The 61,830-nt window shown below is 42.0% G+C and overlaps 4 protein-coding genes and 1 non-coding gene across 11 annotated transcripts in view; 2 read left to right on the top strand and 3 right to left on the bottom strand.

Annotated features, from left to right (window-relative positions):
• The first annotated feature begins 2,232 nt into the window (after positions 1-2,232).
• Positions 2,233-23,864, top strand: TBC1D31 (TBC1 domain family member 31). 3 transcript variants are annotated; one of them, XM_018077153.3, is made up of 21 exons: positions 2,233-2,379; positions 2,960-3,075; positions 4,951-5,129; positions 8,090-8,241; positions 8,661-8,820; positions 9,059-9,259; positions 10,443-10,619; positions 11,409-11,488; positions 11,594-11,740; positions 12,009-12,142; positions 13,109-13,242; positions 13,833-14,012; positions 15,043-15,275; positions 15,859-16,011; positions 17,164-17,299; positions 18,225-18,317; positions 20,054-20,194; positions 21,041-21,235; positions 21,656-21,806; positions 22,740-22,850; positions 23,536-23,864. In XM_018077153.3, exons 2-21 carry the CDS (start codon positions 2,982-2,984, stop codon positions 23,676-23,678), a joined length of 2,994 nt encoding a protein of 997 aa, XP_017932642.3. In that variant the 5' UTR covers positions 2,233-2,379; positions 2,960-2,981; the 3' UTR covers positions 23,679-23,864. The 3 variants fall into 3 exon arrangements, with proteins under 3 accessions (XP_017932642.3, XP_025751227.2, XP_017932647.3); XM_025895442.2 differs by lacking the exon at positions 20,054-20,194; XM_018077158.3 differs by lacking the exons at positions 2,233-2,379; positions 2,960-3,075; positions 8,090-8,241 and having other exon boundaries at positions 4,981-5,129.
• A 1,338-nt stretch (positions 23,865-25,202) lies between these two features.
• Positions 25,203-25,275, bottom strand: TRNAM-CAU. Its single transcript has one exon. It is a non-coding gene; the product is annotated as a tRNA-Met (tRNA).
• Positions 25,276-27,248: 1,973 nt separating this feature from the next.
• Positions 27,249-37,547, top strand: FAM83A (family with sequence similarity 83 member A). Its single transcript, XM_008934564.3, has 4 exons — positions 27,249-27,833; positions 30,724-30,891; positions 32,362-32,486; positions 37,001-37,547. Exons 1-4 carry the CDS (start codon positions 27,255-27,257, stop codon positions 37,545-37,547), a joined length of 1,419 nt encoding a protein of 472 aa, XP_008932812.3. The 5' UTR covers positions 27,249-27,254.
• Positions 37,548-44,629: 7,082 nt separating this feature from the next.
• On the bottom strand, positions 44,630-52,708 carry CUNH8orf76 (chromosome unknown C8orf76 homolog). The gene is given in 5 exon segments (XM_029959445.1): positions 44,630-44,908; positions 46,027-46,159; positions 49,063-49,580; positions 50,369-50,512; positions 52,429-52,708. Coding segments are annotated over 4 exon segments (945 nt in total). The 5' UTR covers positions 50,456-50,512; positions 52,429-52,708; the 3' UTR covers positions 44,630-44,701.
• Positions 52,709-60,824: 8,116 nt separating this feature from the next.
• Positions 60,825-61,830, bottom strand: part of ZHX1 (zinc fingers and homeoboxes 1) — a 27,278-nt gene continuing 26,272 nt past the window's right edge. For 2 of the 5 annotated variants that reach the window (XM_018077133.2, XM_018077114.2), the window contains exon 4: positions 60,825-61,687. In XM_018077133.2, coding sequence (XP_017932622.1) covers positions 61,631-61,687 — 57 coding nt within the window. In that variant the 3' untranslated portion in view covers positions 60,825-61,630. The other 3 variants (XM_018077128.2, XM_008934563.3, XM_018077121.2) reach the window with 3 other exon arrangements.

Raw genomic sequence — 61,830 nt, 5'->3', positions numbered from 1 at the left:
TGCGGGCTGGATGGAGGGGCAGCTCGGAGATGCCCGGGTGGAAAGCGGGGGAACACGTTCCCCTTGAATCATGGAATTGTCAGGGTTGTAAGGGACCTCTGGAGATCATCCAAGGCAGGGTCACCCAGAGCAGGTGACACAGGAACGTGTCCAGGTGGGTTTTGAATGTCTCCAGAGAGGGAGACTCCACGCCCTCCCTGGGCAGCCTGTTCCAGTGCTCAGGGTAAAGAAGTTCTTCCTCATGTTTGGGTGATACTTCCTGTGTTTTGGTTTATGGCCATTGCTCCTCCTCCTGTCGCTGGGCACCACCACCGAAAAGAGTCTGGCACCATCCTCTTGGCACCGCCTTTCAGATGTTTATTGCACTGATGAGATCCCCTCCTGAAGGCAGAGCAGGTCCCCAGGAGGCTGTGAAACCCCCGTGCTCAGGCTGCTCACAGCTTGCCTGGGCACTTACCCCGGTTTCGGGCTTCAGTTTGTTTGTACTGAATGAAGTGTCGAGGGGAATTCTCAGAGTTTAATCACAGTATGGTGTACAATGAAAACACTGCCTGGCCCAAGCTGAAGAGCAGCAGCACGGATACTGCTTTGAGTGCCTCTGCCCTGGGGACTCTGGATGCAACCCTGTGAACTCCTAACTCTGTTCTCCCGAGTCTGTTTAGTAGCAGAGGAACTTTTGAAAGGCAGAGAGTGGCATAGAGAAGGTTATGGGAGATGCTGTAACAGCACTGATAAGTACTCAGGTTTCAGGGTGGTTTTAGAAGCAGAAGTCGTACTTCACTTGTCATAAAACCCCCCACATCACTAGATGTCAATTATAATTTAAAATACCTTATCTTTCTGGTTTCAATTTTATGGCCCTTTTATTGTAGAAAAGAATGGGTTTAACAGTGAGGTGCAATTAGTTTTGTCTCTAGTTTGTACCATGGCTGTATGGCCCTTCTTCTGGTGTTCACTCAGACTTTGTATCATACCTCCACAGCTGCATGTGCATGCTGGGTGGCATATTCTGTGTCTTAGAGAGGTGACAGCATCTTACATAGCCACAGTCACAGCATCCAGCCAGTGCTCTGCAGTCTTTAGTCAGCCTGCCAATGTCCTGCAAAGTTTTAGATGTTTAGTTTGACTCTGAATTTATATCTAAGTGATGATAGAAAATAAATTGTTTGCTTAGTAAGTTTAATAAATCCAGGAGTAGCAGATCTCCCAAATCTTACTGTCCTGGTTCCTGGAAAATCCTTGCTCTTGCAGCTTATTCTGCACATGGGTTTCATTTCTGCATCTGGCTCTGTTTTAAGGGACAGCACAGTGCAAGGATAGAAGTGAAAAAACAGAAACTTTTGTTCAGTAATATCTCAGATGAATAGTGATAAATATGGCTTTCTTCATAAAATCATAGAATGGTTTGAGTTGGAAGGGACCTTAAAGGTCATCTTGTCCGAGCCACCTGCCATGGGCAGGGATATGTCCCACTAGACCAGGTTGCTCAGAACCCCATCCAACCTGGCCTCGAACACTTCCAGGGATTGGGCATCCACAGCTTCTCTGGGCAACCTGTTCCACTGTCTCACCACCCTCACAGTAAAGAATTTTTTCCTAGTATGTAATCTAAACCTATTCTCTTTCACTTTGAAGCTGTTTCCCCTTGTCCTGTCACTACATGTCCTTGTAAAAAGTCCCTCCATGTTTCTTGTAGGTTCCCTTCAGTTACTGGAAAGCCACAATTAGGTCATCCCAGAGCCTTCTCTTTTCCAGGCTGAACAAACTCAATGCTTTTGGAGACTGTGGAAAGAAGTGATATTAGAACTGATGTACCCCCACATCTAATGAAAGTGGTTTCTTGCAGTAATGCACAGCTCTGTTTTCCAGCATATTTCTTTGCATTGGTAATGACGAGCCAAGTTCCTTGCTGAGAGCTGAACTGGGCTTTCAGATGCACTGGTAGATGATACATCAGGATATATGTTAGTGTTATTCATTAATAATGAAAATCAGGCAACCAGGAGCCACATAAGAGGATTGTGAATGGTGGATTTTCCCCATCTGCTTTATATGCCTCCTACTTACCTTCCAACACAGTGAATCACTTCCTTTGTAGTGTATTTTTTATATTAAAAATATGTGGTTTTATTGAAGGTTTTTCACTTAGAAGCATTTTAATCCTAGGTCTTGGAGAAATACATAATAATAAAATTATTCTAAGCACAGTTGTTTTGCTTGCTTTCTTCACAGACTTATAGTGAACATAATCCATAGTGTCCAAGGGTACCATTCAAAGACAATACGTTTTCTGAATGTGGCTTTTGATGGTTCTGGAGATTCTCTCCTCGCTGGGGACCGCCAGGGGAATATATATCTGTTTGACTTGAATGGAAACAGGTAAGAATATTTCTGTCAAGTCATTTTAATTGTCTGAGACATCCATAACCTTCAGGGGTGTGGAACATGCCTGGACAGGATCCCATAGGTCAGGTCTTAACCCTCATTTTCCCGTGAATGTGGAAATAGATAGTAGTTTGCTCAGAGTTGAAACTACAAGCCAGTGTCTCATGTAGCCTCCCTAAATATTATTTCATTAGTTTAGCTGCTCAAAAAGAGCAGAGGCTTGTAACTAAGCAGAACAGCAATTTCATAGAACTTAAGTACTACCCCAAGGAGTTATTCTTTGGTCAGTACGGATCAATGAATGAGCCATGAATTGCAATAAACTAGTGGGTTTTTATTTGCAGAAATACATCAACCAGTCTTTTCAGCTTTTCACTACTGAGTTTTAAAATATTAGGACTGATTTTTAGATTTATTGTAATTAGATATGATTTACTTACTCCTTTAGAGTTGATTTATTTTTTTTCTCGGTTAAATATATATTGAAACTGATTAAGTTATTACTTCACTTCAAGTGTTGCTTCACTATGAACCAAAGTTTCCTAACACAGTGAGAATGTGTATTTTTAAATAGGTTCAACCTTGTCCAGCGAACGATGCAGGCTTGCACTGCTTTGGCATTTAATCTTCACAGAAAGACAGAGTTCCTGGTGGCTTTGGCAGATTATTCTGTTAAGTGCTTTGATACAGGTAAGGAGAAATTTGAGGGATTGGTATAAAAACCTATATAATTTTAGTTTTGATCTTGAATTCTTGGACAGTTTTTTTTATGGAAATCATACTGTGTATTTCATGCCATCTGTCCAAAAAAGAAAAGTTTAGGCCCATGGGGATTATAGTTCTGTGGGTAAATGAACCTAAATCAACCCTTTGCTTTGCCAAAGTTCCTTGTTCCCACTAAGTCACCCAGGCATCTGTTTAACTGAAGTCCAGCACAGATCACAGTTATATATGTTACCTTTTTTTTAAGCAGTTCTGTATATGTTGCTTAGAATGAGGTGCTCTATTATAATAAAGTCAAAGTCAGTTGACAGTATGTTAGTTTAGCAACTGAACCAGTTCTTAATTATATTTACAGTAAAGTATTTGAACAAAGTGACAATATAGAATAAAAGAACTGTCAATACTTTTGAGTATTCAAGTAGTTCTCTATCCTTGTTCAAAAGCAATGTTAAAAATTAACTTCACAGGCCAACTGTGTGTCTCTGTCTTGATTAGAAGTTAAATGGTGAAAGGCATTGACAATTCATTCTTCTTAAATTGATCTTTATCAAAAAGTGCAGTTGTGGTGTCTCTCAATCTGGATTTTAATCTTTTTAAAAAGCTGTAGGAATCACTCATCTGCAATTTGAGGATTTGAGACTGCTTTATCTGTGAAGATTTTAATGTAACACAGTGTTCCTCAAAAGAGAGGAAGAATCAGAATTAAGGTCTGAAATCCTCTGCAGTTTTTCTCTTCCTTTCAACTACACCAAGACCAAACTTAGATGTTTGGATGCACTTAGAGCAATATTAATTATTCCAGAAAGTACTGAATGTTTATATGGTGCTGTTTCCAGATATCAAGTCGTACTCAGTAATGTTTTAAAATATAAATGGTATTCACATAAGTCAGTATTGAGTGAACTATCCTTAGAGGTGTATTAGATACTACTTGGTGGGCTCCATCCCCTTCTTTAGAAGCCGTGCTGTCTAATCCCATGTCACCCCTCAGGTGATGATAGCTTTAAGCACTCAATTGTCTGTAAGCACAGCAGAAAGTTTGACTGTTAGTCTTTATGAGCTGCTCTATAGCCATTTCCCATGTTTGATGCCACAGCAGCAGGTCAGCTGGAACAACCCCATGGGCTGTCAGGCAAACCACCCAGTGTAAACTGTATTTGCCACAAGTGCAGTTTGGTTGCTGAGGGAAGATTAGTGGTCATGCAGTCACAAGTGGGAGACAATGTAGTCAGAGGAGCTGTTTCCTTAGTATGCAGTGCACAGTATAAAAATGTTTTGGATCCTAAAGGAATTCATGAAGTGTTGTTTTCTGACTGTACCTTTCTGTAGTCATAGCCAGTTGCCATTAAACCTTTCTTCCTTGCACCTGTAAATAGCTGCATAATCATTCACAGACTCCATCCACAAGTAAAAACAAGTGGAGAATTCTGACTAGAACATTCAGTCTCAATTTCTAGAGATTACTGTGGGTGTTCACATCAGATATTCTCTGAGGCATGCTGAACTTACCTGATCACATTGTTCATGGCTTTTGAAGATTGATTTTTAGGCTAAATTAAACAAGTCTGTGCAAGTTGGCTTTCTGTGTATAACTGAGCATAATTTATAAAATCTGTTAGTTGGAGGTGTGGAGAAGGTTATGCCTCTCTAAGGTGTAATAGCTATGTGAAGACTGATACCTTTATTTCTTGTTTATTGGGCTGTGATGGTAAATGGTTATATACTAGTAATGTTTATAAGTCTATTCCACTGCATAATGTTGGCAATACAACTAAGGTAGTAGTTCTTTCACTTTGAATTACTTTCATATCCTTTCCATTTTTTTTTCAACAACTTCTGCAGAAACCAAGGAGTTAGTTAGTTGGATGAGAGGCCATGATTCATCAGTGTCTTCCATCTCTGTGCATGGCTCAGGCAGGTATGCTATCACTACTTCCACTGATACAGCACAACTGTGGGACTTGGACACCTTTCAAAGAATAAGAAAGCTGAATGTTCATCAGTCTGTGGGTATACAGAAGGTGAGTAAAGAGCAGTTGCTAAAAGGTGAACAAGCACACCTCAGTAGGTGTAACACCACATAGTAAAATCACATTTGTAAATATTTCAAATACAGCTGAATCTTTTGTATCTTCTTTGGGCATATCATCTTAACTGTCATCCTAACACATCACCCCGCCCACTGAAATACTGACTCAATAGTTGCAGAGATCTGCTGGGAACTTTTAAGGAACCTCCATCTTTAGAGATACTCAAAACTTGGTTGGATATGACCTTGACTATCCACTTTAACCTGGAAGTTGGAGCCATGGTTTAGATTGACCTTGCTTTGACCTGTGGTGGGCTCAGAGGACCTCCATAGATTGATTCCAATCTGAATGATAGTGAGATTTAAGGGTGTTGTTAAAAGCAGTTTTGGTGTCATAATGGTCCAACAGTCACCACCACCTGCCCCATTCAGCTGCTTATTCCAAAGCTGCTATTCTGTCTGCACACTAAGAACTGAATGTAGGAATAAACAGGGCTGAAAAGGAACTCAGCAAAAAGAAATTGCTGCTTTTCAGCCCAGTGGTTTCTTTGTTTCTGTTTGCTGCACAGACACTTATACTGGGACAGCATGGGATGACAGGGATGACATGTTTATGTCAGGGAGTGGTTTAAATAGGTCTTCCTTAGAGTTGCACTGTTTTAAACAGGTCTGCCTGCGCCACCAAATGTCACACTGTGGCATAAGTACTACGGAAAGCCCTGACACAGAGCCTGGAAAGCCCTGACACAGAGCCTGGGCATGGCTTGCACACGTGCTGCCCTGCAGTGAATACTCTGACAAACACCACTTCAAACCAAACTTCTCGTCAGGCTGGTCACTAAAAAGCCATGCTGATTTTGCAGAGAACAAGGCTATTCATTTGAGTGCCTTCACTCTGTTCTAGGTCAGGCAGAAATTCTGACAGCTTAAAACAGTCACCTAGCAATTACCATAAAAAATGATCCATACATCTTTGTTTGTTTGTTATACTGAAACTGTTGTATAGTGCATGTTGCTAAAATAGTTATAATATCTCCCCTCCAAAGATGGCTGCATTTCTTTAGTGGACAAGATCTTTCTACTGCTCAGTATCTTTCTTTGTGTAAGCCATGTGTAGGGATTTCTTATTGATAAATGGCTCTTGGAATTTGGTAGGATCGGGATGTTACAGTATGGAAACAACTGTTAAAGCCAAACAAGGGTTGAATTAATAAATTATATTTGGGAATCAAGAGCCTGCTTTTTTTTTTTTTTTTTTGGTGCTGCCATTTCTGATAGGACATTATGCAAATAGTCTGGATTTCATTTTCCTGTCTTTAGAATAATGATACTTATTCCCATGCCATGATTTAAGACATACAGATAAGTAAGTGCTTTATTGAAGATTAGATTTATTATTAGACTGCAGCCCTGACACTCAGTGTCTAAAGCTGGATTCTTGCTCACTGTCTGAGCCTGTGGAGTAGAGTCATCAATCTCATGTGCTTTTTGGTGCCTCTTTACTTAAGCCCAGCTGCAGTCTATCATATGCCTTCTGTTAAGCTGGTGTGGGGCAAAGCTAATTTAAAAAGAGAGACTGAGCTGCACAGTGTATGGACAGCAGGTGAAACAAAGGAGCAGGAAAACAACACATCTATAGTGGCCATTTCCAAAGCATCACTGCTTATTCAACAGCTGCTTGTGACCATCCTGGCATATTTTTCTACGAGAAAGCAGAAAATTAGGAGCTGTTCAGTAGTCCAGTTTGCCAAAATTTAAACTTCATCCATCTCCATGATAGACATCTTCTCTCATTTCATTGTCTGGTCTTCTTCAGGGTCCCTGAAGGAGGACAGACAGCTCAGTCTGTCTGAAGATAAGTGACTGTGGTAGGTGAGGCAGCTCTTTCCCTACAGGTAATTTTTGCTCACTGTCAAGTGATTAATTTGGCTTGAACATCCAACTTCCAGTCACTAAGATGAATCCCATCCCACTTATCCAGATTTACAGATTTTCAAGGCCCTAAGAGACCATTCAGTCCAAAACTCTGAACTTTGTCGCACTGACTGTTAATCTCAGCCAGTGAGTACTTCAGGTAGTCCCTCAGTGTTCAGATACCAGAAGACATTTTCAGTTTCATGTTCAAGATTATAGATACTGGGAATTTGCTGAAGCTGCATGAGCTGCTGCCAAAATAGAACCTCTGATCTAAACCAATAATTTATCATTAAGTAAGAATGTATTTGATGACATCCAAAAATGTAAATAATCCAATTTTTTTTCTTTTGGAAACAGGTTACATATAAACAATAAACATGTTCAGAATAGTTGCAAAAATATATATATTTACAGACTGTTTTGTTCTATCTTTATTCATCCTCACAGTAAAATCTGCATTTCATAGTTGGAGAATACATTGCTAAACATTCTACAATATTTTAAATAGTTGTATGCAAAACTAAGGAGTTTAAATCTAGAGATGAATGCTTCAGAGAGTGCATTTGCAGGCTCTTGGTACTGTTTGAATGCTTTTTAGTTTGTAGAAGATGCAGGAAGCAGTTGTTCACTGACCAGTTCTGGCTCATGTCTCCCATCCCCTCCTGCTCCTGCGTTTATGTTCCCACTACTTATATTGTGTTCTCTGTAGCACCCACCAGAAGCCTCCACAACACAGTTTTAACAGTAATAAAAATAACACAGATAAAATTTGTGTCATTTTGGCGACTTAAACTGGTTTAGCAAAGGATATGACAAGTTGTGAACCAATGCAAGGGAGAGCAGGCCCACCCATCTCTAGGCTGTCCCAGGGGACAGGGCCAGCTGCCTGTGGGATCCAAGCCTTGCACAGTTACAGCAACAGCCACACAGTCATGATTTCCTGCCATGTTTTATTTTACCATGAACTTTGGTTCAGTTTAGAGTGTACTTCTTTGACAACATTCCATTTTTTTTTTCTTTTCCATATTCTTCCAGGTTTTTTTTCTTCCATTGAGTAACACCATTCTCAGCTGTTTCAAAGATAATTCTGTTTTTGCATGGGAATTTGATACTCTTCACTGTAAATACCAGTTGCCATCTCCTGTAGAAGGTTCTGTATTACTTTATAAGGTGTTTGCAGTTACCAGGTAAATTGCTATTTTAAACATTCTAAAGCAGACTACAAAAATTGTAGTTTTAAACAGGTTCTCCTTGATTTGTAATAATTTATGGAACTATTGAACTATATAATAAGATAAGCTTTTGAAGTCTGCTGTAACTGGTACTTTCAACAATGATCAATAGCAGTGTTTATTATAGTCCAATAGCAGTTGAAACAAATAAAGTTGATTTTTAATGACCATTAAAATAAGGTTTAAATTATCCTTTACCTTAGCAAATGTTATTGTTTAGTAGGTGTTTTGTTCTTTTGGGAGAATATGACAAAATAATGGCAGATTCAAAAGTGACTTGAGGGCTTAGAACAAAATGTACCATCTCTCTCTTTAGCTAACACTAATGTAAATTATAGTATGCTGATGGAAACTTTACCTCATCTGTGATCCAGAGATGGCCGGACCTTTGTAGCTGGTGGAAAATCAAATCATCTTCACTTATGGTGTTTGGAATCAAAGCGGTTGATAAAAATAATCCAGATGCCTGAGAAAGTGCGAGCTGTCCGTCACCTGGAATTCCTCCCTGACAGTTTTGATGGGGGCTCCAATCAGGTCAGTTTTTTTACAAAGCTTAAGACAGGAATATTGGCTTAGTTGATTCAAGACCTATACCTTGAGGGCTCTGGGGGGGGACACTGGGGATATGGGCCTGCACCAAACAAAAGAAAAGTGACTGTGCTCACTCTTTGCTCAATTGCTCTTTTAGCTTAATGGAATCTCATTGCTGGATGGAGTATTCCACTTTGATTTACACTGACAGTATTAATTGAGGAATCCTTTTAACTTACAGGTCCTTGGAGTGTTAAGTCAAGATAATATTATGAGGTTTATCAATATAGAAACATGCAAACTCCTTTTTGATATTGGGAGTCCTGAAGAAGGAATTAGTACAGCAGCAATTAGTCCCAATGGACGGTATATTGCATCAGTAATGGAAAATGGAAGCCTTAACTTATACAGTGTCCAAGCTTTAACTCAAGAAGGAAATAAGGTAGAGTGTTTTACATTTCTTAAAACAGCAGTAAATCCCCTTGAAGTTAATATTTGTCTACATATCTTTTGTACCAGCAGTAGTTTGCAGATACATGTTGGAGTGCCATATTTAACAATACAAGTTTAGAAAAAGTGGTTTGTAGAGTTTCCTTCATAGTTCCTCCAGTCTGCCAGGTAATTTGATGTTTTTAAGGTGTATATATATCACTGTGGTTTTGGTGTTGGAACAAGGGAGAGATGGTATTTCTTTCTACAGCAATTTGCATGCATCAGTTCTTTGCAGAGTGATGTTTGGGGGGAGATGGAAGCAGCATAATTGTGCTGCTTCTGTTCCATTTCCAATAGGAAATGTTTAGCAAGTAATGCTCTCTTAAAGTGTGGGCATGAATGGTATTTTTATTACTGGTGATTTTGTTCTTCTTACTGTGTTATTGGATACCAGCATCCATGATTTATGGCACAACCATACCCCTAATCTTTCCTACATAAGAAACATTCTAAATACCAGTTCTTATTTCATTAAAGTAATTTATTAATGGGAGTTAGGTTTCTAAATCCAGAATTCCACGTATCTTTAATCACCATGTCTTTGAAGTAAACAGTAACCAGCTCTGGGTAATGATGGAGTTGGAGCTGAGGAAGGATGTGTAAAGATGTCACACGCATTCCATTTGCACTTTTGCTGACGGTTTGACATGAACTGGGAGATCCACTTTGTTACTTGCTTTCCCAATCTCCAGCATTGAATTAATTAATGCCTGCCTGACACTGAAGACTAATTAAAGTTTGTAAAGGTCTTCTGTATTCTTTTTAACTGGTGCTATAGAAATGCAAAGTATTTTAATGACACTGAGAAACACACTAAAGTAATAACCTTAACAGTACATGATACACATCTATACTATTCCAATTATATTTTAGTGTTTGCTAAGCAAGGAAGTAACATGATTGAGTTGGTTTGGAAGTTATATAAACCTTCTTATAGGTAAAGCAGTTTTTATTCACTGACATTCTTTTTCAGAGGTATGCAATCCATATATATCTGTGGTAGAAATGTGTTTCTATTCTTCTTCCTATGGCCATCAAACACAGAAATGTGGCATGTAAAATAAACAACAAATTATAGTGTTATGTAATCTGTGTTACAAGATTTTAACCAAGGTATTTGTACTTAATATTAGCCTCCACCATCCATGTTCAAAGTTGTACAAGATGGGTCCAAGTCCACATCAGAGACAAATAAACTCATAATGAAAGTAACTCCAGGAAGGTCAGAGGGGTCTTGGAAATCTAGAGGAAGCAAAATTCAAACCAGATTGCTAAAACTGCAAGGAAACGCATCCCTTGAAAATAAAGAGGTAGGAAGAAGTTGCAAATATTTTGTTCTCCCATCTGCAGCATTTAAATTTCATTGCCATTTATTTTAAAGAATAAGTTCAGGCAATGATGCACTTGGATGTTTAAGCAGAGTTTAGTACCATTTTCTCTCTCTCTTTAGCCCTCCTATACTCCTATAGTATGTGACACAGCCAGAGATGCCTCCAGTCATCTTGGGGTGCCTCTGAGGTTGTTCAAGCAACTTGTGACACATTTGGATATTTGCTAGATCTGATCTGCTTCCCTGCTAGCAAACTGGCACCTTTAAAATGTCTGCCTAAAATAATTTCATTTTTATTTATTATTTAGAAGATGAATTACTGTTAAATTTATTTCCCTTCTGTCATCACTGTGCTGTTTTCTCTCTCTGTCTTTATCTTGTGTCTCCTATGTACACACATATATACATACACATATCTGTGTGTATATATCCTCCTGCAACGTGTCACCATATGATCTATTCCTTATGTCAGTGTTCTTTATGGTTTGCTATATCCATCATTTAAATGTACATGCTTTAGTCAGTTAGGGTCTGATCTGCTTCTCACTGAAAGCAATGGCAGCTGTTCCTTGAGTTCACGAGACAATAAATGATGTTTTGAATTATCTTTTCTTTGTTGTTGAAATACCTAGGACTATGTAACAAATAGCAATAGACATTTAATTTTTTTAAATATTATGTCAGGAACTTCAATATTTCACTACTATCATTGATCAGAGTGCAAAAGAGAGCAAATCATTACATTTATTGTTGATCCCCTATTTTGTAGAATGAATTGCCGGGTGGATTAAACAAGAAGCGTCTGCGGGCCTTATTGAAAGGATTTGGAGAATATCCAGCAAAGTACAGGTATTTTTTTTGTGTGCAAGGTCATGCTTGCACAAAATAAAATTGCTTGTATTTACTGGCCTATGAAAGAGAAGTTGCTTGACTAAGGCTGCATTTTAATTGCAGGATGTTTGTTTGGCGTTCCTTATTACAACTTCCTGAAAACCACCTGGCATTCAGTAGCTTAATAGATAAGGGAACCCACAGTGCCTTTGTGAATATTCACAATAAGTACCCCATCAAAAGCAGAAAACTGCTGAGAGTTCTACAGAGGTAAAATATATATTTGTATTTATTTAAATATTATAGATTTTTATTTTCATATAGCGATCTGAAATGTATCCACTGAGCTGGAATCAACTGTAAGGAAAATTCTAAAATGAAATAGTACTACCCTTTTGTAATTTTGTGTTGATAACTCATACAATCCTGCATCTGTCTTGAAGTTCACAATCTTTCTATGTTGTGGTTCTAAAATACATATTATATTTTTGTCTGGTTTTATATTGATTTTCTACACCCTGTTTGCCCTTGTGCACAGGACCTTATCAGCTCTAGCTCACTGGTCTGCTATCTTTGCTGAGACACCTTATATTCCTTTGCTGGCATTCCCATTTGTAAAATTATTCCAGAACAACCCGCTGATCTGCTTTGAAGTTGTTGCAACAGTAGTAGGTAAGCAATGATTTTAAAAACTCAAATGTGCTGCAACATGGTTAAGCTTTCCAATGCAAAAGAGCATTTCCTGCTGAAATGAATGAGGTATTTCCTAAGAGGTCATCAGGCTCTCTTCTAATTAATATGTAGCAACTGTGTGCCTAAAACAAAAACCTCAAATATTAGACTTCCTTTTGCAGTGTATCTAGCAAAAACTTAGCAGTTTTAATAGTATTTGTAAAGTCTAATCAGCAAAACCAAGTGTATCTAGCATAATTATATCATAATAATTAGGTCTCTTAGACGTGGGAAAAGTAGTCACACCCACCTACCCCCTCACCCGCTGCCAGTCAAAAGGGAATGATCTCTTTCAAGGTTTTATTGTGTTTAGTTGTCCTAAGCATGTGGCAACTCAAAACTAGACGTTTGTCTGAACACTGGCTGTGGCTGTCTTCTGAAGAAACATTCTAAATTAAAGTGCTTTACGCTTAAATTAATTGTTGCAGCTGCTGCTAAGTGTGCAGAAGATACGTGCTGCCAAGCATACGTACCCACTTTGCAAACACATGCTGTTAGTGGACAAGTATCCAAGTTTACAGAAATTATTCTTAGTACGTTAAAAATTACTTGATCCAGGCTGTAGTTTCATGAGACAGAAATACTGGTTTAAGTATTGCTGTCTGCCCCTGATGCCTCAGTCCCACAGCACACAGTTTTTCATTTTATATTTGAGCCTTACTAGTTCTTCAGTCTGATTCACAGTGTGCTGACACAAAAACTCATGCCAGTGCAGTGGAGGAGCAGTGTACTGTGGGAATGGTTTAGGAATAGATGCTAGGAAAGAGATGTGAGTATCTTAAACAGCCTTTGCTGCCTGAAACTACCTCTTAAATTCATGGCTGTTGTAAACAAACTTGAATGTTGTCATGAGTCTGTCACTCTGGATTACAGCGGATTGTGTTGGGCTTTTTATTCTCTTTTCAGTTAATTTTTGCCAGCACTGGTTTGAATATTTTCCCAATCCTCCAGTTAATGTCCTTAGTATGATGGAAAATGTTTTGGCACATCATGACAAAGAACTACTCCAGCATTTAATAAAATACAATGTGACTTCACAGGTAATATTCTAGCCAACTTTTGTATACAAAAATGTTCTGCAGTGAATACTAGAGCACTAGTTTCTTATTTTGATGTAGTTCTATTTTGGGGAAGTTTTCATTAAATAACAGTGAATGATATGGGAGTGTAAAGAATATATCATTGGTTTCCTGCTGTTCTTTCTTGTCTGTGATCATAAATATCATGCACATGCTACTGTAGTTCTTAGAAGTTCTTTGCTTTCAAGTCCACATTGCTTGAAAATCTACTCATAAAATTATAAATGTACCTTGTTTTTAAGTGAACATAAGTGTGATGAATTAATTTTGTAATTCCTGTTTATCATTAGGGATGATTTTAGCTTCACAAATTTAAACAGAACATTTAGACATCCTGTTAAATAAGAAACATATTTGTAATCACCCCATATTTACTCTGAATATTTGTAGTTGGTGATGAAACTTGTCTTCGAATGGTCTGGTTTATTTCCTGTTTCTTTCAAAAATCAATAGATTCTTGGTATAGGGCAAGAAAAATCATATTATGTCTTTTAAAGGGATGGTAAAATTGTACTAATGGATTATTTTATCTTTTTTCCTAAATAATTTAGGTTTATGCTTGGCCTCTCCTAGAAACACTGTTATCAGAGGTTCTAACAAGAGAAGAATGGCTGAAAGTCTTTGACAATATCTTCTCCAACCATCCTTCATACTTTCTAATGATTGTTGTTGCCTATATTATATGTTCCAGAGCTCCTTTGCTTCAGTGTAATCAAGCAGCAGATTTTGAGGTAAACGTCTTTATATTCAAGTCAGTCATGCAGGAGATGTATAAAACATTGTATCTGTTGTTAGAGAGGTTAGAAGGAGGTGTTTCATTTCCACATTAATATATTAATACATGTTTCTGAACAAAGTTATCTGGTACTTGACAAATATACAGTAAATGAGTAAAACATTGAGCAATTTCCTGCATTTCATGCAAGGAGAACTTTAAAAGCTTTCAGAAGCTTTCTAATGCCACTAAAAGCCATTTTGTAAATTTCAATAGTTCATCAACCACAAAATAATTCTACCTCTTTTTTTGGGGATCTAATGTGGACTTCTGCCTCTGGAGACAATACACAATCGTTCTGTTATGTTGCTTCATAATCCTGTTTTCAGATTTGCAAAATTAGGCAGTATTATTGAATGTTCTCTGAAGCTAAATGAAAATGTTTCCTTATGTTTAGCCTTACATGGGGGAAGGAGTTTTTTTCTTATGTAAACATTTCTGAAGGCAAATAAAGGGTTCCACCTCTAAAGTGTGCTTTTAGAGTCAATTTGACTGACGTTGAAGAGATAACATTATTGCCGTGTTTAGTAATGACCAATTTAGATATTTTCTTGGTAAATAAGGTCTTTGATGGGAAGAATAGTCCTGCAAGAAGAGAAACTTCCAATCTTCATGATTGAACACCAAAAGTCAAGGGAGGTTCATCCAGTGGTGGGAGTGTCTGTTTGGGCAGTGGAACACTCCAAATTGACACTTAACTTTCCAGATCCCTTACACAACAGCCATTTGAAGAGAAGGAAAAGAACCAGAGCATACTTTCACAACTCAAAAGAGGTTTGGTTCAAGTCATTTGAACTGGTAATATTTTATGAATTGGTAGGGATAACTAAATAAACCCTTTGTAGATTAACTGTTGAAATATAGATCTTGCTAACTTACCTAATTATTCCCAAAGAGGTGTAATAAAAATAAATATATATTTATGTAAAAATACATAAAAGTGCATAATCTTTTGTAGAATGTAAATGGAAGCATGTCTCTTACAGTATTTCTTTCATCATCGTAACAACCTGGAGATCACAGCTGTGATTAAGGAAGCCTATCGCCTTATGGAGGCTACACCACTAGACATCCATCCACAGCGTATGCTTGAGGACTTTATACCACTTACAAAAGGACAGTACCCTATATTCAATAAATATCCCAAGTTCATTGTGGATTATCAAGCTCGGGAACGGGAGCGGATCAGACGGGATGAAATGGAATACTTAAAAGAGAGGTATTACTGGGAAAGTTGACGACAGTCTCAGACGGGGAGGGACAGGTGGACACAATTGCCTTTGTCTTTTGTGATGCATATGCTTGAGAAGAGAGACAAGAAAGAAGATTCAGGAAGATGACTTTAAATAGTTGCTAAAGGTTCAGTATTATTTGGTTTGACACGTTTTGAAGTCAAATCATCAGTTTTATCTTAAATAAAAAATGTTTGCTAATTCGCAAAAAATATTGGGCCACAAGTGACCAACTTGGAATCTCATAGTCAGAGCCTAAACCTTTGTTGACTTTGTGGGGTCCAACTTTTGAAGGACTGGGAGTTCTTAGCTTGCTGTTGAAATCAGTGGGTGCCATGATGCCAAGGCACCTTTAGAAACTGGTTTTTGTTAAGAACGTGAAGAAGAAAATACCTGCCCTGCCATGCCCTATTTGTCTCTAACAGTCAGTATTGTAACTCTTCCTCATGTACTTTATCATATTGTCTCATTTCAGCAGTTCTTTGCTAATACAGTCATTAATTTCTAACTAATCAAGTAATTTCTTGATAATTGGCTTGAGTTATTAACATGTGACCTCCTTCCATTTAGACAATTAGCACATGAATCAGAAGCCAAAGCAGAGGAACAGAAAGCAGAAGATGAAGCCTGGTATCAAAAGCAGAAATTACTTCAAGAAGCTGAAGAACAGAGGCGGAAAATGCTGCTGGAAGAAGAAGAGAAGTTGGCAGAACAGAGGCAGAGGTACTGTAATATAAGAAGCGTTAGGGGTCTGGCTATTGCATCCTGCTATTACATTTTTAACCACAAGAAAAGGAGAAATAACCACTAATTTGTATAAATTGTGATGTGGGATAACTGTGGTCTGGCAGGTCATATTTTGGTGTGAAAATTAAGTGATCTGGGTTGTATTACTGCCTTGCTTGAGGGAATACAGCAGATTAGAGGTCAAGTCACTTCATATTTTTTTCTTGGCTCCCAGCCTTTTGTCTGGTCTCTTTGGATTGGGAGTACTTTTAAGCAGTCAATTACTGTGTGTTTGCACACTGAGACTTCAGACTTGCACTAACCCACACTGCAAATATGAGAGTTGCTATAGTATCAGTGACTGTATCCAGTCTTGTATTTCTAGTGGATCTAGAAAAAAGACTGTTTTATGTATCAGTTGATGAGCAAACAGTTGTGACAGTAATGAAGCTGAACTGTTAGTTTGTATGTTTTTGCAGTTGTTAAGGTTTAAGAGAATGTCAACATCTCCATAGTTTCTTAAATCAACTAATAGTAATTGTAGAATCAGTTAGGTTGGAAATTACCATTAAGATTATTGAGTCCCACCATTAACCCAGGGCTGTCAAGTCCACTGCTAAACCCTGTCCTTAACCATCACCTTTGGGAGCACATCTCTTAAACCTCTGTAACCACACAGGTTTTTTTTTAAAAAAGCAGTGAGCTTTTTTTTTGCAAAATTTATTTGCAAAATATTCTTCAGTTTATGGTTTAGTTCCTTGAAAGAGTTTGATATTTACCAAATAAACTTAGGACTATTTTTGTGCAGCAAGAGGTACCAGGACACTGAAGTTATTCTAAGGAGCGGTTTCCAGTTTTGGATTGTTGCAATACTAAACTAGTGCTTATTAAAGTGGAACAGAAACAGGTCCCAGGACTTGAAAGCTTAACTGGGGACATTGCCATTAAACAGTGTTTGTGTGCCTGTGAATTTAATTTTGTCTCATAAATGAAAACCAGAAAAGTTACTGAAAGCAACTGTCCTAAACTTTATAAGTTAGAGATGAGTTCACAGTAACTAATGGCTAACTGCACTGTAAGTTTGTGCTCTTTGGTACTGACCTTTTATGTATACAAGTTCCCTTGTTTCTGTTTGTTTTGGCTTTGAAGACTCGCTGCTATTAAAAGAGATCTGAAAGTAAAGGAACTACAACTTCTAGATGCTTCAAGAAGGCGTTTTCTGAACTACCAGCAAGATCAGCTTCAAATGGAACTGAAACGTCTTGATGATGAAATTGCAAGAAAGGTTGAGCATTGCTAAAGCAGTTCTTTTCTAGAAGGTTTAATAGTGAAAATAAATAAGGAAAAAATGCATAACTAAAATTGTAGTTGATGTACTGTGATTTGTGAGGCCAGGGGTGTATTTAGCAAGAGATGGACTGCTTTAAGTGGTAAATGCATAATTTTACAGGGGGTTTTTGGCACTTAGTATGTTCTACTGGCTTGCTTTAACTGGGAAAATTCCTCAGAAAAGTCAGATTCGTCTGATTATTGGCAGTTTTGAAAAATGTAACGAGTTCCTTAAATGGCTGGTGAATTCTCAGCTGTCTGTGGGCTGTATGTCCAGATTGCAAATTAACTCTGCCATTGACTGGGAGGCTCCGCAGTGGCCTCTGGCCAGGCCTGGCTCTGTTTCCATGTTACCAGCTCGGGGACCGTGGCATGCAATGCTGAGAATGGAAGCTTTTGAACCTCGTGGGCACAAATTGAGCCTTTGCAGGGCTGTTCCCTGTGTCTCAGCACCACACTCTGCAGAGCACAGTGCACAGTGTGTGCTTGTTCCCTCAGTCAGGGTGCTGTAAGACTCGTTAGCTCCAGCTCAGCACAGGTTCTGCCAAGTGGCCACTTGCCCACCTCTCTGCTGTCCTCCCCAGCCTTCTGGGTTCAGAGACTCCTTATTCGACTCAGAGCTGCATCTGGCAGGTTATCAGCACTAGTTCAAGCCTGACATTTCCCTAACAAGCTTGGCTGCATGCAAAACTCTTTCTATGCCTCTTCTCCACCTTGCCCTGAGCTTTTGATGTGCAATATTTTCTGTTCATGGTATGAAGGTAGAAGGTTAACTAGAACTTAGGAGAGGGTGTAGCTTGGGGGTTTGCACATTCTTGACAATTTTTTTTTTAAGGGAGAAGAATTTCTTTACTAAATTTTTATGTGTTTCTCTTCTCAAGGCATCCATGAGAGAGCAGGAAACAGCTGCTGCTGTTCAGGACGTAGAAGTACGACGGATGGAACTTGAATCACAAAGACAGCTTTTTGAGCAGGTAATTGTTAGGGAGCTATACACATGTTTAATGGTTCTTCCTTTAAAGTTCTTGGATTCAATTATGTTCATTCAACCAGACTTTGTCAGGAAAAAGGAGGCCTTTTTTTTCCTTTTCCTCTTTCATACTTTTATTTTAGAATAAACCCTCTGTTGATAAAAGCGTTAGCAGAACTCACTATTATCTCTTTTTTTGGGTGAAAATACTCGTATCCTCTCTGTTTTATTCTTACCCTGTGCAGAGATATCATTTGGTTGCTGCAGGATTTAGCTGTGTGCTCAGCTGCTTGAGGGAAGTAAGGAACCGGTAAATAAGAAATAAGTCTATAACAATGTTCCTCATCCCAGAAACTCCCACCTTTTCATCTGTGATATCCAGATATATCTACATTTTCTGGAGAGAACAGTACAGCAGATTGATGTAGTTGATGAAAAACTGTCTAGTTGCCAACAACATCATTAAGCAAAAAGGAAAGGATGGCTTGTTGGGAATGTGCAGTTCCTTTCTGAAATGACTGACTTATAATTCAGAGATCGCTAGTAAATAATAAAGGGCTTTAATCAGTAATACTGTTTAAAGTTAAATATGAGTTAATTATTATAAATAATTATTATAAATTACTGAAAAGGAAGGATGCCAATGGAAGGCTTTAGAAATGTTTGTTTTGGTTAGAAATAGTAAGTTAAATGTTTAGAAATCACAGCTACATGTGCCCATTGTGCACGTGTGTAGATCCAATGGAATGAAGTGGACACTCACCTATCTAACCCTTATTTTGAAACATGTGTCTGCTTGTATGTGGTTTTTTAAAGACTTTGGCCATATACTTTTTATAAGACATGCTGAGCATAACTGGGGTAAATTTCTGTTAGCATCTATTTATTAAATACACAGCCAGTTGTATTGTGGCTACATAACACAAACCAGGCTAAGCTCATTTGTATTCCAGTACATGTAAAGTCAGCTCTTTAGGGGAACTAATTCTACAATGATCATCCTCTTTAGTCTAGAAAGGTAGCAGATATTTAACTAACTGAGGATATATATCTGCCCACAAGAATCTGTGCAGACAGGCTTTCCCTGCCATGCCCTGAACTGTTTTGCTGCCATCAGTGAGGGGCTTATTCCAGCTTAGAAGGTTGTGTATCTTTACTTTGCCTCAGCTGCTCAATAGATTCCCACAGGCCTAGGAAGAGGTTATTTCTTCTCCGGAAAATTGTGTAGATTTGCCCTGGTGAACATGAAGAAAGATGGTGAGAGTTAAAATGCTATTTCTAGATCTGCTGCTGGTTTGTACTACTTTGGCAAATCATCTCTGCATTCAAGATGCAGATGTGTTTATTATAAGTCCCAGTACCATGAAACACAATTATTATTTGTGAAACATTTTGAGGTTTTGGCTAAAATTTGCCATAAAAGTAGAGAATATTTTCATGATTAATCTAATTCATTTAAGTTGGAATTCTGGTTTTATGCTCCACTGTAATCCAAGGACTGGAATTACATCCATATCAACCTGAGAGACCACTGTCATGACTCTGATGTTAGTTTAATTCCAAGTTAATAAAACAGCAGGAACTATCATTTTCTTGGACAGTTATGATATGTAGTGGGATGAGATGTGTGGATATATTCATATACTAGTTTAATGAAATTTTAATAAATGTTAAAGAGGCAGAATTACAAATGTGAACTAGTAGCTTAGCAACAGTAATTTTTGTTTGTGTGTTTGGCAGCATCTAATCAAAGATCAAGAGGCAGTTACGAAGGAAATGAAAGAAAAGGTGGATGCCCATCAAAGAAAGGTGGATCTGGAAGATCACTGTGTTCAGAGATTGATGGAAATAGATAGAGAAGAAAACCAGAAGGCTCAGACAGTAAGATTACTGGATCTTAACATGTATTTGGGGTAGCCAGTATGTTATCTAGTACAAGTAGTACTAGTTAATAGTATTATGATTGCAGTTAACTAGTTCAAGTTAATACAGAAATATTTTCTAAGGAAATCTAATTTCTAGATACTTCTATTAATACATTAGGATGCTATGTTTCAAGTTTTGAGGTTTTCAAAAATACGACTGAAGTGTCCAAACATCTACATAATACTGAAATTCCCTGGATCTGCCAAGAATATTAATTTTTTTTTCACTTCTCAACACTTAGAAGGCACGTAAGTCTCAAAATTGATTTTCAGAATAAGTCATCCTCCTGTTAAGGAACATGTTTTGTTTGTAACCATAATAAAACAAAAGTAAGCCTCAAACGAGCTTTCAGTTGGTAGTACTTAGCAGGAAATTCAGTGGTAGAAGCTGTCTTGTAGATCACAGTAATGAATGTGTGTAGCTTGACATTAGGAATTGTTCAGATTTGCAACCTCAGAACTTGTAACTGCACAGTTGGAAAAATAGTTGCAGCTATCCCACTGCCCATATGCTTGTCATCTGCATTTATATTTTGTCTAGAAAAAAACATATGGGCCTGAGTTTTTGTAAACAGCATTGGATTTTTGGAAGCAGATGGATGTGGGTGAAAGTATTGGCATTCAGGTATCAGTCTTATGTCAGCTGCACCTGTAAATGAGTGGCATTGCAGGAGCAGCCTCCCAGCAGGGACATCCAACAGTGATACTGGAGAACACCTCAGTTTGTCTTGCCTGGTCTGTAGGTAGGGCTGTGCAACTGGAATAGACAAGTGGATTGCTGGTAAGGAAGGTGTTTCACCAGGTGGCTGAAGGAAACGTAGCCAAAGCCGAGCAGAAGCGCATTGACACCGACTGGAGGCTGCAGGTGCTGCAGAGGCTGAGGCGCGACGACCAGGACCGTGAGAAGTGCTACGAGGAGCTAGTCAGGCTCCTGCATGACAACAGGGTGAGAGAAGCTGAACTGCTGAAGGCCATGAGGGAGACAGAAGAAAAAAAGGTATTTGCATTATTTCTTTTTCCTAAGTGGACCTGGCACACTGGGTAACTGTCTTTTGCCCATAACGTAGAGCCATAAAGCTGAAAGATACTAGAGAAATATTTTGTTAGGAATCTCCTTTCCTGTTTTGACTGGAAGTTTCTGGAAGAACTACAGAAAATTGGTGAGAATGTTTTAGATTTGGGAAAGTATATTCCTATTTCTGTAAGTTCCTCTCTTTTTTTTTTCTCTGACCCAAGACTTTTGCTTTTCTCCAGGTGTTTGATTGAGACATTTTTCAAAATAAAACATTCACACATCTTAGTAACATCTATTTTGAATTAAGGGTGAAGTGTAATCTGTAATAATCCAGATGGTTTAACTTGTTGTTTTTTCCTTGCAACACATCTGTTGAAGACATTTAATATCTCTCTTGCACAGCGGGAAGACATTATACAGAAAGAAGCTCAACTAGAGGAAGAGCAGAAGGCAGCTGCTGCAGCAGATGAGCACAGAAAGCAGTTCTTAGATGACAAAATTAATGATGCATTACAATTGTCTGAAAAGCTGGAAAGGGAAGATGGTTATTTTGGTGAGCATATAGATAATGCAATTCTGTGTGGATGTTGGCATGAAGCATTCAACAACTCAACGCAAACTAAGTGTCCAGTATTAGGGATAAACTTAAGCATAACTCCTTTACATAAGTACTTTTTGGCAGTATTCTTTCATGAAACCAATATATCAGGCCAGACTTGGAAAGAAATCTCAGTTCAATATCTATCAGATGCAGCTATACAAGTGGCATTTTTGGTAGGGACACAGGTTTACCTCAACTTAAGCCAATCCATTAGAAATCCTCTGTCAAATAAGGTTGTCCTGTGATGATATACCAGAAGTGACTTTTCCAAGTGTTTGTTCACAGAAGAAAATCATATGTATGTGCTTTCAGAACTGGCCAGTACATCTTTCCCAAATGCTGCATTTGTGTGTTTTTGCAGATATTTCTCTTATCCCCTCCATGTCTTCAAGGCTCACAAAAATTAGTGATTAGTATTAAGGTTAGGTGATTAGTATTGCTTTGGGCAAACATTTTCAACCTTTGCCCTTATTTACCTAATGTTTTTGGTATGGAGTAATTTCCAAATGCACATTATGAAAATGGGTGTTTCCTTAAAACTGCAAATATGAGTGGCCATATTCCATATGATCTTAGTGGCATATTTGTCAGAAGATTAATTATATAGGAAGAAACAGCACATGTAATTTCTTAGAGAGCTGTAATTTCTTAAAGGGAATTTTAAGAAATTAATGAAATTACAGAGCTCTAATTTATTAAAATGAAGTGCAGTAATGCATAGCCTTGACTGATAGGGTAGGAACATTGACTTCTAATTCTGAGCAAATTGTACTTGCCATTACCTGGAGCTTCCTGAAAAAAAAACTGTTTCACCTCAAGCTAGGAAAATTCACTAGAAACTTACACAGTTTTAATTCACAAAGAATCCTTCTCTCCATTCCACAGAGAGACCGTGTGATTTAAATGCCAGATGTACAGAGAGAGAAGTTCAGCAGGTGCTGAGGTCTGGAAACATCTGTCTGAATGATTTATCTGCATTTGTGCAATCACCACACAGTAAGTTTCAAAGTTAGGACTCTGTTTTCTTTCATGTTTAGTTTCAGAAGCATTACTGGAACACCTCGTTGTGTGATTGAGTCATTAGTAGTTGTGTGGGTGTTTAGTGGATAGTAAACCAGTTTATTGTTGTGTTCTGTTTCACACCTGAAAAAAAAGTCCTTGGTACCAGCACACAAAGGAAGTGTCTGAAGCGTGTCACATTATGAGAATAGTCCTAGTAAACCTCAGCTTAGTTTAATCGCATTCTGACCTGATCATTTTAGCTATGCTTTTCCTATCTTCATATTTATGTATGATTTGGGAATGTTGAGAAGATGTAGAGCTGTCTTTCATCAAAATCTTACTGGGAGTTATAGTCAAGAATTAGTGTAATCATTTTTTCTGGGCTGTCCTAGCAACTCTGGCAGTGAAAGCACAATTTAAAATCCTATGCACCTTATGTACAAAACTCTGCAGGCAATGGGAACATGTGTCCATGGACATGCTGTAGCCATCCATTAGCATCTCACCTTCTGTCAGTAAAACAGGTGCTGCTTTCAAAGAACTTGCTCTTTGCAGGTCTGAGGGCTGTCTCACATACAGTGGTACTGTGTGCCAGAGATACCTGTTTTCCAATAGGTATTTGTAGTGTATGTGGAAAACCATTACCTGCAATACTAAGTCCGAGTTTCTTGCACTTCAGTGTCTTTAGACAGAAGACGAGAACTGGCACGCCAGGAGCGAGAGCTGATGGCAGAAGTCCGGCGGCTCAGACAAAGGCTGATCTCACAGGCTAAAAGTAGACACCCTCCAGCTCATTTCCCAGCTACAACGTGGACACCGTGACATGCTTTGCTCTGGACCTCAGCTGTACTTTGAAATTATTAATCAGTGAAAAGCTAAATATGTATAGTGTGATTCAGGATGGGTCATAGACTGTTTATTATAACAGCCTTTGGAGATATTTTTTTATATAAATGCTAGATAGAAAATATGTGTTTTGTTTGTAACCTTCTTGTTATTTTTTACTTAAATAATAAATAAACTCAGTTTTTACCACTAGGCTATTGCCCGTGCAGTATTTATATACTTTTTTCAGGTGCCTGCCATGACTTGAAGACAAACTACTGTTAAAATGTGGTTTTGTCAGTGATGTGTAAGTGGATTCTACAAGTTGCAGCAGGGAAATTTGCAATTAGAGAAAAAAATCATTTCCAGTGAGAGCCAAACACTGAAACCAAGGCTGAGAGGGTATGGAGCCTCTGCTGCTGGAGATGTATGTGATTGTTAAACATACGAGCAGGTTCATTTCATGAGAAAGAAGGGGAGAGAGGATCTCAATAAATACATTGCTCTTCATACTGCTAGAGGTACTGACAGCTAATGGTTTTGACCCAAGAAGAGAACATCATGTAGTGTTACAGTAAAAAAGAATGAGGCAAAGTAAAATAAAGTGAATAATTCATAATTGCTACACACAGTGCTGAGTAGACTTGGCCCTGTACAAATAAGAGGACTGGGATCCTGATTTGTTCTGCTTCTCCTGGGGTTTTACTGATGCTCTTTGGGGCAGCAGTGTCAGAGCAGGACTGCCCATGGTGCCCTGTGGGGGCTGAAGCACCGGGCAGAGGGCAGACTTGTGATGATACGTGTGATACCAGCAGATCCTTGTCACTTGGGGCTGGGAACAGTCTTCCTGATTCTCTTTAAATTACATGAAGACCTAAATGCACAGAGGTACTTGGTTTTCCTTGCCTTAGCATCCTCTGAGTCTGGAACTAGAAACAGTCACGTTAGCAGTGACCAGGATTCGTGGAAATCTCATCGCAGCCCTGCGGGGAAGAGGCATTGTTCCTTTTCAAAGGATAAACATGCAACAGGCGAGGATCATCTCTGGGAGGCAGAGGGGGTACATAAGAAAAATTATCCTTTTCTGATTATTGTCTTGGAGTTTACATGCGATTATTTCTATATTTAAAGGGAAAAAATAAACCTTCAGAGTTCTTGGCCGGCACCTTGGGTGCCAAACATATGGTTTGTAAAACAGTCAAAGCTGTAAATGTGCATAAACCGGGATGTTTCCCTCCGGCTGCCCCGGTGCCGCCCACAGTCCCCCGTAGGACCCACTGCCCCATCCCCAAATCCCCGTACGGGCTCGCAGACGACTCAGTAGCTGGAAACCCTCTGACAAAAGGTAGAACAAACGCGGAAGTTACTCCCATAAACCCGCCAGCCGAACAGACGGAACTGGAACTACAACTTCGTAAATCACGACGGTCGCGACGCGCCGAGGGGTCCGAGCAGTGCCGGGCGGGTCTGTCGCCGCTAAAAGCGTGGGAAGGCGGCCGGAGCAAAACAGCTGCCCGCCTTTGCCCCGTGTGAGGATCGAACTCACGACCTTCAGATTATGAGACTGACGCGCTACCTACTGCGCTAACGAGGCGGCTGTGCGAAGGTGCTCCGGGCCGGCTCTCGACCCTACTCCGGCCCCGCACCGGTGACCTCGCTCCCTGCCGGGGCCGCGGGAGGACACGGCACAGCCCGGCCCGCCCCTTCCTTCTCCCACATTGCTCCCACCCGGGGGAGATCCTGTAGTGGCCGTACGGGGCACCGGAGTGACCATGTGGGACCGCGGGGTGACAGCGGGGATTCGCTGGGGTGACAGTGTGAGTCCCATGGTGACAACCAGTGTGGGTGACAGTGTGAGTCCCACGGTGACAACCAGTGCGGAGCCCCACCGTGGCCATGTGGGGACCGGGGTGACAGCGTGGGACACCGGGTGACCGTGAGGGACACCGGGGTGACAGTGAGGGACCCTAGCCGAGGCGGGCAGTACCGTCCCTGGCTCCGATCGGCGTTGGCAGGGCACAGTCCTGGCGTGTCAGGGTAATTAGGTGGCATCATTTTCGGCATAATTGCGCAGAACAGGTCAGGAGATAATTAGCGAGCTTCGGCCGCGTCTGGCAGCTGCGGGCGGATGTTGGAGGCGGGGGGAAGGACGGGGTAGTTTGCAAAATCACCCCAGAGCTCAGGACGGCCCCGCCTCTGCTCGGCCCCACGTGGATGTGTCCCGCCCTCCGTGGCTCGGGGATTGAAATCCGAACCATTTAATACCCTTTTTTCGTATATATTTGTTTGTCTCATCCTTACGTGTAATTACTTTTTTTTTTTCACGCGATAAGGCATCTGACATAGACACGGATCCAGAATCTGGGAAGCTGCGCTGAAAAACTGTGCCTGTGCCACCCTGCGCACCCCTGAGGCCGGGGCGGCAGGACCCTCTCCCTACTCAGACGTGCCCGCATCCAAGAGCCCGGACTGGCACATCCGCAGGGTCCTGCGCTCCCCTCTGGAGCTGTGGCACATGGGTGCGTGGACACAGAGCGCAGGGCGAGGGCCAGCCCAGCCCAGAGAAAACTGTGTCACACGTGCCTCTGCATCCAGGCACGCACACAGGTATGTGCGGAGACCTCGGGCAGGTGCCTTCCCACCCCACCTCTCCTCGGTCAGACCAGCCAGCCCGGCTCCCCCGAGGCTCTGGCCTGTTACCCTGCTCCAAACCTGCTAATGACACAGCAGTGAGCTGCCACGGGGACAACGTGACTCCAGAAGCTGCAGCCTGGAAAAAAAAAAAAAAAAAAAAAAAAAGAAACCAACCAAACAGCCCTAAATGTGCACAATCAAGTGATGAGTGTTTGTATTTCTGATGCTTTGAGGCCAGCTCACAACCCTCCCTCCACATAATACTCAGGATGTTTCGGAAGGGGTGTTTTGCTTTTAATAGGATGGCGTAGTCACAAAGCTTTAAAGAAACAGATGAGTGAATCGTATATGGTAATAGCAACATACTACAGACAGGGCACAGTGACGAAGTTCACATCTGTTTTTAAGCCTGCCTGGCAGCATGTAGATGTAGAACCAGAGCCCATGACCCTTTTTGCTGTTCTGAAGCCGTGGACATGGCTGTTGTCTCTGTTCCAGTTCAACATCAGAACTGTTTTTTCTCCATAACAAATACTATGGGAAGATAGAGAAGCCTCAAGCTGTTTTGAAGATTGTGCAATGATGCTTGGGAGCCTACCTGCTTTTGCTTGAGTGCTTTCCTCACTCATATTTCACAGGATGCGACGGGAAGGGAAATACAATCGAATCGGACTGCCGTGGTAAATTGGACTCGAATCCTTCGTATGCCCTAGGGCTGAGGTGGGTGCCTCTCAGATAAGCAATCTAATCAGCTTTGCATTTGTGTCCCATCTGGAAACAGATTGTTGCCGGAGTACACCACCACCTGAGAAGCAAACTTCAGGTTTGTTTTGAAGATAATTGTACCGACAAGTTCAGGGAGTGTGAATTTGCCTGCGGTAATAAGATCTCTTTATTTTTATTCACAGTTAATTCATTCAGCCAAGGCAATTTCATGCCATGATGCAGTCCCCAAACAAGGATGATTGCACTGCCTGTCCCACACATATGCATGGTGCCTACCCGGCAGATCGGCTGCTGCGACAACGAGCCATGGCCAACCACTCCAGACACATGGGCAAGATAAGGAAAAGGCTGGAGGACATCAAGAGCCAGTCCCCAAAGGTAACCAAAGTGGATTTCAGCCACAACGAAAGCATACGGTTGGCCACCGACGCCTTCCTGGATGGTGGGACAGACTCTTACCTTGAAACTTTAAGCAGAGAGGGTGAGGTGGATTTCCTCTCCTCCGTGGAAGCTCAGTACATCAAGGATAATGCCAGGGAGTCCTATTATGCACAGGAGTCCTCAGCTGCCGACGGGGCAGCTGTGCCAAAGCAGAACGATGCCGGATCACTCCCTTCAGGGACCTACTTCCCCACCATTTCTGACTGCAGTGAGCCGGCTCTGCTGCACACATGGATTACAGCGGAGAAGCCCTATATGAAGGAGAAATCCACTGCCACTGTGTATTTCCAAACAGAGAAGAACAGCAACATTAGAGACATCATACGCCGGTACATCAACAAGACCACTCAGGTATGGGGAGAGAATTGCTTTTCCTTCTGCACCTGGTTGTCTTCTTGCTCTTAAAAGATCAAGTAAACATGCTGTTTGATCCAAGGCAGCCTTGTGTGTTGCAGTGTAGCTTTGCTCTAGAAAGTGGCTGTAAAGAGCCTATTGTTCAACACAGGCAGTACCTTTTATTTTTCTTTTTTTAGTACCCACACCAGCACCTTCTTATGTTGGTGACTTAAAAAAAAGCACTCCCTCTTCTAACCTCCCATTAACCCAGTGGATCGAATGTGCTGTAGAAAGAGCAGCTGGGCTCTGTCTCTCCTTGTGCACCCCCAGCAGGATGATTTGCTTTGTTCAGACTACTGCACCATTAATAAGAATTAAACCTAAGTGAGCTCTCAGCCATTAGGAGTTGTTCAAGGGGATTCACGGGAGATATAGGGGAAGGGGAGGCTGGAGAAAGGCAGGTGTGTCTGGTATGCCAGTAGCCATCCCCAGAGGAAGGAAATTATTCAGAAAAGAGATCTTTCATCCCTAGTATGTTGCCAGCATCACTAAAAGTGTCATGTGGGCTCCATGTGGAGGCTCTTCATCGTGACTTGGCACACGGGAAAGGTGCAGATGATACCCCTGACTACACACAGATGACAAGGGCCACAGAGAGGTGCCAGCTACAAGCCAGGCTCCCCACGCTCTGGGATACCAGAAGCTGAGCAACTAGAGGGGAACAGAAAGCCTCTGACAGGTGTGTTCTGGCAGCTTTCTTGTTTTCCTGGAAAAAACATTTGATATTTCAAGTCTGTGTTTGCCATCATCCAGGAGTTTTCCCCATGTATAAATTTGAGACAGCAGCAGCAGTTTCACAGGTGAACGGTCAGGAACCAAACCAGGCTGTAGTGCTGCTGCCCTACAGAAGTCCCACAGACTTCTAAGCCTGCAGGAGACAGGTTTCTTCCACTTTGTTATTCCCCTGCAAGGGCGTTCTGGGCCTGATAACATGGAGTGTAATGGAAGGGGAGAAGTATCTCTGTTGGCAACTGCTCTGTCAAAGTCTACAAGTGCTTACCACATCAGGGGAATTATAGATCAGTCATGTTAGGTTGGCGGCATCAGAAAGGTGCAGAAACAGAAGAAATGTCTCTGGAATGATAAAATAAGCGTCAGGTAAAATATCAACCCAGAAAAATTTTCTGTCCCAAGAGAAGAAGATTTGTAGGGGAAAAAGTGGGAAATGTAAAATAAATCCATGGTTCCCAGGACCTTCTTTATCATCTAATTTACATTACAAGAGGGTGCTGAAGCAACACTTACTAACAGTATAAATTTGTCAGCTGCTCTTTCAGCACAGTTTTCCAATGGCAGTATTTATTACTTATCATCTGGTAAGGGTCCATCCTGGATAGCCTAGTATTTGATATATGCATTGACAACTTGAACAACAGAATAAAGACTGTGTTTGTGGGTCATATCAGACTGCAAAGGATTGGTAAATGGTACTATAATCTTAACACATTTGTAGAACTGGTGGAAATCATAAAATGAAAGTCGGGCAAAAGAAGCGAGAAGTACTGCAAGTAAGAGAGGGAAGTCAGGTGCAGAAATATAAATTGGGAACAGCTGTTGAAAAAGGAGTACTAGAGAGATTTGTCTGGAACTACAGTGAGGCTGGATCAGCACTGTGCTGTTTCAAAAGACCAGGGGTGGTAACAGTAAGTGTGGATGTGAGATATTGGACATAATTGTGCCACTTACCTCACAGTGGCAAGGCCCTTTCTGAAGCACCATGTTTTGGCAGCAGGAGGAGGGTGTGAGGTCCTCACTGCCCCACAAGTAGTTTGGCTTGCCTGAAGAGCATGCTGGCTGCACAGGATGTGCTTAGTCTTGTAGGATTTCCTCATGGTGGCAAAGGGAATAAGCTTGTTTTTAGGTGTGGGCATGGGCTTTGGAGTAAGACTCAGTGCAAGTTGGCAGCAATTAGTAAGACAGATCTACAGAGATACTGTAAAATTTGTTTTGCCTGAAGATGATATCCTGTGAGCACAGTTATCAAGGCTTCCCTCTCTGATCAGTGGAGAAACAGACACTTCCTAAACATAAGTCATGTATTAGCTGGGCTGAATTGCCCTGGGGAGTGACCCTTTCCATGGCCAATAGCAGATATCAGTCAAGACCAGCACCTTCATGAGGCTGTGTCCAACACTGAGTGTAGGGACTGGAGTATGGAACTGGTTTTATGTCCCATTTGCAGTTCCCTTGATCCACACTGGCTGCAGGCTGTGTATTTAAATAGCTGTGTTTATGCCCAGTACTGAGACTTTTATACACTGTTCTGCCAGTTGTGATTTGGGAAGCATGGATCTGTCGGTAAATTGAAACAGTTAGTTTATAAATCAGTATTTAAAAAAAGCAACAGATGGAGCTGTTGGAATCCAATCCATTGCTCCACCATCACCAATGGAGTGAGGATTTGACTGTTCCAGGTGTAAGTCACAACAGAGAAAGCATCATCCAGTGATTCTTGCTGAACACATGTGCCTTACGACAGCCAGGCAGTTGTTTGGCAAGGGCTACGGTCTCTTATTTTAGCTATGTCTTTATTATTCTCTGATTAGCATTTCAATATATTTCCTAGTGCTGAAATCTCACCTACAAACTCGTGTGTCATCTTGGATTATATGTTGTGTGTAATGCTGGTTTTATGTGAGCAATAAAACAACGAAGCAATGTGTCTCATCAATTTACTGATTCAGGCACTTAGGGAGAAAACCAGAGCAAATATCCACATATCTCTGAATATTTGTGTTTGTTGGAATTTGTTTTTAAACAAATAAACTGCATGTCAGTGGCCTCATGAGCAACCTGAAAGTTATGTAAATTGACTCTGCTAATGCCTCTGCTTTTTTTCCCCAAGGTGCTGGCTATCCTGATGGATGTGTTCACAGACACTGAGATCCTTTGTGACCTCCTGGAGGCAGCTAACAAGCGCATGGTGTTTGTCTACCTGTTGCTCGATCATGGCAGTGTAAATCTCTTCTCAGAGATGTGTGACAAGTTGCAAATTACTGAGGATCTCTTCAAGGTACTGTGGCTCTGTGAAGCTCTTAGGCTCAGATTCATCTGCCTTACTTCAGGCACTCTGAGCTAGAAGCATGGTTATGCTAGGGTCAACCCACCTTGTAATTAAAAGGGAGCAAGAGATCACCTGAGGTAGTATTAGTGCACCTAATTCCTCTCTGAAGATGCCTGCATTTTCCCATGGATATTATAGGAAGGTAAGGCATTTCCATCAGGTCCCTAGATGAAACTAATCAGGGCCCTGAAGTCTTAAAACAGAGCTTAACTCTCCTAGTAGTTGTCTAACATAAGCATTGCAACTGCTTCTGTTTAATAGCTCTGCAGCAGCTGTGGTCTGGCAGCCATGGGAAGAAGGTGTATGAAACTCTTTTGCATGGCAATACCTTGGTAGCACTCGGTAGTGCCTGATAAAACGTGTTAAATCTCTGTTTTAAAGATAAATAATGCCTCAAATTTAGCTGACTCTTAGCTTATTTTGTCTTCATCTCTGTCAGAGGGAACTGGCTTTAAAAAAACCTCTCCTAGAGATCATTTCAGTGGTTGCTTGAGATGCTGTAGGGCATCTGTGGCATCTCCATGGGGATGGGTGATACCACAGAGGCAACAGACCTCTGGAACAGCAGCTGTGGGGCATGCAGGAGGCCTGAGGGCATCTCACGTGCACCAGACACCTGTTTTTCAACAGCTGAATTTCATCCCAAATATATAAAAAATTTAAATTAATAACAGTTTTTGCATGTTTGTAAACCCCCACTCATAAGGAAGAACAAGCCTGTACTATTTATTGTGAATATGCAGCTACAGCACACAGGCTTACAAAACAAGCAAGTCAAACCCTTGGTGCCACTCCTTTACTAAGATCTTGATTCTGCAAAGTGTGTGTGTGGCAGAGTCATGCCCAGGTGCCTGGCAAGTCTGAAATGTGTTTCCCCAGGTACAAGGACAGTGCAGAGCATCACATGGGCCAAGCTGACACGTGTACTTACATCTGATCCTGAAGGGCAGCAACTGTCTGAGCTGCTCCAGAAGAGCAGCACATATGTCCATGCAGGCCCAGATGGGTTGGAGGAGCAGAGGTTTTTCCCTGCTGTGTTGTGCCATGGCCAGTGTAAAACAAGAGAGCTCACAGCTAGAGTAGATTGGGGCTGGGTGTCAGTGGAGGCAACAAGCTGCTCTCAGCTGTGGGCACATCCTGCACTCATTTTGGTTGGAGTATCAGTCACACAGCACAGCTCCATCTGGATGAGCTTCCATGCAGGTTTATGTCCCCAATGAAACAAGTGAACCCTGTGGCAAGTGAGAGACCTTGGCTAGGTTTCCTCTAGACACAAAACTTCAAATATCACATTGGAGAGTCCATGAAGAAATCCAGCATTGGGGAAGTGAAGAACTACAGGTGGGGGGGAAGGGCCCTTCACTTCTGATTTTTGATTGTTAAAAAATGTAATTAACTCAATTTTATTTTTATTTACAGAATATTTCAGTCCGCAGTGTTACTGGAGAGGTTTACTGTGCCAAATCAGGCAGGAAATTTTCTGGACAAATAAAAGAAAAATTTCTTATCTCTGACTGGAGATATGTGCTCTCTGGATCTTACAGGTGAGATAAGCCATTGCAGTTCATGTCTAGGTACTCTTTTATGATTTTTAATGTTACTTCACAAAAAAGTGCCATGGAAATTTTTGTACAGGTAAGAAGATTTTGTGTAACAAAGAAACCCTCATGTTTTCAAATGTGTCATTTTTCAAAAATCCATTTAACTTGCTTTAAAGCTGGTATTAGTTCTTTATGGAGCATGGTTTTTAATTCAAATGTTCAGAAACAAATGTAAGCATCTTTGCTGGTTCAGCCCTGGAGCAGAACCAGAAATGTGTACAGCTTAATATTACGCTTTCCTCATTGTTTGGGTTCTCAGGATACATCTCCATCTCCCTCGGGATCCCTTAATGTATCATATGTCACTCAGTTTATCTGAGGATTTATTCTCCATATGACAAGTTTAGTGATTAAAGCTAAAACATAAATTCTTCAGAGACTTACTGTTTTTCCTCGTGTTTCATTAGTAGGTAGGCAGTATATATCTATGTGACTGCTGTACCTTCATTTTTTCCCTTTTTTTTTTTTTTTTTGTGCTGCTGGAATTATTTCAGGTAGAGGATATAGCATCTCACCACCTGGGTTTTTAGTTAAGATCCGAGATCCTCCAGTCAGGGAATTTCAGGAGACCCTGAGCTTGTATCAAATAAATGAAGTTCCTAAGCATCATGGCTACATAGATAAGCTTCACAAATGACTAAGTGTATCCTAGAAATCCAGATACAAAAATACAAGAGGTGATTATTTAATTAAAAGGATGTGATTGTGTTTCTTAATCCCAGTTTACGATTTGGAAGCTTAAATGCCCCTGGTCTGATAAAACTGCGCCACCAGGAGGAGTACATAACTATAGTAACAAAGGTAAATTTAGGGGACTATGTGGGGATAGGCTGCAGAAGCTCAGGTGTCCACATTCCATTTCCAAATGACCCATCAGACAAAAATGAGTGGATACTTAGGGGTTTTTTATTGACCACTCTTTGGTTTTCTTGTTCCTTCACGTGTTTTTTAATCCCTCACCAGAGATGTGTAGAAATGCAACAGCAGATTTACACAGAGAGTAGAAGTGAAGGATGTGTGGAAGAAGGACAGGGCAAGTTCTATTATCATTAGCCAAGAAGCTTTCTTTTGGCTTCTCTTTCAATCTTGAAAAAAAAAATTAAAAACCTTCGAAGTCCTGTGCAGTCACTTCTGTCTTTCTCTACTGCTGTTGCAATATCTACGGACCTCAAGTACATAATCCCCTATCCAGCAGCAAACAGAGAGGCTGGTGAGGAACAAATCTACACGCTATTTAACTTCAGCACACTCAGCACCAGCAGTTTGCAGATTCATATGGGTTATAGCTGGCTATCAGTGTATGGCACTTCTTGTTAGCTCTTACTTTATTGATCTGAAAGATTTCTGTTATGCTGAATCTTATCCACAACCTCTTCAGGTATAAACAAAAATGATATAGAGTAAAACGGAACTCAGACTCCTCTGCAACGCATTTATTGGAAATCAGATTGGAAGAGATCTTAAAACTAATACAAGAGATCTTAAAATACAACAGCAAATTTCACTGTGCACTGCATGACATTTTAATGGCGGGGGGGAACAGGCCAAGGAACAGGCCCTTCAGGACATACTGCTCTAAAAAGGGACCCTGGGTCACTGTTTCCCAAAGTGTTTGGGGACAAAATATATTTGCCTAATAGACAATGAAGAGGACTGAAGCTGACTACTAGTTAGAGGCAAAGGAACCACCACTGAGTCTCTGGCATCTGCCACTCTGGCGTGGTTTTTAAAACCACACTAAAAAACCATTGCTTTGGTCAGTGTGAATAAGTGTGGTCCTGCTGCACAGGGCAGACTAGAGCCGAGAAACTTCTGAAGGCTCTTCCACACACGTCAGCACAAGAATAAGGATGAGTAAGTGTTTTAAGTTACAGTTTTATTCTCAGTTTTTGTTGCCAGTGTCTGTGGTGTGGGGTTAGGATGCAGTATTTCTTTTTGCTGCACATTGCTGCAGTGCTGCAAACACAAGGATGAGAGCATCCCTAATGAGCTGCAGCTGCAGCATTGCAGAGGGGACACTTATAATAAAACAAGTCCAATACTGAAAGGAGAGGTGGGTTATGATTCAGACAATCATATATGAGAGGATCTGGAACAGGACATAGGTTTTGGGACAAAGCCTTGCAAGGTGGCTGAGAAGCATCTATTAATGACTGAATTTGTGATACAGCATTGGCCCCAATCTAGGCATTACTGCTTCTTGCTTTCTCTTCTTCCTGATGGGCCTCATTCAAAGAGGCCTGGTAGAAAAATGATCCTTCTGGGCAGATAGTGACAAAGACTTCTCTGAGCCTTTCTCAGAAGAGCACTTGGAATTGTAAACTAAGGAGCTAAACAGGGCATAATACCTAAACAATTAATTTTCTCTTAGAATTAAGCCAATGAAAATCTGTTAAGTGTCTATGTCAGGTTCAGCTGTGTTCTTCAGCAAAGTGCACAGCATGTACATTGCTGTGACTACAAACATTTGTCTAAAATCACATAGGTCTCACCTTGTAACTTTGCAGCTGACCTATTTGCCATCAGTTCTGGGAGAATCTTTGGATCCAACTTTCCGTTTACAAGGGTTACAGATAAGATCAATGAACCACAAACTAGTATCTGTCTGTCATGTACTCTGGGAAGTTACACGTGGGAGTAAATTATCAATATTGGGCAGAACTGTTTTTTCCTCTGAATTTTTTTGGCTTTTAAAAGCTGTTTACAAATGCAGTTGATGTTTATTTTTGTCTACATTTTCTTTTATGCACTAGATGTATCTCTAGCACATAAACCTGCCACTTTACACCTCAGCCCTTTCATGAGTTTGTAACCTTCAGTGTAGATATCCTAGACAGTGTGTGTTTTTGTATTTACTCCTGACTTACTGTCTCCTCAACAGTAAGATGAAGGACATGCAAAGGTTTAGAGAGCACTGCTTAGTGAATAAAGGCAATGTTGAGCTGGCTCAGCAGATGTTACACACACAGCAGGGAGTTAGCTTCCTGTGCTCTTTACCTTGGCTCCCAAGGTTTTGTCCATATTTGGAATGATTTGAACAAACTGGATGAGAAGTACTTGTATTCTAGTCACTTACTGTGTGTTTTCTTGTCCAATCATAAAACAAACAGTATATATTGTAGGGTTGTCCAGTGGCATTGAACTATCGATTTCTTCACTCCTCTCCTTGCTCCTGAAGCAACAGTATAAAACCACTGCATGCCCCAAACCCAACCCTCTTTAGGAATGCTCTGGACAGGCATATGTGAATCGTCTGTCTTACTCCCTTAGCATCAGCTCAGGCTGTCAGTCCCACTGAGATTCAAAGGAGTTTTGTCAAAACATGACAAGAACAAGATTTTAAATGCACACACCTACAGCCAAATCTGGCTCTCAGCAATCCTTGTGCAAAGCCAGTGTAGCTAATAAAGTCACGCAGGATTAACCATGGCAGAGCTTTGCCAACACAGAATAACCTCAGGTTCAAATCCAGTGCTGCTCCATATCCTCTGCTGCACAGCTCAAGCCCTGGTCAGCTCAGGGAGTAATTACATTTTATTCTCTCAACTGTGCTCATTTTATTGGTGCTGCTGCTGCTCAGACATGGCAGCCTGCACAGCACAATCAAGGTAGCTTGTGGTTCTGTAAAAGCACAAATTTATGTTTGCTGACTGCATTAGGGAAGCACATAAAAGAAAAATCATTTAAAAGCTATGGGTTATCCTAGGGTGTGTTTCTGGACTACCAGAATGAAAACTATTGTGGTGTTTCTCCCTTGCTTTATAGCAAAGTAGTATATTTTTTTTGGAAAGGCCGTAGGAAATAGTTATAATTTAATTTTCTCTGTAGTGAAGAAAATAAGCATTTGTCAGGTGTGGCAGTTTGTTTTGTGGGTGTGAGTGACAGGGAGGCTGGGTTTTTATGTGTTTCTCTTGACCAATGCAGAAAGATTATGGGAAAATGAAAACTAAGGATGGCTATTTTTCACTAGTCTTTTTGATGCCAGTTTTGAAGGGGTAAGAGTTACCAATTGGCAGAGCATTCTGCAGGGTACAAGGTACAATTTATGTGCGTGCAGATAAAACCTGGTAAGACCTGAATTTAAACACTGTGTGTGGAAGAGAGATTCCAAAGACAGGTCTAAACTCCTTTCCATGGAACAGACACTCAAACCTTGGGTATTGTAGCTGACATTTAGCCCTGCAGTGGATCTGGATCGCCACTCCCTTTAGGAGGTTGCGTAACTTTACAAGGTTTCTTGAAGATTTTAGAGGCAGCTGCAATAACAAAGATTGATCCAAGTCAAAGAGCACTGATGTGAACTGACCTGAAATTCAACTGCGACACCATCTTCATCCTGTGTTTAGACAAGAAGCTTCAGCAGTAAAACACATTTGCTTTTCACATCACCCCTGTGGGGATCTCCAGCTCCTCATGGCCGGCATTAACACTAACCCTCACCTTGTCTCTTCTTCCAGCTTCACGTGGTTGTGTGGGCAGGTTCACCGCAACCTCCTCTCCAAGTTCACAGGTCAAGTTGTGGAGCTGTTTGATGAGGAGTTCCGGCACCTCTACGCGCTGTCCAAGCCGGTGAGGGGCCCGAAGTCCCCCCCACGCTCCCTGCCCTTCCTGTTCAGCCGGAGCTGGGCCGCTCCGCGCAGCCTCCCCTACAGTGACGAGGGAAGCGCCAACACTCTTTCCGATGCCTTCAGCAGCCTCTCAGCTGGCAGCACCCACCAGACCAAGCAAACCCCACGAACTCTCATATTCAACAGCAACTTCGCCCCCCAGTCACCTCTCCATCGAGTTAATTCCTTCCACAGCTACGTCTCCTTCACGCCCCCCCCTCCACAGAAGGCCATCCAGGCTAACTACTACCAGCCGCACTACATGGCCGAAAACTCCCCCGTTCCGTATAACAACATGAATGTTTACAGACCGATAAGACTTAGGCAAGAGGAACCGAACAGGACAGGGTTAAGCTCATCCTGGAGATGCCTCCACAAAGCTAACCTGTTTGCATAATAACCACCTTGTTTGGAAAGGCGAGTAAACGTAGTGAGGACCTGTTTAGCAATCGCTTGTGTACTGATGAATATAGAAATTCTGCATAATACAAAATGAGGATGATTTCAAGCCTCTTGTTTTGTTGCTTATGGATGCTTCGTTTCCCTAATTAAAAAGCCAAGCCTGCTAATGTGTGAACCTCAGGTACATCATGATCCCAGGAAAAACACATCTAAATAATGCTGCTCACAGTGCAACGCTGCTGCTGCCTATCACCTGCCCTTGGCAGCATATTTGTGTAGCAGGAGTACAGTAACTGTTCTCCTTATGTCCAGGCAACTGAAAGGGGGTAAGGCACAGTCTACTACTAAGCATTTTATGCACTTGCATAAGGAGACTGAAGGCTGCTATTTCAGTGCCAAACAGAGGCGATGCCAGCAGCAGCAGGCTGCCTTCATGCTGTCATCACATCTTAATTTTGATTTAGGAGGACTCCCTTTGGGCTGGCAGGGAGGGCCTGCCCCAGCACGGTCTCAGAGCTCTCTCTGTGTGAGCAAGGACGTCTGTTCCCAAGGATTCTGGGAAGGGGCCTGCTACCCATGACATGGACCAAGCCTGACAGTTCCGCTTACGGAAGACACCTCATACCCACCACATGCTCACTTCCACTCATTAGCAACATGGGTGTGTTCCAGCACCCTGGGTTACAAACCTCCAATCCTACCAGCTCAGAGCAACTTTCCGTATTATGGAACAGCTGTGTAGATTCAGACTGGAAAATGAAGCTGAGTTAAAGAAGTAAAGTCCTACTAGTAACACCCCAGGATTGAGTTCAAATTCATTTAGCAGCATGTGGATCTTAGAAATCCTCTCCATGGTCATTTGACTGATCATGATGTTAGATATAATGATGCTTTATTTCTGAGTTCTTCAAGGTTTCTTATTTTTAAAGAGAAACTCAGTGTCTGTAGTGCCCATGGACTACAGCTACAAAGGGTTACAGAGGTTCAGCAGCTTGAACCAAACCATAAAAACTTTCTGCCAAATAATCCATGAAAACAAACGAAGCTTCTGTAAGGAAAAGAAAATTTATGAAACAAAGTTTAAACCAAAGTTGCCAAGATGCCTAACATCTGTTATCAGTAGATTATTTTTTTCACACCTTCTTTGTATCATCTTTAATCTGACTCCAACAGAAAACAGAAACCTAAACACACTTGCACATCTGGCCTGTTTTCCCCGACTTCTCACCTGCCCAGAAAGGAATACAATTTAATTATGCAGGCTGTGGATGATGAAAAGTGTATGCAGCAACAAGATCTCGAGTGAGGAAAGTAACTCATCCTTGGAAGAGTACTCAGTTTAAAGAACATTATGAAAGGTACAGGATGGACACATCCTGCTCTAGCTTCAGTATGGGTGTTTTAACCAGTGATAGCAAATGTTGGAGTCCAAAGTAACAATAAACTATTGCATATAATTGTAAATTCTGTACATAGCAACATTTTTTGATTCCTTGGGAAGAAGGGAAATTTGATTTTCATTGTTATGACAATTCTACGTAATTATCTGAATATAACAACCATTCAAATAAAAGAGAAGACTTTCATTAAAATCCCTCTGAGAATCATTTTGTTTCTTCATATTCTCTTGATTTGTGCACCTCACTCTCTTCTCTTCCAAAAGCTGAAGGAGTCCCATACAGTCAGAGCCCAGGTAAAGAGGAAACACATTTTATTTCTTCTGAAATCAACAGGAACAGAATTAAGGTGTCCCACCAGTCTAATTAGGATTTTTCTTCTAAATGTAGTTCAGTTCACTGAGCCTCTTGTGGCCCAGCTGGGGGTGGTACAGAGGGGGCGTGTGGGAAGAAGTTTATAGACTATTACTTCTGAAACCTTCATTTTCTCAGGCCATGACCCATGAAATCCATGAAGGAGCTCTTCTCATCTCTTTGGGCAAGATAGTTTGCCTTCAGAAGCTTTGGAGAACACAGCTAATGAGAAGTAGATAAGGGTCAAGCTAATAATCCAGAAGGGCCACTGTGAGTTGAGTTAATTTTGGTGGGATCAGTGAAACATCTTGTGTTGGTTCAGGCAACATCTGAATTTGAACATCAAATGGATGAAATTTCAGTTCTGATGGAAGACTTTACAATTTCAGCAATGACTTATGCTAAAAACAGGCCCCCACAAGCACGATCACTTAGTGATGAAGGGCAACATGATTACAGGCAGCTGCAGAAACCATCACAAAGGCCATGACAGAATGCTGACCTACCTATCCACCTCCCTCCCTCCCTACTGCACCCATCTGCGGCAAGGGATGTGCTCAGATAAACACTCCTACCACACACTGCACCCTCTGCAAGTTCGGGGATGACACCAAGCTGAGTGGTGCAGGTGATTCACTACAGGGATGGGATGCTGTCCACAGGGAACTGGACAGGCTGGAGGCCCATGTGAACCCCATGAAGTTCAACAAGGCCAAGTGCAAGCTCCTGCACCTGGGCTGGGGCAATCCACAGCACCTGTACAGAGTGGGGATGAGTGGATTGAGAGCAACCCAGAGAACATGGGGATACTGGTGGGTGATACAGTAGACATGAGCTGTCAATGTGCGCTTGCAGCTCAAAAAGCCAATTGTATCACAGATGAGACAGGAAGGTCAGCTTTCTCATAGCAAATGAACCCCCCTGGGGCCAGCACTTGGAGGGTGTCCTCTCCCGAGTTCCAGGCACTCACCCTGACACAAAACTACACAAAGCTTGATGGAGTCCTGAAGTACCATCAATTTTCTTCCAGTTTCCCAGAATTTCTCTCAGCAGTCAGTAAACCCCATTTTACCTTACCTATTTAACCCCCCAACGACTGATGCTGTCCCCAGATCTAGTACCTTCCCTGGGAATGTGGATCTTGCAAGGAAAATGGGGTGAATGCACCAGTACTGGCTGTGTCATATCCCATCACCACGCTCACTAGGTTGGAAACTCACAGAGTCCCACCTGGGTTGCCAAATTGGTACCAAAATGGATTTGCTTGCATTGTTCATCTAGCTTTTGAGTGTGTATACCAGAAAGAGGGCAGGAGAAGTTGGCACCACCTAAAACCCCTCTGCTACTGCTAGCAATGAAGGTGGCTCTCAGCTGGGAGCACAAGCAGGACCCCATGTTACAACTCTTGATTCCTTACAAGCAAGTCTGAAGACTTTTCACATCCTCATTTTTACAATGTCATTGACTTCTGTTGGAAAGTAGAAAATAAATACAGTTTCGTTTTCCTCTGTTTCCTTGTGCAGACTTTGCTTCTTCTCTACTAAACTGCCTTTATCATGAACCACAGGTCCTTTTTTTTCCATCTTATTTTCTGCTTTCCTGTGGTGCTGGGGAAGGAGGGAGTGGTAGAGCATCAGGATGGGCTTTGAGCCCCATGGTCTAGTGGAAGGTTCCCTGCCAACCCCCCTGGTGGGAGAGTTGGAACTAGATCCCCTTTGAAGGTCCCTTCCAACCCAAACCATTTGATGATTCTGTGATGAAGAAAACTGTGTACACATTACAAGTTACAGCACTAACATGTTCTCTCGCTTCCAAGCCAGCAGCAAACACTCAATAGTAAGACACATAATTAAGAGTGTATTTGTAGGCAACAATCATTTCAGGAGCATCAGAACCAGGGTGGGAGGGTCCTTCCCAAAGCACCTGTGACACAAGCAAGTACGGAAATAACAAAATCAAACCTCAGTAACTGTTAAAGGATTCTCACTTGCAATGTGCAACACTAAAATTTGCTATTTAACTCAGCATGGAGTACTGCTGCATGTACAAATACCAACAATAATATCATAAGAGCCAAAACATGAAGAAATCTATTACAGGCAGATGTAAAATTATGCAGAACGTAGAAGCAACAATGAGGCATTCAATGCAAGATGGAAACACAAAGCCCCCCTTGAGACATGATCAGAAACAGAAAACTGAGTTAGAAGAGGCATGCCAAAAAAGTGAGAAGCAGGCCAAAAAAGGACGAACTGAAGTAGCTGAGATGAGAGACAGCCAGGCACAAGTGGGACAAAGGAATATTTTATAGCCCCAGTGCAATAAGCACTGGTTATTTGGAACAGTAACTATGTGACACATTCAGAACATTCATCTTGTTTTCTTTGCAGTACTTAAACCCAACATTTTTGCTTTATTGTTATGAGAAAATACTGCCTGTTCTGAAGAAATGCCACTTGCCTTTCACTCCTGGAGCCAGTGGGGAGTTAACCACTGTGTTCCCAGCCTGAGAGACAACCTCAAGTCAAACAACCTGCACATACACCAAAAAGTTTCCAAATCTTCTGTATCTGTTTCCAAATATGCCATGTATTTTGGACACCTCCATCACAAAATGACATTTGGCAAGTATTTAATTTGCTGTTAAAACAGTTCCAATGCTATTTGTGGAGCCAAATCATGTGGCAAGTTCCCATTAAATATCTATACAGACCTGATTCCACAAAAGCTGTGTTCTGGTGTCCTAACTACTGAACCTACTGAGCTGAGGCAGAAAAAATTACAGCCTTTTCATGTGGCTACTCATGACCTTAAGTTTAAGAAGAAACTGGGAGATGTCCCTGTTTCATTTTTTGCTGACATATTTAGCATTAAGCTTTCTGTATTTGCTGTCTTTGTCGCAATATTCTACTATTGATGCCAACATTGTAATTAATTTACAGCATGTTATGGACAGTCCCTACTGAAAACTTACACCACCAATTAGTCTTAAAAGCATTCCCAGCCCTTCAGGTGGCCTTTACTGCCACCCGACCATAGCGCTGCACAAACACACACAAAAACCTCCACCGAGCAAAGCACACGCATGACTAAACCAAATACTCTGTAGTACATTATGAGTGCACTAATGCTCACCAGGTGTACTTGCCAAGTCATCATCTTTCGTAATGAGCTGACCAGGATGTGGTTTAATCACCTTAACTCACCAAACTATCAAAGATAATTTGACGTGGCTGAAGGTGATATTCCATTTTTCTGGAGAGGTTTCAGTCGACTTAGCAGAAGGCCACACCACACCAAGGGTTCAATCTCTTCATCAGTGACATAGACAAAGGGATTGAGTGCACCCTCAGCAAGTTTGCAGATGACACCAGGCTGAGTGGTGCAGTTGACACACCTGAAGGATGGGATGCTATCCAGAGGGACTTGGAAAAGCTGGAGAAGTGGGCCTGTGGAATCTTGTGAGGTTTAACAAGACCAAGTGCAAGGTGCTGCACCTGGGTCAGGGAAACCCCTGGTACCAATCCAGGCTGGGGGCTGAAACAGATGGAGAGCAGCCCTGCTGAGGACTTGGGGGTGCTGGTGGATGAGAGGCTGGACATGAGCCAGCAATGTGAGCTTGCAGCCCAGAAAGCCAAAGGTGTTCTGGGCTGCATCAAAAGCTGTGTGGGCAGCAGGGCGAGGGAGGTGATTCTACCCCTCTACTCCGCTTGGTGAGGCCCCACCTGGAGCACTGCATGGGGCTCTGGGGCCCCCAGCACAGAGAGGACATGGACCTGTTGGAGCAAGTCCAGAGAAGGCCACCAGGACTATCAGGGAGATGGAGCACCTCTGCTCAGGAAAGGCTGAGAGAGTTGTGCTCTGCAGCCTGAAGAAGAGATGGCCCCAGGGAGACCTTACTGCAGCCTTCCAGTACAAGAGAGGGCTATGAGAGCTGGAGAGGGACTTTTTACAAGAATATGTGGTGACAAGACAAGAAGGGATGGTGTCAAACTGAAAGAGGGCAGATTTAGATTAGTTATACAGAAGAAATTCTTTACTGTGAGGGTGGTGAAGCACAGGAACAGGCTGCCCAGAGAAGCTGTGGATGCCCCATCCCTGGAAGTGTTCAAGGCCAGGTTGGATGGGGCTTTGAGCAACCTGGTCTAGTGGAAGGTGTCCCTGCCCATGGCAGGGGCTTGGAACGAGATGATCTTTAATGTTTCTTCCAACCCAAACCCTTAGTGACAGGTTCCCTAACCAGTATTTTCAAGATTGAAAATTCACCTAGAAGTCGCAGAAACAATTCACGCATGGTGAATTACCATTCAGTTGTGAGCTATTTAAATTTTCATCTCTCTTTACTACCTCAGAAAGAAAACACAGGAAAACATGAATAAAAGTGACAGCAAAATATGTCTAGAAGATTCCTAGTTTTAAGCTACATCCATTATAGAACACTTTTATAAAAAGGTACAAAGAATCTAAGTCTCACGGTTTAAGAGAAGATGGGGGAAGAGCACACCATATATGTCTGGAATGTAAACTATTTCCAGTGGAACAAACTACAGGAGAATCTTATCCCTTTTTCTGTAGAAACCCAAAGCATGCGGTATCAGCGCTTCAGAAAGCAAAGCAAAGTGGTGTCACTATCAACTGAATGCACAACAGAAGGAGCCATATGAGGCAGAAACAACACTGCCAGTTTTCACAGCAAAGATCTTCCTTGCAAGGCTTTTACAAAGGATATGCTCTGACTAAACACTCTTCAGTACACATATAAACAACCTTGACAGTTTTTCTCCTCCGTCATCGAAGCACTCTGAAGACAAGACTACAGCTTGTTCTACACCTGCAAAAAACACTTAGCTTTGAAGAAAAAAAAATCTTCTAAGTGAAATATTACTACTTAGATTTTCTTCCTAAAATATATGGAATTATCGACAAATTCTCAGGATAAATATATTTAAGATTTCTAGCTATCCATCTCTGAACAGAAAATTACTATTACTTAAATTACCTAAGAAAATGGCTAATTTCCTGGCTCTAAATGCAACAACATTGAATTTGATACCAAGAAATTTCAAATTGCACATCATAAAGGAAGCCTTCCGTCCCACTGGCATTGCAGGCCTCAAAAAAATCACAGGTGTTTCAAACAAATTGGTGAGGTTTATGATGGAAAGCTACCTCTGAAAGCTGAATTGAAAGCTTGATTTTATACTAGATTCCTCATAATTTGAAATACAAACAATCAGTTAACACAGAAAATGACGCAAGGTTAAGAGTTTAAATGCAGAGATTTATATCCATTCTTAAAAGACACACAAAAAGAATTCTTAAAAAATGCAATATGAACTTTATTGCATGTATCATGCCATAATCATTTGGAGATAAAAGAATAAATACAACAAAACCTTTAAGTTACTAAAGGTGGGACATATATATCTGAATAGAATTGACTGTCAAAGTGTCATAAATCATCTTGGAGATTACCGAACCATTTGACTTCAAATTCCACGACTGACGCATTTACCAATGATGACAATGCTGAAGGGCCTATGCATTTTACCTCACCCTGAAACTCCTCTTTTAGTTTTTCTGGTATAAGATCCTGCCCCATAACCTGCAAAAAGAGTAAAAAAAAGAAGATTGGAAACAATAAAACAACTTGCAGAAAAAAACCCAGCAAACATGGCATTAATAACAGATCTTAATGAGCAAAGCCCTTGTCACGTGAACCACACACTATCCTGGAGAAGCTCCCAGGTCATGCTCAAGTTGCCTGCTTGTGGAATTCTGCAGTGGACAGGGAGAACTGAGCCCAAGCCTCACAGCTGCACAACCCCTCCAGGCTTCTGGCTACACTTGCACGGGGTGTGTGTGGGGGCGTTCACTCTGAACAGCAGCGGAAATCTCAGTGCCAACTCTGCATTCAGTGCTCATCTCGCATCAGCATCAACACTGAGCTCCTCCTGGAGCGTGTCCGAGCAAAGGGAAGTTTCTGTCCTTCGCCTTTTCCAACCCTGAGATAGCCTGCATGCTACTGCCCTCTCATGGATGCAATCCCACAGACTGACTGCCAGCCCGGCAGTGGCTCGGCTGTCACTAACTAAAGCTGTAATGCTGAGAGCGAAGTTAGAACCTCACTGGCTCCCTTTTATTCCTTAAAATAGAAGTCAGAAGCTCCATAAACAGCACTAAAAATGTTTAATCTCTATGAATAAAATCATGCAATATTACTCTCTTCCTTTATATTTCTTTAAACTTAGAAACCAGTACCTCAATCAGAACAAAGAAATGTAAAATATTATCTCTGGCTTTTTCTGAAAATATGTAATACATTTTCTGGAAGTGTTTAATATTGCAATGGCCATCAAAGTAATCTCCACTTCCATTTCAGACTTGTGATTCACTTTGGGGCATCTAAAATTCCTGAGATAAAATGTGCATCCCAGGAAACGCACAGCAATGACACACCTGCAAATACAGGTCCAGTGAGAAACTTAACAACCCTGAACATTCCTGAAAGGAGAATCTCAGCAGATCAGAGAGACACCCATGACGCAGGCCAGAGCTCTGTAGGCATCCCTATCAGATCCAGGTAACACACTGCCAGCAGCCCGCCCCAGCTAATTTCCTTTCTGTCCTGGCACAGTTCAATAGCACAGGGCAGTGTCATGCTTACAGGACAACCAGTCTACACAGAGCTGAGAACTTGCACACAGTAAAACATCCCCTTACCTTGGTCATCAACAGCAAGGAGTTTTCATCAAAACCAAGTTGTGCCACTTTGTCATCGATTTCTTTCTGACCTTTTCTGTTAGTCTCTAGCACAAAGGATGACTGTTGCAACTGGGTAAGCTGAAATAGAAGCCTGGAAAAAGAAAAGCAGTTAAAAATTGGCACGGCTGGCAAAAGAGTAAGTTGGCAGACCTAAAACCAGCCAAAACATAGTACTTTAAAACAGCCATTCCTGACTTTTGCCGACTGCAAAGAAGTAAATACACCTGTACTAACCCACCACAGGTACGGTGTATCTGTGCTATGACAGACCTGCTGAGAAGTATTTTTGAAAAACAACATGCCAAGTATCTCTGGTTGCCCTGCACAAACGTTTTTCTCCCCATATATTCGTCACACTATTCCAAAATGAGGCTCAGACCTGTGATCATAACGTCCTTACCGCAGCCTAACAAGACAGCAGCACGTTTTTTTCCTATGCAGTGATTATCTTTGTAACCTGAAAAGCTAGAAATTTGAGGGTTTTAGACAAATATCAAACATCCTCCCCACACAGGCCAAACCTGGAATATTTTCTAAAAGCGTTCGCCACAGTTTATGTTCAAGCACTGCCCCAGAAGTCACCACCACCATTCAGTGAAGGGCAGACATTGTGCTCACGACACGGCTTCATGTCACAGAGTCCCATCATCAACTGCTCAACCAGAGAGAGCAGTGGCAGTTTGCAGAGCCCTCCTCACACAGGGACTGTGTAAAATATGTCATCAGAGGAAATACTCAGGTATCTGTACGGTTGTCTCACATCTGCCTGTCAGGTGAATTAACAGGTACTGTGCTTATTTTACACTTCTAGGAACATTCAGAGATATTGCATTTCCTGTGAACTCTCTAAAATTCACAATGGGCATTATTGTAGGGATAAATATTAGTTTTAGAGAATTTATTATGGTCCAGAGAAAGGCCACAAAGGTGATCAAAGGACTGGGAAGCCTGCCATTCAAGGAATGGCTGGGAGAACTGGGTTTGTTCAGGATTAAGAAAAGCAGCCTTAGGGGAGACCTTATCACTGTGTTTCAGTATTTAAAGGGTGGCTACAAAGAAAATGGAGACTTCCTTTTTACAAGGAGCCACGCAGAAAAAATTAAAGGTAATAGGTATATGTTAATTCCAGAGAGATTCCAACTGGATATGAGAGGAAATTTTTTTTACAATGAGAACAATCAGTCATTGAATAATCTCCTCGGGAATGTTGTGGATTCTCCAGTGTTGGACACTTTTAAGATTCAGCCAGACAGGGTGCTGGGCCATCTTGCCTAGATCGCTTTTGCCAAGAAATGTTGGACTAGATGATCCTTGAGGTCCCTTCCAACTTGGTATTCTATGATTCTACAATATTCAACCAAGGGATCATTGGAACTTAGCTGTGTTATTGCTGAAACCATGTTTAATTCAAGCTTTATGCATAAAGAACAACAACAATTTTTTTAACACATTTACTGAATTTAAATGAAGCTGGAGTTATAATAATGGTGTGCATTTTTTATGGAGAAGACTCAAGATCTTAGATGAAAACTTTCATTTGAGCATTATAAGCATCAAAATTTACAAATCTGAACCAGTGAACCATCTGTAAATTCAATAAAGTTTTAACTGGGAAATTCAAAGTGAAAATGGAAAGTATTTTTAATTTATAAAATTTTGTGTTTCAAAATTTGCATCAAAACAATGTAAAAAAGAATGAAATATCATTAAAAATTAAATAAAACAATTTCTCCAATTTTTTTTTGAAACTAGGAGAGTCGACTATTCACGATGCTTTAAAACAGAACCTTATTTTCTACAAAAAGCAATACTAACATCCCTTTCCCAGGTGCAATTTATCCTGCACATATATTTATGCAACATTTACATCCCACTTAAAATCCAGCAGACCTGAAAATGTTAGACAGCCTATGTAATGCGTAAGCCCTGGGCAGGGAAGAAGCTTACCCTGAACAAGTGTATCTGCAAGTACAGTAATACTCTGTGATACTGTGCAGCCAAGCAAGGAAATCCCACCATTTATAACTGGTTCAATCCTGAACCATACACATTGAAACAAGCAACACAAATTATTAATATGAATGTAGCTTTAATATTCAATATCAGTACTAAATCAGTTAACTTCTTCCAAGTAGCAATTAAAGTCTCCATCTCTTAGTCTGAGTACAGTTAAAAGCTACTGCATGTTTTTTTTATATTTCCTAAATCTTGCCCTAACAGGGCAGTTATAAAGTGTTCTCTGTAAACATTTGTGGAAGTTCCTAAGATGCCTTTAAATACATTCAGTGACTAATACATTACTGAGAGGCAAGAGCGGGAACAAAACATCCATGATTATTTTAACAAAACCAGTTCTTAATTATCTCTTTGAAAGATTATGTTTTGGGGATTTTTGCTGTGTGCAAGAGTTTTAGGATGAGGGGAAAGAAAAGGAAAGAGCATTTTAATGCAGCCCTGTCAATCAGTTGTCACAGAGTTCATTTTTCAACCTCATCCATTATGCAGATTGGGCTATTATTATGAAATACATTTTCACTCAAGCATGAGGCTTCAAGCAAATAAGACAGGTGGCACTTGCAGAAGGACTGGCTATGCCCTCCCTTTGGGGCACTTCTGCTGCTGCATCTTTAATATCAGACCAGGGATCAGCCATGATCTAACAGGAGCATTTGTTGAAGAACACATCCCTTTGTACATAATTACTTGAAAAGATTCACATTATAAGCTCATTAAAAACTGCTTTATTTCTCAACTGTGCATGACACCGGTTTATTCTTTCCACTCAGATTTAGACTCTTCACAGCTACCATGCTAGTAGGCTTTGCTTTTTAGATCTGCAGCAAAAGCAGGGTGCTTCTAAGTTAGTGTTGCCAACTCTGAAACAAACATTTAAACTGATAATGTAAACTGAAAATAATAAGGCTGGGAAAAATATGCTTTACATTGTTCTTGACTGGGAGAAGTTAGCATTATTCTAAGAATACGTGTGGTTACCTTGCTCTAATAAACGAGGCACATGCCTTTATCCCAACTTTCTTCGACACGTTCTGCTTCCAGGACTTGGAGTCTGCGCATTTCCCTTCGTCCGTCCTTTCCAGTTCTCCCAAAGTGCAGAGGAATTCTTTCACCACTTGGCTGCTGCTACAAGTCACTGCATTCTCCCCCTTTGTTTCTGCAGCAAGGCTGGACCAAGGGCCTTCTTTCTGGCCATCTGATCGGTGAGGCTGCAAATTAATCTCTCTTCCAGTCGGTGTTTTGAAACGACTGTCACTTACACTAACCTCTTCAGAAGGATTTAGATTTGTTCCTGGAACGACTAATGGAGACAAATTCTGTAAAAGGCCCATATAAGCTTCAGCAAGAAATTTCCAGAACCAGGGGTTGAAAGGATGTAAGCAGATCAGTTGCTGCAGACACAAGATCTTTTTTCCTACATTTTCCACACCCTGGTAAATGGAAAACTGCAGGTTGAGAACTGTTGTTAAGTGATCCGTGTTGGTAGCGCTGTTTCTCTAGAAACAAAAGATAACAGATGAAAAACAGGAGTAGAACAGAATCATCCTTCAGAGTCTAAGAAAATGTCTCCCTAAAGACATACAAACACCATAAGGTAATTTTTAAATTGTACAAATGGTGCTCTTAATTTTAAATGATACAATGGGATACAGATCTTGCATGACGGATCTGACAGCATTCCCTCCTTCAGACTGCTTTGTCCCAGTCTGAAGGCAAGAAGGTCCCAAATGCTGTCATTTGTTTATTTGCCTTCAGTGTTATACAGCTTCCTTTCTTTGCAGTATAAATACCTTTTATATAAAATAAACAACATCAGTAAAATTCCACCAGACTTCAGAGCCTCTAGATTTTTTCCTTTATGGGAAAAACTCAATTTGTGCCTAGATACTCTTCTTGGTGGTAGTTTGGCAGCAAGTATATGGAAATAAAAGGGAGTTTTGAACTGTCACTTTTATAGTGGAAAGATTTAAGCACTCATTTATCCCCTTTCTTATAATTCCTATTACATTGCATTAATTCTGCCTGGCAGAGCATGATATTTAGTCCCTTCCAGGACTACCAGCTTCCCTGCACAGGGAGCTCATTGTGGTACAGGGTGTTCTGATTTCTAAAGAGTGATTATATCTGCAATGACAGTTACCCTCTGTTTACCAAATACTCTGAGCATTGAACATCCTGAAGGATTATACAAATGAAAATTATTTTTCCAGAAAATGGTCTGTATAAAAGAACTACTGGCAATGTTTTAAAGTTCAAAGCCTAAAAGAAAGACTGCATTATTTACCATTTTTTCTGCAATACCCAGAGCCTCCTTGTGCCTTCCTAAGCGAGATAAACACCGAGCCTGGCCCTCTTGGACATCTCGTCTCATTGCAATGTTGCCGGGAGGTAAGAGCTGTAGGCAGTTTGAGTATTCACACAGGGCTTTCTGGGATTGTCGACAAGAAGAAAAGCCAAACAAAACAGTGAGAGATTTTCATTTAAAAGCAAACCTGACAGTATGTTTACAACTACAGTCACAAAGGGAATTCAAGACTTGAAGTCTACATTTTCATTTCTCCAGACTCAGCTACCACCTGTGCCAGCAGCAGACGAGGTCACAGCCAAGTCTAGATGGTGAGGAATAGCCTCAATTCTAACTCATATTTAGGCTGCAGCAAGATTCACCATGCATCTGTCAACCTCTCTCCCACCAGCCTTGATCCAGAACGGATCATTTACTGACCTGAGTAATATGTGACATGAGGCATCTTTCTACCAGCTACCAACACAATGATCTGAGCACTCATCCTAAATCTGGGGGATCTTGTTTCAAATCCAACATTCTCCATGGGAAGGTTTGAACCTGCAAGGACCTCACCTCACACAATCAGTAAGTCAGAGAATACAGCAAGGAAGTTGAATCTCCATCATTCCTGTAGGGTGGTTCTAACGTGCATGAAATAAATATTAATTGGGCTAAGGAAAAAGACAAGAATGAGTAATACTGCTGTAGCTTAATGCTCAGGGCACTCACTGGGACTCCAATTAACATTTAAATACATTAAATTAAGTATTCAGTGATGCTAACTCTAGAATCTTGATTCCTCCCCCGTTGTGTAAATGCTCAGATGAGAAGATTAAAGAGCAGTGCTCATTCTCCTATCTCTCAAAATGAATATTTAATTATTTCCTGCAAACTTTAATGGCTCCAACAGAAAAAGCTTCCAGGAGACATACCCTAAATACTTCCTAGCAAAATGGCTGAAACATTTTTCTTCGCTGGTGTTAAGCTCACATTCTTTCTCAAGCAAAAGAGGGAGCTCTTTGCCCAGTGTGTGCAGCAGCCACTGGTGAAAATAGATCAGAGGGCTGAGGACAACCCTGTTTGCCTTGTTACCTGACAAAGGGATATAACCTGGCAAGGATCAGGCATTATGAATCCCAAACAAATTCTACAGTCCTAAAGATGGGCACATCTTAGATCACTGCTGTCCATGGCATTTCCTACCAAGTGGCCTAGCTTGAAGTAAAAAAAGTATTCACAAAAGTGAAGAAATTACTGCCCCCATTTATATATTTCCAGCCCCCTTTCTAAGGCCAGTGCTTTCAAATCTTTAATTTTATGTGCAGTCTAGTTCTGGTTCTTGTTCTGCCACAGTGATCTAGGTTAGCAGTAAGACCGAAGGCATTTTTAACATGGATCACTGCAACAAAAAAGAGTCTGTTCCATTTAGCAGATTTGAAGAGCTGTCATTCTTTCCTGAGAGGGAAACACAGCACACAAGAAGAAATCTGCTCTTCCTGACGGTCACTAGCCACGTCCAACTGCAGCCTGAGGCATCTCTCCCCTCAGCACACTCCTATCAATCCCTTCGGGGCATCTCAGCTGAGAGTGGAAAACATCTCTCAGGTATACAATAGACTGCAGTATTGCTGGAATGACATTATGGTCAGCGTGGTCAGTGCCAACTGAGGTACTAAAAGATCCATAAATCCAATGGGCAAGGCAAAAGGAGTAGAGTCAGAAGTCAGCTGAGGGCTTTGAAGTCAGGGAGCCTGAAATGCAAACCGTAGGCTGAAACAGGAAGCTATTACAGCTGAAACACGGGCAGGAGCTGCTAATTTCAACAAGGAAACAAGGTAACGAGAGACCGGATCCTGCAAATAGGACTGCAAACGGCGGGGAAGCATGGATGATGAGGAATGCGGCTCACGAAGTACCCAGTGAGGAGAGGTCTCGGACTGCAGCAGGCAGGAACAGCAACGGCACCATCAGTGCACGGCAAAGGCACAAGCAGCCATCCGGAGCGGGCGGAGGCAGCAGAGAGCCGGGACGATCAGTGGTGGGGCCGACACTACTACTACCTGACAGCGATCCGACAGCCTGTGTGGGACATGGTATCATCCCCAGGAGCTGAGAAACCCACACGCCAAGCTCTGTCTGACCACGACTCCCACGGCCGCAAACACCCTCTCCGCTCACGCTGAGCTGCTCAGACGCGCACGCCGGGCTGGGATCAGTTCCGGGGCAGCGTAGATTCCTGCATGGTTTGCTCGTGCTGGCTCCAGGATGGATGGAATCCGACCGGGGGCTGCCGTCCTTTCACCACGACCCAGGAGCCACCGGAGCCGGACTAACCACGGCACAATGCCCCCGGAGCCCGCGGCCGCGATACATGCCCACACATTCACACCGGCTCAGCGCGCCAGGGGCTGCAGGACGCCCGGATATGTCCCACAAAACACCCCTCCGGCCCCGCCCTGGGAATACCTTCAAGTCCCGCGCGCGGTACGTCCCAGTCCGACCCGGAACTTGCTGCCGTGACCCCGTCGGCGCCAATCGCCGTCCCCGCCGTCCCTCGCTGAGAACCACTGCGGGCACACATTTAGCACACGCGGGCCGTCACGGGCCTGCGCCGCGCCGCCCCGCCGCCGCGCTGCTCGCGCTGCCCCGCCGCCCCGGCCCCTCACCTGGGCTCGCAGTGCTGGCGCCGCTGGGAGCCACCGGCTGTCCGCCCGCCCGAGATGCCGTTCTCGCCGGCCTCGGGAGGAACAGGAATGCCTCGACTGCGGGCCCAAGCTCCATCGCTGCCGCTCCCAGGCGCCTCGCCGGCCCCGCGCCGGTCAGGGGAGGAACTCGAGGCCAGGCGGGCACTGTGAGGGGAGGGCTGTGAAGATTCGTGTAATAAATTAGAGATCGGCCAGCGAACACTGTGAGGGGAAGGGCTGTGAGATCCGTGTAAATCATAGAGACTCGGCAGCGACCACTGTGAGGGAGAGGGCTGTGAGATCGTGGTAGATAAATACGAGATCGGCCAGCGAGCACTGTGAGGGGAGGGCTGTGAGATCGTGTAATAAATAGAGATCGGCCAGCGAGCACTGTGAGGGGAGGGCTGTGAGATCGTGTAATAAATAGAGATCGGCCAGCGAGCACTGTGAGGGGAGAGCTGTAAGATCACGTTATAAATAGCTGAACCGGAGCGCCGTGTGCTTTAATAAATTAACTGCGTGACTGTAGAGTTGCTCCGTGAGTATCTCAGCCCCCGTGCCAGTGCAGGGGTGAGGGGGAGTGTGTTTTGATAACTTCTCCATTTGGTTTCAGTTCTGCCCCAAAGCAGAAGGGGAAACTTGTGTGTAACCTGCTCTAGGTGAGTGTCCTTCAGAGTTGGACTAGATCTCCAGAGGCTCCTTCCAACCCTAACAGTTTGGTGATTTTGTGAAATCTTAGGCTTTCCACAACAGGCTTTCCCAGAGGCCCCTACCCTGTGCTGTGGGAGATGGGGACATGACCAAGTGAAGACTGATCCTAGACCTTCAGGATGTCAAGACTCAGGCACAGGGCTGCTCACTGAGGGTGCCCAGGTGAGGCTGTACCTGTCCCAGCTGTCTGCCCTGCCTCATGGTGCTACCATGCACACAGTGCTGTTTTAAGTGTAGTACAATGCTGTTTCCTCTCTCCACCTTGCCTGTCCATCCATCCAGGAAGGTCCATTTTATCTCATCTAATCACCACACAGGTTTGGAGGTGGTCAGCTGAAAAGTTCTTCCTTAACCTGCAAAGTGGACTAATGAACTTCTCTATACTAGAACAGCTTTTGAGGCCAAAGCACTGCTTGTATGGATAATTGTAAAGGTTTCCTTCTAGTAGACATGTAAAACGTGTTCTGGGTTTGTTAGGGGTTTTTTTCTTTCTTTCTATGTGCTTCAAATACCCTTGCATACCAGCATAGCTATGACTGAATATAGCATGACCTGACGTAAATACCAGGGTAGAAACTCAATTTGGGCAGGTAGATTTGCTCAGAAAAATAAATGCAGGTTGAAGTTTCTTTTGCTTTTAAACTTACTGTTTAGCAAACAAGCTCTCAGGGACACAGGAAACTGTTCAGCAAGTCTGGAAGGAATCAGGAGTTTACTTGACATGCTTCAGTCTTTCTGCTACAAGTATCAAGGTAGTTGAGGACAGAGCTGCTTGTATGTGCACACCAAAACCAGCTGGCTTCCTGCTGCCCACAGGCAAGGACTGGCAGAGCACACAGGAGTCAGACTGTGGAGGTTTGCACAAGTGTCTGAACAGTTACAGCGCCTGTAGGTCTCACATACACTGGATACATACATTCCTTTCCCACTACCCCAGGACTGCAGGTCATGCTGCAACACACCAATATAATGAACAAGGCACAAAATTCCAGAAAGACAAACAAGAATAAATCAAAAAGAAAAACTAAAAAAGAAACATGAGTAATCAAAGTGAAATGTGGCCCCAGCTCAAAGTAAAACACAAAGAGCAAGGCACTCCCAGGGGCAAATCCCACAGCAGCTGGTTGGCTGCCAGCTTGGATTGCAGAGTCCTCCAGGGCTGGGGGTTTCAGCCATCATTTCTTCTGAGGATAAAACATGGTCTGCAAAGGCTCTGTGTTGCAATGCAGAGAATGCCTTTGTCTGGTAAGTCAGTGATAGGAGAGCCATGATTCCTGAGTGCCACACAGGGGGCCTAGCAGCTGACTGTCATAAGTCACAGGCATATTGCCTCTCCTTTTCTCCCTTGCCTGGCTCTCCCCTGCCCCCACCTCCCCTCAAGACATTTAAAAAGCTCCTCATGTATTAGTTACAGAAATAAAAAATTGCAACTTTAGGACATTCCTCTGCCTTGTCAGCACCGGAGATTTGCTCAATTTCTCCCCTAAGACCCAAGTCATCAGTGTAGCTGCCAAATACAAATTCTCACTGTACTTAAGTAAAGCTGTTTGCCTGAGTTTGCATGGCATGATTTGCCATGGTGCTGTTAGCCTTGGCTTCATGCAGGAGAAAACATCATCCCTGGAAGAGGCAGCTTTGAGGGGGCTCAGATACACGAGCCCTACAACAGTCTGTGCTGCTGCAGCTGCTCTGTGTAGGCAGCTTCAGGAATAAAAAGAAGCTGTAGATGAATCTCTTCCTAAAAAGACAGCCAAGGTCTTACTCCAACCCCAGGCTAAACCACCAGCTCGGCACATGAACGCTGGACCAGTAAAACAAATGGGCTCCAGTAAGTTGTGGTCTCCAGCAAGTTCCTGCATCAGCAAAGCTATCTATTGTGGCTGTTCACACGAGCGTGCCTCGTGATGGCAGCAGCGAGGGGCTGTGACCCAGCTTCAGCCTCGGTGAGCAGGGGCAGGCGACCGTGCTTCATCTTGCAGTCAGGGTGAGCCCAGAGACAGCCCAGGTGGTGGAGACAACTCCAGTGATAGGCAGGAATTTGTCACGCTGTCCTATTGCCCAAGCCTTCTGGCCAGGGAAAGATAACGGAGCATGGAAGACCGGAGTTTGCGTAAAGCCCCTCTTCACCCTGCTTCCCACTCTACTGTGAGGAAACATTAATTCAGAAGAATTGTCCTCCAGTGCTTCTTTAATTACTGATGTTATTATTTGTATTGTGATAGCCTCCATGGGTCCTCACCACAGCCCAGCCACTCTTGTGCCAGGAGAACACACATCACACACGTTTCAGAGACCATCAAGCACACATGGTAGAAAAAAGAAACCTCATTCAGCAACTAGGGCCCTGTCTTGGTAGGCACTACCCACACACACTGGCTAGGGAATAATGCAGCTCTCGTATGGTTTATAGCTTTATTAAAATATGCTAGAAAGGAGCTGCCTTTGGAAGAAAGCAAAAGAGAGACCAGTTCCCTTCTCAAAGCAAGAGTGCTGCCTGTAGTGAGGAGGGCAGTAAGACCACAGGCAGCATTCCTCAAAGGATGGGGTGGCTCCTGAATCCTTAAGTGGATTCTTCCAGACATTGTGAAATATTCCTACCTTGAGGGAAGATTAGTTTTCAATAGTCACAACACAGGTTTTCCCCTAAACACACTCATGAAAAGAGAAGAGGAGTAGCTCTTTATTTGCTGACATTGTCTCACTGTGTTCTTGTCTCACTGTGTCATGCCTTTCATTTAGATGGCAAGTTCTTTACAGCTTCATCTTCTTTGCATGATGTCACACATAAGGGGTTATTGTCCATGACTAACTGGGAGAGTAATACAAATAACAACATTTCATGGCTGGGGGCAAACAGAGGTTATCACTACTAAAAACTACAAACAAAACTGCAGTTAAAGCTCCCATGAACTCTAGCATATCTTACTATGATGGTAGTAAGTTCTAGTAAGACACAACAAAAATTGAGTGGGGAGGTAAGGGGCTGTGCATCATGGAAACCAAAGAGTACAAACTGTTGTTAGCAGAAGCCAAAAGCTTTTTAGAGATCCTTAGGACAGACAAGAGAAGACGAATCTCCCAAAAGATGGTTCATTTGCCTTCTCTACCTTAAGGCAGTACAACCTTTCAAATCCTCAGCAAGCTATATTAACTAGGCCATAATCCTTCCCCCTCAGGCCTAACAAAACCCAATAAAGTTGTTATTGCCAAAAGGATGCTCAGCACACAGATGTGTTCAGCTATTAACAGGCTTTGCAACTATTTTCTGTCTAGTGAGATAAATGGTGAACAGAATGAGCATGCCCGGAGTTTGACCAGAAAGCTGATGAAAAGTGGAAAAAAGTTTTCTGGAAAGACAGAAAGAAGGTGGTGATCAAATGCTAGAACGAATCCTAGAGCAGGGATCTTCCTGTGCAAGCCTACACATTTCCAGTACTGACATGACCATGTGCCTTGTCTGAACTGCTTCACTCAGCCTTGTTGTACAAGCACTAAGCTTGTACCTTGACGGTCTGTGGATACAAGGTGGATGCCAAAGTCATGGTAAAGGGTGGTATCTCCAATCTACTGCTCTAACTGGAGAAAACCCCAAAAGACCAGTGGTAAGACCCATAGGAATGGCTTGAAATTATGTCAGGAGAGGTTTAGGTTGGATATTAGAAAAGGTGATTCACCCAGAGGGTGATTAGGCACTGGAACAGGCTCCCCACGGAAGTGGTCACAGCACCAAGCCTGACAGAGTTCAAGAAGCATTTGGACAATGCTCTCAGGCACATGGTGTGACTCTTGGGGATGTCCTGTGCAAGGCTAGGATTTGGACTCAATGATCTGTGTGGGTCTGTGGTAGTTTGGTCTAGGCCTTCCTTGGAGACCAGTTTGTAGCCAAGGAAGAGCTCAGATTTACCCAGTATTCCCTACAATTTTTACGTAAGCCAGGCTATAAGAAGAAAGGAGGAGAGGCCTTCGCTCTCTTTCCTTCCGGCGGCTTTGAGGTGCAGGTTCCCTGCTGTTGAGTCTGCCGTGCTGGGGAGCGAGGCCTGGTAAGGCCTTGCCGACCTTGGGAGACGGAGGTTGCCGGCGATCGTTCCAGAGCAACTTTCTGTTGTCCCAAGGAGAGCAGTGAGATATTTCTTTGCTAACTCTTTTAATGGATAGATATGGGGCTGCTAATTGGGATATATATATATAGTATTTTGGTTTTGTTCCTTTTCCCTTCCCCCTTCCCGTTCCCTTGTGAAATTGTATATATATTTCAATTGTATATACCTGCAACATAAGTGTAAATATATTTATATATATCACTTTAGCTGTCTCTCTCTTGTTTCGGGTTTTCTTGGTTGTTTTTCTCCCTCTTCTCCCTGAGGTTTGGGGGGGGAGACTTCTTGTGGTAAGGTCTGGAGACTTGGCAGGGAGCCAGCTTCAAACCATATCAGGGTCCCTTACAAGTCAGCATATTCTATGATTCTGTGATTCTATGACTCTCTGTTGGGCATGGTGAAGTTTGTATGCCTTCTTCTGTGCCCTTTTTTCAGTTTTATCAGTTTTTCTGAAAACTCATTAACTTGCCCTGGCCACCATTATGCTGGTTGCTTAATTGCTACTTGTGATGAAACCAGGCCACAGAGACCACAGTGGATTCATTACCTCTCTAGGTTAAAACTTTACTCCTGTGGTTTTCAAGACTGGGCAGAACTAAGTACCACTGGTGGTAAATCCTAGGACACCATTTAAGACTTCTATTGTAACAACATCAAATAAAATGAGCTGACTTCCTACAATATTGCTGTGTTGCAGCAACAAAGAGAAACTATTCAAAAGAACTAGAAAAAAATATGCTATACTGAAGACATAGACCCAGAGCTTCAGGACTGGCCTTCAGTGACCCTCACAATTCATGGGCTTTTTCTGTTCCACTCTCCTTTTCCATATGGAGGCTGCCTCCACAAGGGAAAACCACCATACTGTTCATTCTCCACCGCCTCATTTCCTATACAGCTTTTGCACTCTGGAGAGGACTAGTGGAAAGAAACTGTTATTAAATTCAGCTTCTACAGCTTCACATTTGCCTTATACAAGTATCAGTGACTGCAGAAAGTGTGAGGTGCAGCAGAGGGAAAGCACAGCTCAACGAACACATACAAACAAAATGCAGAAATCCAGAATGGACTTTGCCCACAACTGCTCCCTTCCCCCAGTTATTGCACTTGAAATGAATTTAGAGCAAAGAAAACCATAAAACATACATCGATGATGCAGTTTTTAACTCTGTGGTGTCACTAAGAAAAGAGCCACTTCCCTCACAGGGCTTCCGTGGGCCTCCATTTCTGCACTTTGGGGGTGCCGGGTGTGATGCCCGCACAGAAATCCATGCAGCTGGATTTCATCTGGAGCCTCTGGCCAGCTGCTGGAAACAAACTTCAGACCTGAGAGCAGTTACAATTGCAATACTATTTGTACCATCTCCTTCGGTTCAAAACACATCACTATTAGAGGCTATTTGTGGGCCCTCTTCCATGTTAGCCCCTTAAGACAGGCTTCACTGAAATTATGTTTTTTCCACTCTTTGGCTTTCATTTAGGAAAACTGAAAATCACTAAGAGCAGAATTACTGCCAGCACTGACCCTTATTTTCACCCAAAGGCACAAATCAACTAGGTGTGACATACACTTTCATTCCCTTGTTCCGTCTTTTCTTTCTTCTACCAAATATTTTAAGATAATGAAGATCAGCTCAGCACTGAGCCTGTGAAGAAACGCACATGGGAGAGGAATTAGTCATAATGATTATAGTTCAGCATTATAGCAGTAGAAACATATACTGAAATGTTTCATTTTACAGTATTTTAAGTGCGACAAGTCATTTAACCACCAAAATGTTAGAAACCACCATGTGAGACTGAAGACCACCACCAGCAATATTTCAAAGCAATGCCAAGCCCACAGGGAACAATTTATAGAGGGGACTTTTTGGCATTCAAAGGAAAACAAAGCAGTGAACAAAGCAGCTGGGTATTTTAAATTCGTAAAAATAGTAGTTGACAGTATTGTTATGAAAACAAATGCAAGATGAAAGAGGCTGGGAAGAGGAGGCTGAGAGAGGGGAAACAACCCACAGGGCCAGCTGGTCTCTTGTGAAAGTATCTACTGAACTGCAATATTCTGGAATGGCTGGTAACACTATAAATGAAAAGGTAACTTTTACAAAACGGTGACTGCATACATAACCTGGAGCTTCTCATAACTCCCTCATTAGCTGATGGATTCTTGAATAAGCTTTCTTTTGTTTTTACCAAACTGAGTAAAACTATGTGGCCAAGCACAAAGCTGTACTGACTACTTGTGCTCAAAGCAGTGTGTGTAGGTCACTGTTTCAGCTCGGGATGTAATGTTTCACACTAACATGAGCTACAGCACAGGAACCACTCTATGGTTTTAAACATCTTTGGGGGGGATAGGTCTGTAGGCACAATGCCAGGTCCTGCTGGAAAAACTAGGTCTTGAGCCCCTCCAGCTGCAGCACAGCACTTGAAGGAGATGGGTGTGATGAGTCACCCAGTGCAGAACACACAGCACTGCCTCTGGCAGGGAGCTGTGAGCGATGGCAATGGCAGAAATGCAGAGCTCAACAGCAGCTCTTACCTCAGACCCTCCTTCTCTGAGGACAAGGTACATGTCAGAGTAGCCACAAAGCATCATGTCCAACCGACAGGGACTTCAGTGAGGAGGGGGTTCCTACTTACCCCAACTCTTCCCTCCCCAAATATTTAAAATGCATTAATAAAGACAATCTGCCTTAATGAGAAAAATCCCATGAACGTCCCTGGGCTGCTGACATGGCAGAACACTTCAGCAATGAGCAGCTGTACTGACTCATACATGAAGCTGACCTCATGTTGGCTGTTCAGCCAAGCCAGTTCTCTAAATTCAATGCATCTGAGGAATTGGTGAAATCCAGTTTTTGTATAACAAGAAAAAAGATATTCGAGAAGATTTGGTCTGTAACATGTTCATACAATCATGATTCCTGGTTTTCACACCACCTCTTAAAACCACACACACTCGGTAAGGAGATATTTATTCCATTATTTCTGTTTTCAAATTTTTGGTACAAAGTTTATTTTCAGGAGTTCTCACATGATCCTTTCTTCTACTAGTGTCTTTTAGGATTTTTCTATCTCTGATTTATTTTCTTTATCTGTTGAAGCAAAAGCAATAATTGCTACAGAAAGCAATAATGGCAATATTACAAATATTTTACAGCAGCATCCATTCGTTTCTTTGCCTCAAAAAAATAACAAAAATAAATCCAAAGACAAGATCCATTCGGCCTCAAAGGCTTAGGTTTTTGACATCCAGAAGTATGCTGCTTTCCCATATATGAGTTGTACAAGTCCAGCACAACCTTCCAAGTTTGTGCAGAGCCTGATAAATAAGACACAGAAATATCAGTTACATTATACTGTTTCTAAGAACTTTTACTCTGTAAAATGTTTGGTCACTCAAAGCTATAAGCTTAATCACATATCAAAGAACACAGGCAATAAAGCCCATCTTACTAGAACATATAATATTAGGCCAAACAAAATATAAGAGGACAAAATCTAGTGGTCACTGAAGCCTCTTCAAAAAAGGTCTAAAACAGAATGTTTCCATCATGTATCAGAATAAAAACGTACTGTATTAAAATTTGAATTATTTTTTTTTACAAGCTGTCTTTTAATCAGTCTTCTATTTACAGTGCAGAACTGCCAATTGCAGTAGTTTAACTTTGGCACAACACTAAGTTCCAATCCTTTTGAGTATTCAAGTCCTGTGTGTGTCCAAAAATTTTCTTGGTTTCACGAAAGATTAGGCCCATTCACAGTTAACCAGTTATCTTGAAATTTTTCAAGAATTGCTTCCCCTTCACCACATTGGGCAGCTACAAAGGAAAGACATTGTAAGCTATTGCATCACTCAAAAGAAACTCTTCATTCTAAACAGTGACAGTATTGTTGCTTCCTTTAACATCACATACACCAGACAGATCACACAGACAGCTACATACTGGACACCTTTCTAAAA

This window comes from Manacus vitellinus, unplaced genomic scaffold, assembly GCF_001715985.3.
Source record: "Manacus vitellinus isolate BGI_N305 unplaced genomic scaffold, ASM171598v3 scaffold_1_pilon, whole genome shotgun sequence".
In the NCBI taxonomy this organism is placed as follows: domain Eukaryota; kingdom Metazoa; phylum Chordata; class Aves; order Passeriformes; family Pipridae; genus Manacus; species Manacus vitellinus.
This window is presented reverse-complemented; position numbering and strand designations above follow the sequence as displayed.

Coding starts and splice junctions, on each gene's coding strand:
- TBC1D31 (XM_018077153.3), top strand. CDS start 2,982: ATGCAGGCTTGCACTGCTTTGGCATTTAATCTTCACAGAAAGACAGAG. Junction 10,620..11,408: donor CATCCCTTGAAAATAAAGAG/GTAGGAAGAAGT, acceptor CCTATTTTGTAG/AATGAATTGCCGGGTGGATT. Junction 18,318..20,053: donor AAAGACAGCTTTTTGAGCAG/GTAATTGTTAGG, acceptor TGTGTTTGGCAG/CATCTAATCAAAGATCAAGA.
- FAM83A (XM_008934564.3), top strand. CDS start 27,255: ATGATGCAGTCCCCAAACAAGGATGATTGCACTGCCTGTCCCACACAT. Junction 27,834..30,723: donor ACATCAACAAGACCACTCAG/GTATGGGGAGAG, acceptor TTTTTCCCCAAG/GTGCTGGCTATCCTGATGGA. Junction 32,487..37,000: donor GTGCTCTCTGGATCTTACAG/GTGAGATAAGCC, acceptor CTCTTCTTCCAG/CTTCACGTGGTTGTGTGGGC.